Raw genomic sequence first — 72089 nt, 5'->3', positions numbered from 1 at the left:
GTAGGTAATTCGGCCCTTCGAGCCTGCACCGCCATTCAGTATGATCATGGCTGATCATCCAACTCAGTATCCTGTACCTGCCTTCTCTCCATACCTCCTGATCCCTTTATCCACAAGGGCCACATCTAACTCCCTCTTAAATATAGCCAATGAACTGGCCTCAACTACCTTCTGTGGCAGAGAGTTCCAGAGCTTCACCACTCTCTGTGTGAAAAAATGTTTTTCTCATCTTGGTCCTAAAGGATTTCCCCTTTACCCTTAAACTGTGACCCCTTGTCCAGGACTTCCCCAACATCGGGAACAATCTTCCTGCATCTAGCCTGTCCAACCCCTTAAGAATTTTGTAAGTTTCTATAAGATCCCCCCTCAATCTTCTAAATTCTAGCGAGTACAAGCCAAGTCTATCCAGTCTTTCTTCATATGAAAGTCCTGGCATCCCAGGAATCAGTCTGGTGAACCTTCTCTGTACTCCCTCTATGGCAAGAATGTCTTTCCTCAGATTTGGAGACCAAAACTATACACAATACTCCAGGTGTGGTCTCACCAAGACCCTGTACAACTGCAGTAGAACCTCTCTGCTCCTATACTCAAATCCTTTTGCTATGAATGCTAACATACCATTCGCTTTCTTCACTGCCTGCAGCACCTGCATGCCTACTTTCAATAACTGGTGTACCATGACACCCAGGTCTCGTTGCATCTCCCCTTTTCCTAATCGGAAACCATTTAGATAATAGTCTACTTTCCTGTTTTTGCCACCAAAAGGATAACCTCACATTTATCCACATTATACTGCATCTGCCATGCATTTGCCCACTCACCCAGCCTATCCAAGTCACCTTGCAACCTCCTAGCATCCTCCTCACAGCTAACACTGCCCCCCAGCTTCGTGTCATCTGCAAACTTGGAGATGTTGCATTCAATTCCCTCGTCCAAATCATTAATATATATTGTAAATAGCTGGGGTCCCAGCACTGAGCCTTGCGGTACCCCACTAGTCACTGCCTGCCATTCTGAAAAGGGCCCGTTTACTCCTACTCTTTGCTTCCTGTTTGCCAGCCAGTTCTCTATCCACATCAATACTGAACCCCCAATACCGTGTGCTTTAAGTTTGTATACTAATCTCTTATGTGGGACCTTGTCGAAAACCTTCTGAAAGTCCAGATATACCACATCCACTGGTTCTCCCTTATCCACTCTACTAGTTACATCCTCAAAAAAATTCTATAAGATTAGAATTTTTCGAGGATGTAACTAGCGTATTTTTCAAGGATGTAACTCGAAGTGCTGGACAAACTCCAGGGGTGGAGCAGCATCTGTGGAAAGATAATACATTTTAGTTTAGTTTAAAGATACACAGCGGAAACAGGCCTACCAAGTCCGCGCCAACTAACGATCACCCCATACACTAACACAACTCTGCACACTAGAGACAATTTGCAATGCTTACCAAAGCCACTGAGCCTACACAACTGCACATCCTTGGAGTGTGTGAGGAAACCTACGCACCACAAGTAAACCTATGCAGGTGACGGGGAGAACGTTTCATTTTCTGGTTCCTGTATTTGCTTTGTTTTCCTCTTTGAAATACTGCATGTGAATGTAAGGAGGGATGGAAGTTAATGGTGAAGGTGATAAAATGGATAAGTTTTGCAAAGCTCAGTCAGAGCCACCAATGCACATAGGGCGGAGTGGTAACGGAGTCAGTTAGGAACAAGGACTGTTCCACATCTATCTATCTATCTATCTATCTATCTATCTATCTATCTATCTATCTATCTATCTATCTATCTATCTATCTATCTATCTATCTATTTTTCATCTTCTATCTATATATCTATACTATCACTAAAACTCTCATCTTGATCACTTCCGGTCTATACCAAATTGTTTTTAAATTTGCGCAGAAATGGTACCGTTTATAGCTAGAATCCAAGCGCACCATGTTTTGTTACAATCAGTGGAATATTACAAAAGTTATGAAGGTTTAAAAAATCGTGAGATCAGCAGATTGGTCTTCTCACTTATCAGTTACCATAAAGGTAATGCCTCTTCCGGGGTGAGGAGAATAAAGCTTCAGAAGCCGGGCGTGTGTCAGTCAGCCGTGAGTGAGAGTTGAGTCCACAAGCCGTGAGTGACTGAACTGTGAGTCCACAAGCCGTGAGTGACTGAACTGTGAGTGAGTCCACAAGCCGTGAGTGACTGAACAAGCCGAGAGTGTGTACTGTGAGTCCACAAGCCTTGAGTGACTGAACTGTGAGTCCACTGTGAGTTAGTCCACAAGCCGTCGCTGAGTGAACTGTGAGTCCACAAGCCGTGAGTGACTGAACTGTGTGTCCACAAGCCTTGAGTGACTGAACTGTGAGTCCACAAGCCATGGCTGAGTGAACTGTTAGTCCACAAGCCGTGGCTGAGTGAACTGTGAGTCCACAAGCCGTGAGTGACTGAACTGTGTGTCCACAAGCCTTGAGTGACTGAACTGTGAGTCCACCCATGGCTGAGTGAACTGTTAGTCCACAAGCCGTGGCTGAGTGAACTGTGAGTCCACAAGCCGTGAGTGACTGAACTGTGTCCACTAGCCATGAATGAGTGAACTGTTTCCACCAGCCGTGGCTGAGTGAATTGTGAGTCCACCAGCCGTGAGTGAGTGAACTATGAGTCCACCAGCCGTGAGTGAGTGAACTGTGAGTCCACCAGCTGTGAGTGAGTGAACTGTGAGTCCACTATACTATATAGCCCCACCTGAAGGAGGCGGGAGCCACTGGTGATAACGGACATGAGGAGTGGGCTGGGAGGAGAGGGAGCGGGGTTTTGCCTCCAGCACCTTCGGAGTCGGCTGCAGGAGGGGCCCCCAAGACAACGAGGCGGTCGGGCGAGGAAAGGGACGTGGGGTCGCAGGCCTGTGGCTTACCTGGTCTCACCTGGATCGGGGGGTTCCAGCACTTCCAGCATGTGGACTATGGAACTTTGGAACTTGGGACTATTTATTTTTTCTCTATTTGTAAACAGGGCCAATAAATAACAACTGTGCATTTGTGGTGGTGCAAAAGAAGTTCACCGTGCTGCACATATGTGACGATAAAGAACCGTTAAACTAGATGAGAATATTGGAGACATAAGGAACTGCAAATGCTGGAACCCTGTCAAAACACAAAGTGCTGGAGGAGCTCAGCAGGTCAAGCAGCATCTGTGGACGGGGTGGACAGGTGACATTTCAGGTTGGGACTGTTTTATTGGAGCAGGGAAGCACTGATTGGATCTTTGTGACAGAAATAAATGTACAGCTTATAGATATTCCTGACCAGGGATAGATTTAGTTTATGTTTAGTTTAGTTCAGAGATACAACGCTGAAACAGGCCATTCGTGCCCCCAATTCCATGCCGATCCCTGCACACTAACACTATCCTGCACACACTGGGGACAATTTGCATTTACAACAAGCCAGTTAATCTAGAAACCTGCACGTCTTTTGGAGAGTGGGAGGAAACCAAACGTCTCGGGGAATACCCACGCAGTTCCTGGGGAGAACGTACAAACTCCATACAGACAGCACCCGTAGTCAGGATGGAACCCGGTTCTCTGGTGCTGTAATGCCTCTGTCCCACTTAGGAAACCTGAACGGAAACCTCTGGAGAATTTGCGCCCCACCCAAGGTTTCCGTGCAGTTCCTGGAGGTTCCCAGAGGTTTTTGTCAGTCTCCCTAATGGTCGAAAGTGGTTTCCACTTCTACTATGTTCCGCCGATTATTTCTGGAACTAACCTGAGGGCTCCAGTCGCGGAGCCTGCGGACCTGCCATCGCGGAGCTGGCCGTCTTCAGAACGGGAAGTGCTGTGATGGCGCGCGGCTGCGACCCGACTTCGGAGCTTCGGAGGCTCCAGCCGCAGGCCTGTGGACAGGAACATCGGGAGATCGCAGGTCCCTGGTGGGAGAGCGCTTTTTGGAGCTCCCGCAACAGCAACTTCTCCCGCCCGAATCGCAGGATATAAAGGACTGGTAGTGGGGTCTAACATCGCCCAGCGCAGCTGAAATGGCCATGGGACTTACCATCACCCACCAGGGGCTTTAACATCGTGAGTCCGAGTTCGCCTCGACGCTGCAGTTGGACTGCTGGACCACGGGAGAAGAACAAAGCGAAGAGATAAGACTTTTGCCTTCCATCACAGTGAGGAGATGTTGGAGATTAACTGTGATGGATGTTTGGGTAAACTGTGTTAAGTGTGTGTCTTGGGGTTTTTTATAATTTGTAAGACTGTAGAAAATGCAATTTTGTTCAAACCAAGCTGTTTGAATGACAATAAAAGGCATTCTATTCTATTCAACCATTCCGTAATGGAAACAGCTTATTTCCTGGAAAGTATCATTTCCCATAAGTTCTCTTGAAATCCCCTAATTATCAGCACTAAGTATTTCAACCAAACTATCTGCAACATTTCCTGGTGCATTTCAACCTTTCTTCAGATCTATCACGGATGGACTTTTATTTCACCATTTGCCCTACGTCTGGTGAATGAAAGAAAGTAAACAAATGGTCTTAATTATCATTCATTTATTATTGCTTATCCAATCCGTTTGTGCAAGTTCAGTAATAAAATATAAACACAAAAAGCTGGAGTAACTCAACGGGACAGGCATCATTTCTGGAGTGAAGGAATGGGTGACATTTCATGTTGAGACCCTTCTTCAGACCCGAAACATCACCCATTCCTTCTCTCCGGAGATTCTGCCTGTCCTGCTGAGACACTCCAGCATTCTATGTCCATCTTTGATTTAAACCAGCATCTGCAGTTGTTTCCTATACATAAAATGTACACACTCCAGATAAAATGGAAGGGTAAATAAGGAAGGTAGACAAAAATGCTGGAGAAACTCAGCGGGTGCAGCAGCATCTATGGAGCGAAGGAAATAGGCAACGTTTCAGGCCCGCTGAGTTTCTCCAGCATTTTTGTCTACCTTCGATTTTCCAGCATCTGCAGTTCCTTCTTAAACACGGGTAAATAAGGAAAGAGAGGACTTGAATAATAATGGATGTGAGGGATGAAGGTTAACAGTCAAAGAGCAGGGCCTGGCAAATTCCCAATCATTTCCATCAATGAATCCTCTTCAGCAGATAACGGACCTAACCTTGACTTCAGGAAGAATTAAATGTTCTGCATTGTGCAAAATAAAGATTTAAATTGGCTCCTCAGTTACTGTACTTGAAGGATCTTAAATTAACTGCAAAATAGGACAAAGTGCTGGAGTAACTCAGTGGGTCAGGCAGCATCTCTGGAGAACATGGATAGGTGACGTTTCGGGTTGAGACCCTTCTTCACACTCCTACTTCTGAAGAAAGGTCTTGTCCCAAACGTCACTTTTCCATGTTCTCCAGAGATGCTGCCTGACCCGCTGAGTTACTCCAGTCTTTTTTTGCGTAAACCAGCATCTGCAGTTTCTTATATCCCATAAATTAATTACAGATGGATTCAGCTCTGGTTTAGACTCTGGGCAATGAAGCAGGCCGTGAGACTGGCTAGACCACACAATCATCTGCACAGCATCTTCTGACATTTCCCGCATTTCCTCCCACATTGTTTCTGCTCCGGGGATAAATGGAAACATACTTGGATGACATGGGTCACTGAAATATTGCAACTGGAGCAAGCTTTTCAGTACATTGGCCCCCAAAAAAGGTGCTGGAAGAAATCAGTAGGTCGGGCAGCATAGGTTGAGGCAAGAGGATGGTGGGCATTTTGGATTGAGACCCTGCATTTAAACATTTATATCTTTAGATTGAATTTCATTGAAAGTAGGCATGCAGGTGCAGCAGGCAGTTAAGAAAGCGAATGGTATGTTAGCATTCATAGCAAAAGGATTTGAGTATAGGAGCAGGGAGGTTCTACTGCAGTTGTATAGGGTCTTGGTGAGACCACACCTGGAGTATTGCGTACAGTTTTGGTCTCTTAATCTGAGGAAAGACATTCTTGCCATAGAGGGAGTACAGAGAAGGTTCATCAGACTGATTGCTGGGATGGCAGGACTTTCATATGAAGAAAGACTAGATAGACTCGGCTTGTACTCACTAGAATTTAGAAGATTGAGGGGGGATCTTATAGAAACGTACTAAATTCTTAAGGGGTTCGACAGGCTAGATGCAGGAAGATTATTCCCGATGTTGGGGAAGTCCAGAACAAGGGGGCTCACAGTTTAAGGATAAGGGGGAAGTATTTTAGGACCGAGATGAGAAAATCATTTTATACACAGAGAGTGGTGAATATGTGGAATTCTCTGCCACAGATGGTAGTTGAGGCCAGTTCATTGGCTATATTTAAGAGGGAGTTAGATGTGGGCCTTGTGGCTAAAGGGATCAGGGGGTATGGAGAGAAGACAGGTACAGGATACTGAGTTGGATGATTAGCCATGATCATATTGAATGGCGGTGCAGGCTCGAAGGGCCGAATGGCCTACTCCTGCACCTATTTTCTATGTTTCTATGTTTCTGTGTTTCTAGAGTCATAGAGTGATACAGTGGAAATAGGCCCTTCGGCCCAACATGCATACACCGGCCAAAATGTCTCAGATACACTAGTCTCAACTGCCCCGTATTTGGCTCATATCCCTCCAAACCTGTCCTCTCCATGTACTTGTCTAACTGTTTCTCAAGCATTTGGATAGCCCCTGCTTCAACAAAACTATGGAATAGATAGGGTAAATACGCAGAGCATTTTACCCAGAGTGGAGGGGAATCGAGAACCAGAGGACAAAGGTATAAGGTGAGAGGGAAAAGCTTTAACAGTAACCTAAGGGGAACTAATTGGCAGCTTGTTCCATACACCCACCACCATTTTTATGAAAACATTACCCCTCAGATTCCTGTTAAACCCTTTTCCCTTCACTTTAAACCTAAGTCCTCTGGTCCTCGATTCTCCTACTCTGGGCAAGAGACTTCCCAATCTATTCCTCTCATGATTTTATACACCTCTGTAAGATCATCCCTCATCCTCCAGTGCTCAAGGAATAGAGTCCCAGCCTACTCAACCTCTCCCTATAGCTCGGACCCTCCAGTCCTTTACTGTGTGATTGTCTAATCAGTAAGCAACCTCCACTGTTTCTCCATGTCTCTGAATACACTGAGTTATCAAGCTGTTGTTAATCACAGATATAAATTATAAATTGTAAAAGAAAGATGCAAACTACGAAGAGCCTCTGCATCTTTGGCCGTTGTTTAGTCTACGTTCTGAAAGCTTGGCTCTGTCTCCACTGTCCTGGGCAGATACAGGAGAAGCCATCTCACTTTTCTAGCAACCGGTTGTTACTGGGGACAGTGGTGGCTTCCCAGGACATACATCGGCATTTGTGTAAGTTCTTTACCTCAAGCCAAACAGCAGGGCTTGGCTTCCAAATGCTGAACAATCTGTTCCACTGTGGTATTTTGCCTGAATCCTAAAATAGCTTCTGGAACTACCTTCTGTAACAAACAAGAATTACAGTAACAGGAACGTGACCTATATCCTGAGGATCTGGCTCTCTCTGTGTGTGCGAGCATTCCTGGTCGAGTCACGTACACTATTAACATCACGTTCCTCTAGCCCAGCATTACAGCAGCAAATTTGAACAAGGGCTGTACAATAATGGCACTGTCATGTTCCAGAGGCATTGACATGCATATTTGTCCGATAACATGAATATGTGCCACTCAGAGCCACATTACACATCACACACTGAGCTACAAAGTCCAGATTGTGTTAACATTGTTATTCCTCATTTCAATCACTGCCATAGACACGATGGGAACAATGGCCTCTGTCTATGTCATAAAAACATCTCTGTACCAGTTCATTTCAGAAATGCTTATTTTCCATACAGCCAATGGCTGAAATGGTGGGGCAACCTCAGAGCTTCCTAATGACAGTGCCATGGAAACTTGTACATCCAACATAAGGAGCAGATGAGTTGACACCTGGGCCTGAATCATGACCCAACAATTGTTTCCCCTTCATCAACCTTGTAAATGTTGTTGAAGCCTTCAATTTTATGCCGTAAGTGCTTAAACTATCTGATAATCAACTGATTGATCCTATTTAAACATGATCTTTTAGCCTGTCAAATCCCCGTTAAACCTTCTCTGTTCCAATGGAAGCAACATAATGTTCTCCACTTTGGACCATATATCACAGTAAATAGTTTGTACCCGACTCCATGATCACCGGTTTTTACAGTGAGTAGACCCCAGTGCTGAACACAACGCTCCAATCATAGTCTAACCATTCAGGTCTGAAGAAGGGTCTTGACCAGAAATGTCACCTATTCCTTTTCTCCAAGGATGCTGCCTGGGACCTGTTGAGTTACTCCAGCATTTTGTGTCTATTTCAGTATATGCAGTTCCTTCCTACACATAGTTTGTTGAATTGAGTGCAGCTCCCCTGCTTTTGTGCTATGTCTAGAGACTATGTTGCAAGGTTCTTCAAAGAATTCACCAGATATTTTGTTTTGTGGGGATATGGTAATGGAGTGGTTAAATAACCAGAATAGAATCCGCCTTTATGAATGATTGATGTGAAGGCACTAGTTCATTCCCCACTCCTGCAGCTGGGCGATTTAAACAAAAATACATCAGGAACAAAGACCATCATAGACCATATCCAGCTCACCACTGTGTCCCAAGCATAGTATATCCAAGGACATCCACAGTGCCTGTTTCATATCTGGAACATCTGGTGTAAGTAGTTGAGGCATCTTGGGGTGAACTGACAGATACAGAATGCCCAGTCCTGGGCAGATACAGAATCCATCTCACTTTTTCAGCAACAGGCTGTTTAGTTTAGTTTTAGTGCAGAGATACAACAGAGAAACAGACCCTTCAGCCCATCAGGTCCGTGCCCCACACTAACACTGCCCTACACACACCAGGGACAATTTTTACATTGACCAAGCCAATTTACCAGCAGTCCTGTACGTCTTTGGAGAGTGGGAGGAAACTGAAGATCTCAGAGAAAACCCACGTGGGAGAGGGTGTAAACTCTGTACAGATAGCACCCGTGGTCAGGATCGACCCGGGTCTCTGGCGCTGCAAGCGCTGTAAGGCTGCAACTCTACCGCTGTGCCACCGTGCCGCCCACGGTTGTTGGGGATAAAGATGACTGCCACGGACATAGATAGTAATGATTAGATTCTTCACTCCCACACAAACAGCAGGGCTTGGCTTCGAAGAGCTGAACACCCTGACCGATTGTGGTATTTTGCCCGAATCCATCACAAGCTTCTGTAACCAACAAGAAAGCAACAACACAAACAGGACTTGTATCCTGAGGATCTGGCTCTCGCTGTTTGAGCGGGCATTCCTGGTCTACTGACATGCTGTCATCTCATCATGCTTTTCTAGTCCAGTGTTACAGCAATAACTTTACTTTACTTTAGAGATACTTTAAAGATACAGCGTGGAAACAGGCCTTTCTGCCCATCGAGTCCACACCGAACAGTGATCCCCACGCACTAGCACTATTCTACATACAGTAGGTATGTTGCAAAACCTACCTTAAGCGTCGCTGCAGACCTGTCCCAGCCCGTATGTACGATTTTGGCACCGTTTAGGGGGGGGCTGGTTTAAAACGCGATTTTCCCTAGGCTGTCCTAATCGAGGTTGTTCAGCCTAGTTAGTTGGTGACGAAAAATCGCTGGGAGATTCTTTCGCTGGAGCTATTTTTACTTTTAACTGATTTATTTAATTATTATAGTAGTTTAAAAATTATCCTCTAAACCCGCGACCGCCGACAACGGGACGGATCACATACAGCGGACAACAGAAGGTAGGTTGTTTATTTTTACATTAAAAAAGGCTTCTTAAGATCCTTTTATACAAAGTTTATTGTTGCGAGTAGCTAATTCAGGGCCCATTAAATCCCGCAGTATTTTTCTGGGCATTTGGGGCACAAATCTACCGCAATGTGAATGTTCTAAACCACAGGATCCCACTCGAAAGCTGATTTAAATGGCCATTAATTTACAGCAATTGAACACTAAATTCCTTCCATTTGGCCTATAAATTAATGTCAATGAGATTTAAAAATCATGTTTTATTGTGAATTCTTTGTGAATGTTCTTTGGACACTTAGGCTATTTAAAAATGTTAATCTTTCCTTAAGAAATGGATAGATGTTTAGATCTAGTAATTGAATTTTGATGAAACATGATTTTCTTTTTGAGTATTTACTATTTGTTTTAGCGTTTAACTTTATCATTTCTACCTTTTTTTTCTAAAACTGCAAATAATAATTTGTTTCCGTTAATGCTGTTCAGTGTTTTTTTTATTTACATTGTAAACAGATGTCTCCAAAGAAGAAATGCAAAATTGTCAATCCAAAAGCCCAGCCAGGCATAACTAGAGTTCAACTTGAAGTGAATTTCTCTGTCATGCCCAAGTCTATGAGGGATCTTAAAAATGGACACATTTTTTGTATACCTCATTTGGAAAAAGTCTGCCTGAAACAGAAATCGCTGAGTTCACATTTCTCTTTGTCGGATGCAGAAGGCTATTCATGTGCTGCTGTTAAGTTCAGAGTGCAGGCTCTCATTAACCAGACTTAAGTTTAAAAAACTCACCAATCTCAAGGAATTTGGAGCATTTATGGAAATTTGTGATGAAACTTAACTTCAAGAAGGCAGTCAACACATTTCTTTAGATGACATTCCACCATCTGGTGCTCAAGATCCTGAATCCTTGACATATGCTGAAAGCCTAGTGCCCATATTTCAAGACACTGAGGACATGAGCGATGACAGTCACAGTCTGCATCCTCCACTGAATCTAGCAATGCCAACGACAGCTGCTGCCTCACCTGAACCAATGCCATCGACATCTGGTGTTTCAACAAGATGTAGCAGAGAATTTCTAAGTCTTTCACCAGGGAAACAGAAATTGAAGAAAAGACTAAAGTTTGTGTCCGAATCCAGGGCTGCTCTTTCAACAAAGTATCACACAAAGATCAGTGAATTTAGGGCACAGTTGAAAACTCCCAAACGTATAGTTAATCAAGCCTTAAAGAGAAAGCAAAAGCAAATAGATTTAAAGGACAGAAAGATTCAGGAACTCAAAACCAAATTACATGATAATACTTTGGCACGAGAGCTCTCTAACACCAAGGCAGAGATTGTGAAACTTAAAAAAGCACACAGACAAATGCTGATGTTTCGTGTCAGTACGAAAAAGAGGAAAATTCTTTCAATTCAACAGCTTAGAAAATGTCAAGAAAATTTAAAGGACAGGGAAGAGGATGTGAGACGCCTTGAATTTGACAATCTTGTCTTCAAAGAAACAATCAAAACACTGCAGGCTACCAGTATTGTCAAGGCAAAGGTGGGCCAGAAAACTTACTCCTCAACAATAAGGATGCATGTGTTTGATTGTATTGTAAACAAAACTCCCACAGCAAACATTCCAATCCTGATAAGCCAGTTCTACAAGCGGAGTGGACTTCATCTGGATTATGTTCCTCAACGCAGTCCAGTTGAAGTTATGGCCCGAGAATTGGGGGCTATTGCTGAGTTGCAAACAGCAGAGATGCTCCATGCAACAAAGGGTTGGACTGTGGGTTTTGACGCAAACGCCCGGGAAGAGATCCACATTAACAGCGTTCATTTCACCACCACAAACAAATGTCTCTCTGCAGCAGTCGAGGAATTGGCTGGTGGGACTGCTGAGGACTATGCACAACATATTTGTGAAACAATTGACAATTTGTGTAAAACCTACACATATTTCAATCAGCAAGCAAATTATCAAGAAACCAGACAAAATATAATCGCCAACATTTCAAACACAATGAGTGACCGGTGTGCAGCAAATCATGCTGCTATTAGAATTGTGAGTAGTGAGTGGGGTAAATATTTGAACGAGCTCTACTGCCATTTGCATCCTCTTGACTCCATTGCTACATTAGTTTGCACAGCCCTAAAAATGCAGAAACAATCTGGAGGACAATTCTTGTTTGGGAAAGACTTTCTAGCAGTAAATGCCATTCTACAGATGAGCAAACTTCGTTATAAAAACAGAAAAGGGGACCCAAAAGGATTTGTCACATTTTTAGATGACAGGAACATCCCCCGAGGTGTCCTCCCACAGTACCGTGGCAACAGATTGCACATACTGTTTCATATTAGTGGCAAGCTAATAGAACATTATGATGACTTTGTTGCACTGCTGAATAGCGGAATATCCTGTGGGGGGCTGAAAAGCACCATCCTCCATGACTTCACCCAGACTGAAGCAAAAGTAGAACTTCAGATATTGGGCTTCCTTGGCAAATATCTGACTGGGCCTTGGATGAAGCACTTCTACACTTCAAGCCAGAATCAGATCAACCATGTTGATGGCATCAAAGTGGTTAAAGGGGTGATTGCTGCTCTAAAGGAAGCCACAGAAAATCCAGAGAAATTGATATTGGCAAGGGAAGATTTCTTTGGTGAGGAGGTACATCTTGATGCCACATTGAAAACGTTTTGGGAGTTACCAGTACATCCACAGTTCAACTCAAAGATGAGGAGCTGTCTTCAAGCTGTCATCACTGTGTTGGAGAGGCAGTATAGTAAATACTTTGAACTTGATGTAACTGAGAAACTGAAGGAGGAGACTGCATCAGCAAGATCACACAACATTGATGCGGAGGAGATAATGGGGATGTTTAGTTCATCGAAACAGAAATCTCCCAATGCCACCATGTGTTATTTGTCATGTAGGATGCGGGCCTGCAAGAATAGAACAGTCAATTACCTTGATAATCTCGAGGATCATCATAGGGAGGAGGTGCTCTGTAAGGCAGTGACATGGGGGAGAGTGCAGAGGAACACACGGAAGAAAAAACAGAAGGAATTGAGAGCAGAAATCATCAAGCGACAGAAAGGCAAGGAGCATGCTCGGCTCGAGACGAAAGAGGGGAAAAAACTAGGAAAAAAATTGAAAGAGACTGATTTAAACAGCATTTGCAGAGATTATCCGAATTTGGACTACTCCAAATGTGATGATCTACAGGACATTCTTAATGGGAAAGTAGTGGGCAGAAAGGCATGTCATGCATGGTTTGAAGAGCAAAAACTTGTAGTTTACAATGCCAACATTGAAAAGTTGAGGAAAAACAACGTGTACAGAGTTGCTTATTGGTTGCAATCTGAGGAGTATGATGATGCTACTGATTATGATATGCCAATGTACCAGCCAGCAGCTGATCTTCTCCATAAAGTCTTGGTCTTTTCTTGAAATTGTAAATTATTTACCTATCCATAACAGCATATTATACAATAATATTAAAGTTCTGATCTTGAAAATATTACATTTTTGAATTTTCAATGCAGTCTGGTTGTTTATTACTATTTCCGTCACAATGGCCAATTTTGTAATTAGCTACAATTAGGTAACTAACTAATTATATGCTTTAATTTCAGGTCATCCAAGTAAAATTGTTTTATATTTGTTTCACAATGCTTCAATCTATGATAACTGAAAATTTCATTCAGTTCTCTTAATTTTTAAGAAAGTTATGGGCTATGGACATCCACGATCACAGCTTTTTTGTTATGTCCATAGAAAATCAATAGGGAACAGGATGCTAATTTCCGAGTATGAAAATGGCCATAACTTGTTTTAATACTTGAGATATGAAAGTGAATTAGGTGTCAAATTAAACTTATTGTTATGCTTTATCTGATGGGATAAATTGCAAACTTGATTTTTAAAATCTCAAAATTTTGTAACATTGCTACATACAGTTGGTACACGTGTGACGTGTGGTGATATGGGCGTGACGTGTGGTGATGCGGGCGTGACGTGTGGTGATATGGGCATGACACATGGTGATGTGGGCGTTATGCATGGTGAGGCGTGGTGATGCATGCAGGGACGCACTGAAATGTGCGGTGCTTCCCTGTTGCCCCAGGGTTTTGGGGCGACATTTGCGTGTCTCATCATGTGGTGCGCCCTGTCATACGCCTTGCCCTGCCCTGTCATGGACGTCTACAAGGCAGAGTCCTACCGACTGCGAAGGGCGGTGAAGGACGCAAAGAGAAGGTACAGAGACAAGATGGAGTTACAGATGGAGCAGCAGGACACCAGAAGCCTGTGGCAGGGGCTACGGATTGTAACCAACTACCAGAGCACCCCTCACTCATCCGCAAGTGCCGGCACCTCCCTAGCTGATGACCTGAACTCCTTTTACGCCCATTTTGAGAGGGGCAACACCACTCCAGGTCTGCCGACTATCGACCATACCGCCAGCGGGCTGGCTACCGAAGCTGAAGGGAGCAATGTGCACAAATTCTCGCTGTCCGAGCACGACGTGAGGAGGGCTATGACACGGGTGAACACGAGAAAAGCTGCAGGCCCCGATGGCATCTCGGGGCGAGTACTCAAGTCCTGTGCTATGCAGCTAGCTCCAGTGCTCACTACATTATTCAACCTCTCCCTGGACAAGTCCGTGGTCCCTGCCTGCTTTAAAAAATCCATCATTGTACCGGTACCAAAAAATGCCTCCCCAGCCTGTCTGAATGACTACCGTCCAGTGGCCCTTACCTCGGTAGTCATGAAATGCTTTGAGAGGCTGGTGAAGAATCACATCTGCGCCTTCCTCCCTCGGAACATGGACCCGTTGCAGTTTGCATACCGTCCGAACAGATCCACGGACGATGCGGTCTCCCAGGTCTTGCACACCGCTCTCTCCCATCTGGACAGCCAGAAGGGGGGCTACGTGAGGATGCTGTTCATAGACTACAGTTCAGCCTTCAACACGATAGTCCCCACCAGTCTGGCCGGGAAGCTAATGGAATTGGGGCTCAACACCTCCCTGTGTGCCTGGGTCCTGGACTTTCTCACCGCCAGGCCCCAGGTAGTCAAGATGGGAGGGGATACATCTAAGTCCCTCACCCTGAGCACAGGATCGCCCCAGGGTTGCGTCCTCAGCCCCCTATTGTACTCCCTGTACACACATGACTGTGTGGCTAGGTTCAGTTCCAACTCAATAATTAAGTTTGCTGATGACACTGTGGTGGTGGGCCTGATCTCAGACAACGATGAGAAGGCCTACCGGGAGGAGGTGGCTGGTCTAGCACTCTGGTGTCAGGATAACAGCCTCCTCTTGAACACCAAAAAAACGAAGGAGCTGATCATGGACTTTAGGAGGGCACATCATCCGAGGACGTACACTTCATTGAGGATAAATGGGGATCCTGTGGATAGGGTGAACTGTTTTAAATATCTGGGTGTCCACATCTCCGAGGATATGACATGGGCATCACACGCCTCAGTACTCGTGAGTAAGGCAAGTCAGCACCTTTACCACCTCAGGCAATTGAGGAAATTCAGAGTGTCTCCGAGGATCCTCCAGTGCTTCTACGCAGCGGCGGTGGAAAGCATCTTGTCCGGTAACATTACCATCTGGTTTGGCAATTGCTCTGCCAAGGACAAGAAGGCTCTGCAGAGAGTAGTGCGTTCGGCCGAACGCACTATGGGAACCTCACTTGCCCCCCTGCAGGAACTATACAACAGGAGGTGCAACTCCAGAGCAAATAAAATCATGGGAGACCCCTTCCACCCCTGCAATGGACTGTTCCAGCTGCTACGGTCAGGCAAACGCCTCCGTTGCCATGCGGTGAGAACGGAGAGGTTGAGAAGGAGTTTCTTCCCAGAGGCCATTCGGACTGTAAACGCCTATCTCACCAGGGACTAACTCTACAGAACGTTTTTCCTTCTATTATTTATTATGTAAAAGAATATGTGTGTTATGATTGTGTTTATAATTTGTTTGGTTGTTTTGTTGTTTGTCTTTTGCACAAAAGTCCGCGAGCATTGCCACTTTCATTTCACTGCACATCTCGTATGTGTATGTGACAAATAAACTTGACTTGACGTGTGACGCCCGGTTAGGGTTAGGGTTGGGGTTAGGGACAACAGATGGGGTGTAAAATATTCTTCCTTCAATGCATGGATTTTAAATATTAATATATTAAAATTAATACAGTAAAATCAATTGTGCAAGTGAAAAGATGTCTGAGTCATTCAGTTATATTTATAGATGTATTGGTCCGCTTCCAGATCCGATCACCGTCTCTTTTCACAGGGATGGATTCAGTGAATGTAGACTGAACTCCCCTCTCCACTTGTCCTCCCTCCCGCCCCCACTGCCCTCCTTTTCCACTCCCCTCTCTCCTTCTCCCATCCCCTCCCCCCCCTTCCCTTCTTCCTCCCTTCTCCACGCTCCACCTTCCTCCCCCTTATCCACTACCCACTCCCTTCACATCCCCTTCTCCCTCTCTCCCTCCCTTCCCCCATTCGCCCTTCTGAAGTCCATTTATGTAATGTTGATGGATGTTACCTTGTGCTGTATAGTTATCATCTTCAAACAAAGTTGAATCAGGTTCTTGAGGGAAGTCCTACTTTTTTATTCCTACTCATTCTTTCAACCGATAATTTTCAAATGTATATTCATTCTATTATTAATTAGAACATTAAAAAAAATACACAGCAATGCATGTGAGGGTAACTGTTCTGTAATTTCTTGTTTTCTCATTCCTAATGTTCTTAATCAAAGGAGCCATGAAATGAATATAATGAATCTTCTTGGTGCAGTTCATCTGACACTTTAACTCAGCTTCTATCTCCATAGATGCTGCCTGGATGCTGAGTATTTCTGCTAATCATCTGTTTGTACCTGAGACGTGGGCACGGTGGAGCAGCGGTAGAGTTCAAAGGTTCAAAGGTCAGTTTATTGTCGTGTCTACCAATTAAGGTACAGTGAAGCTCGAATTACCATACAGCCATATGTTCAAAGCATCAAGCCGAACAACTACCTAAAGGTTAACATAAACATCCACCACAGTGGATTCCCCACATTCTTCACTGTGATGGAAGGCAAAAAAGTCTAATCTTTTTCCTCCTTATTCTCCCACGGTTGGGGCTGTCGAACTATCCGCAGTCAGGGCGATCAAAGCTCTCACAGCAGGCAATCGAAGCTCCCGTGTCGGGGCGGTCGAAGCTCCTGCGGCTTGGAGCTCCCGAAGTCGGTCTCTAACCAGGGACCACGAGCGCCGCAATGTTAAAGTCCACAGGCTCCCCCGGCTGGAGCTCCAGGGCGATACCTTACTTAGGATCAGAATACCCCAGATAGACACCAAGTGCTGGAGTAACTCAGCGGGTCAGGCAGCATCTCTCAAGGAAAAGGATGGGTTGGGACCTTTCTTCAGACTGTTTGGATTGTACATAACCCTATGTCCATTAGCACCCACAGATGCATGTGACTTTGTTGCTGTGTGGAGTGGCATATTTCAAGTTGGTTGTGCTAACACTATTTAAAAGCATATGGCAGCACAAGTCCAGGTAGGAAAAGCGTCAAGTCAGAAGCCAAAGCCAGATCTAAATAAGGACAGGTGGGGAAGGGGAGGAAGGTCTTGGATCAGAGATGGGGTTGGAGTGGGAGTCAGTCACTGGGTGGAAGTTGGAGTGTACAACTGGTGAATAGGTGAGGGGACAATCACTGAGGGGGTGGGCGCCATTAACAGGTCACCAACTGGGAAGAGGGTTGGAGAGGGGAGTGGGGAATCACTGAGCCACTGGTGACGGGTGCAATGATTTGAAAGGTTCAATAGATCAGTTTTATCAGTGTGGTTTTTTTATCACACATTATGCACATATTACACATGCAGACAGCGACATGTTTTGGCGCCATTATTCAAAGTCCAAAGTCTGCTCTGCCCGCGCACTCTGTGTACTGGGGCAGTTCCCATGAACCGACGTCCCTCTCCTCTCCTCGGCCAGCCATCTTTGTGTCTCTGGGCACCTCCTGCAGCCGACCTTGCAGGCGGTGGAGGCATTACCGCGGTTCACTCTCCTACCGGCCCACTCCTAACGCCCAACGTCTCCAGCTCCCGCCCGATCCCATCTACCTCGAGCTGTCTAATTGTTTAATTCTGAGGCTATAACCTCTGATCCTAAGACTCTCCCACTAGTGGAAACATCCTCTCCACGTCCACTCTATCCAGACTTTTCACTATTCAGTATGTTTCACCAAACTCCAAATCTTGTCTGACCAGTGCCTTATAAAGCCTGGGAGAAAAAAAACAAATCATATCCACGTGATACTGAAATACCAAGTGTGATGTGATTGTAATTTCTGGCCACACGCTATCCTGCAGTCGTATCGTGGCTGTGGGGAATGACATCTTGACATTCAGCTCAAAATGGCAGCAGAGATAAGGTTGTGGGCTACTGTATGGGTAGTGAACGACCAGCATCGAGAATGCTCACACCTGCCTGCTCACACCTGCCTGCTCACACCTGCCTGCTCACACCTGCCTGCCCTTGGCCATGTCTTGGGTGCATCCACTAGCTGCTAATGAAGCTGCTCAATGCTTCCATGCTCAACATTTAATGCCCATCCTTTCCACAGAACTGGCAGATGGAATAAAGTGTAGCAAAGTGTGGTCATGCATTTTGGTAGTAGGTATAAAGGCCTAGACTATATTCTAAATGGGGAGAGAATCCAGAAATCAGAGGTGCAAAGGGATTTGGGAGCGCTGGTACAGGATTCCCAAAATGTTAATCTCCAAGTCGAATGGGTAGCAAAGAAAGCAAACTCAATGCTAGCATTTATTTCAAGAGGCCTTGTATACAAAAACAGGGATATAAGGTGCTGCTGGTAAGGCTGCATTTGTGAACAATTGTGGGTGCCATATCTGAGGCGGGATATGCTGGCTCTGGAGAGGATCCAGAAGAGGTTTACAAGAATGATCCCAGGAATGAGTAACCTATGATGTGCGTTTGCCAACACTGGGCCTGTACTCGCTGGAGTTTCGAAGAATGAGGGGGAACCTCATTGAAACTTGCAGAATAGTGAAAGGCTTGGATAGAGTAGATGTGGAGAGGATGTTTCCACTAATGGGAGAATCTAGGACTAGAGGTCATAGCCTCATAATTAAAGGACGTTCTTTTTGGAAGGAGATGAGGAGAAATGTATTTAGTCGGAGGCTGGAGAATCTGTGGAATGAGCTAATTCTATTCCTATCACTTATGACCTTACAACCTTATGGCCTTCCTCTGCTGGGTCCTTATCCAGTCCCTAGCTGCTATCCCTGTAAAGCCTGGCCTTTCCTGCACTATCCAGTTCCTGAGGGTGCAGGATTAACGGCTTTACTGGATTTGCATCACAGAAGGCCCACCATGCTATGTGACTAATTGCAGTGTGCCAGAACAACAGTAGGAAAATAAATATGTCATCTCTTCCATCTGCTTACTGATCACAAAGGCAGACACAAAATGGTGGATAAACAATTTTACCAAGCCAATTAGCCTACAAAGCTGTACGTCTTTGGAGTATGGGGGGAAACCGGAGATCCCAGAGAAAACCCACGCAAGTCGCGCGGGGGAGAATGTACAAAATCCATACCGACAGCACCCGTAGTCAGGATCAAATCCGGGTCTCTGGCGCTGCAAGGCAGCAACTCTGCCACTGCGCCACCATGCCACTCTCCAGCATTTTGTGTCTTTCTTGGATATAAACCAGCATCTGCAGTTGCTTCCCGCACATGCTCTCTGATCACAATGCATTGTCACCTTTGAAAAGGTTACCTAATTTATCTGACCCATTTCTGCACTCATTCTTGGCATATCAATGGAAGGCGACATTTGTGTCTCACTGACACACCCAGATCAACCACGCCCAACCCATGTGTCAGACACATATGTTTCACTCACGTTAGACAAGTGACAAAGGCATTCTTGGAACGGCTTTGGAATGCCGATACAACAGCCGTCAGAGCCTTACGTCAAATTGAAACTGAAGTTCTGCAGATGCTAAAAACCTGAACGCAAACAGCAAGTGCTAGAAGCACTCAGTTGGTCAGGCAGGTAGCCAATAACCAGGTAACCAGGTAAGCAATAACTAGCTCCCTGGTGTCTAGTTTGGGTGTTGCCAAGATAACTCACCTCCAGCCCACCGCACTGCCTTGAAGCAAAGAGCAACATTCAATGGTTCAATGGCCCTTTATTGTCCTCTGTACCGAGGTGCAGTGAAATTTGATTTACCATACAATCATACCAAAAATCATCATCATCGGCCGTCACTCGAAACGAGTATAACTGTCCTCTCCTCTCCATAGGGTCATCTACTTGTGGGTCTGCAGATGTCTGTCGAGGCTGATCCGCGATCCACTCACCTTGGTGCAACGTGGGCAGTGGAGACTGGTGGTGGTTGGTAGTCATCGAGCCCCCTTCTCTCTCTCTTTCCTCACGGTGCTGTTGCATTGTCTCTGCGACTCGGCGTAGCTCCATTTTGCGATGTGCAGCTCCTTCCTGCACGGATTTCCTCCAGGAGCGCCTGTCCAGTGCAATGTGCTCCCAGTGGCTCGATGTGATGTGGAATTTCTTCAGACTGTTCTTGATGTTGTCCTTTAAGCGTTTCTTTGGCCCGCTGGGGGCTCGCCGACCTTCCTTCAATTGAGAGTACAGGATTGTTTAGCGAGACGTGTGTTGGACATGTGGATGACATGGCCAGTCCATCGAAGTTGGTGCTGCATTATTGTGGTGGTGATGGTCATGTTGGCTTCCTCCAAAACGCTGATGTTGATGCATTTGTCCTCCCAGCTGATCCTCAGAATCTTTCGTAAGGATCTGTGATGGTATTGTTCCAGGGCTCTCAGGTGCCTGCTGTAGGTAGTCCATGACTCGGCTCCATACAACAGGGTGGGGAGGACAGCGGCTCTGAAAACCAGCAGTTTTGTTTGAGCCTTTAAGTTTCGGTCTGCAAAGACTCTTTTCCTGAGTCTGGCGTAGGCTCCGCTGGCACAACTCAGGCGATGGTTGACCTCAGAGTCGATGTCAGCTTTTGAGGAAAGAATGCTGCCAAAGTAGGGGAAGAGATCAAGATTTTCAAGAGGGGTGTCGTCCACTTTTATAGTGGGATGGGTAGATGGCTGGTTGGGAGGAGGTTGGAGGTTAGAGGTTTAAGGCTAGGCCCATGGCTCTGTATGTCATGGCAAAGGCATTCAGGATACCCTGGAGGTCTTGTGCAGAGTGCGCTGCAATGGCACAGTCATCCGCGTACTGAAGCTCCACGATGGCGGTGTTACTGACTTTGCTCTTGGCCTTCAACCTATTAAGGTTGAAGAGCCCACCATCAGTTCTGTAGAGGATTCTATGGCAGCTCTTCACCAATGAGGTGAAGTATGGCAGCAATGAAGATAATAAACAGGGTGGGTGCAATGATGCATCCCTGTTTGACCCCCGTTTCCACAGTGAAGGGCTCGGACTCAGAGCCGCTGTTGCTGAGCACTGTGACCAACATGACCATCATGTAGAAGCCTAAATATTCTGATGTATTTGTCGTGACAACCGTACCTTGATAGTATGCTCCAAGGAGCCTGGCGGTCTACTGAGTCAAAAGCCTTTGTCAGGTCTATCTAGGCCATGTTGGCGTGCTGTGAATATCATGTCTGTTGTACCTCTGGATGGGCGGATTCTGACTGGTTCAGTTGTTCTGTCACAGTCGAGGAATTCCTGGAAGTGCTTTTTCCATCAGGCGTTTACGGACTCACTGTCCTTCAGCAGTTCATGTCTGTCTTTTGAGTGCAGGGGGGTTAAGCCGTGGTAGCTTGGACCATAGATGGCCTTAGTAGCGCTGAAGAAGCCTCTGGTGTCACCCGAGTCTGCCAGTCTCTGGATTTCCAGAACCTTATCTGTCCACCAAGAGTTCTTAAGCTCCCTCACCCGGCTCTGGACGTCCGTGTTGGCTCTGGAGTGAGACGCTCTTTTGGCCTCCAGGTTACATCATTTTGCCAGGCACGAAAGGCTTTCATTTTCTTGGAGTTGAGCTGTTCTATTTCTGTGTCGTTCTCGTCAAACCAGTCCTGGTGTTTTCTGGACTTGCACCCAAGGATGTTTTTACAGATATCAAGGATGGTGGATTTGAGCCTCCAGTGGCTTACAATGTTCCTGTTAGAGGCTTTCCCCAAGAGAAGCCTGAAGTCGCTGCTGGGTGGCAGTCAAGGTTTTCAAGGTTCAGCCTTGGCCAGATCTGCTTCGTTTGAATCCTCCTGTTCCTCTTGAGTTTGATGGACATCATGGAGCGGATGAGGCGATGGTCTGCCCCAGCAGTCATCTGCATCGATCATGGCCCTTGTGATGTTCACGTCACTGTGGTCCCTGGCTCGTAAAATGACAGTCAATGAGCTGCCACTGTTTGGAGCGTGGGTGTCTCAAAGAGGTCTTAAGCTTGTTTTTCTGGCGAAAGAGGGTGTTACTGATGATGAGGTCATGCTGAGCACATTTGCTGAGAAGCAGAGCTCCATTGGTGTTCCCGATGCCTTCCTTTCCTATGGTACCCTTCCAGAGGTGTTGGTCCCAGCCGGCCCTGGTGTTGAAGTCTCCTAGGAGAATAATCTTATCCTCCCTGGGGATTTTAAACAGTGTCTCGGCCCCCAAGCAGGCGTAGAAGGTCTCTTTTACTTCCTCTTCAGAGTCTAAAGTAGGGGCATAGGCACTTATAGCTGTTGCCATCTGGTTGTTGGCAAGCACCAGAAGGATGGTCATGAGACGCTCACTGATTCCTACAGGAAGTTCAGAGAGGTGGCTGATGAGCTGGTTCCTGATGGCAAACCCAACACCATGGATCCTGGGCTCAACAGCAGCTTTTCTTTTCCAGAAGAAAGTGTAGCCACCTTATCTGGAGAAGTTGTAATGGGGGACAAGTAATTGGCAGGAATGTGGAAGGTACTATTTATACCTCCCTTGGCCTACACGGTGCCACGTTCCACAACCTGGGGCCTGCAGCCGTTCATGTCATTATTCTGCAGATTTCTATCCTCTCATTTCCTTCCTGACCCTTCTTTGGCTCAGCCCTGTGCTAGTCCTGGTGTAAGCTGATCACATGGCAGGCTACCTAATCCAGTGCTGAGAAACCAGTCTGCTGCAATGTGTCAATAGGTAGTTGTTGAGGAAGCAGGGGCTCTCTGCAGAAGGTCATAAGTGATAGGAGCAGAATGAGGACAATTGGCCCATCAAGTCAATCTGCCATTCAATCATGGCTGATCTATCTCTCCCTCCTAACCCCATTCTCCTGTTTTCTCCCCATAACCTCTGACACTTGTACTAATCAAGAATCTATCTATTTCTGCCTTAAAAATATCTACTGATGGCCTACACAGCCTTCTGTGGTAAAGAATTCCACAGATTCACCATCCTCTGACTAAAGAAATTTCTCCTTGTCTCCGTTCTAAAAGAACGCCCTTTAATTCTGAGGCTGTGGCCTCTAGTCCTAGACTCTCCCACTAGCGGAAACATCCTCTGCACATCCACTCTATCCAAGCTTTTCACTATTCTCTATGTTTCAACGTGGTCCCCCCTCATTCTTCTAAACTCCAGCGAGTACAGGCCCAGTGCCGACAAATACTCATCATAGGTTAACCTACTAATTCCTGGGATCATTCTTGTAAAGCTGCTATGAACCCACTCCAGAGCCAGCACATCCTTCCTCAGATATGGTGCCTAAAATTGCTCGCAATATTCCAAATGCGGCCTTACCAGCGCCTTATAGAGCCTCAGCATTACATCCCTGCTTTTGTATACAAGCCCTCCTGAAATAAATGCTAGCATTGAGTTAGCTTTCTTTACTACCGATTCAACTTGGAGATTAACGTTTTGGGAATCCTGCACTGGCACTCCCAAATCCCTTTGCACCTCCGATTTCTGGATTCTCTCCCCATTTAGAAAATAGTCTACGTCTTCATTCCCACTACCAAAATGCACACTTTGCGACACTATATTCCATCTGCCACTTCTCTGATCCCGACAGGTTGAGAAAGTGGACAAAGAAGTGATGAATAGAATACAGCGTAGCAAAGTGTATGGTCATGCACTTTGGTAGAAGGAATAAGAGCGTAGACAACTTTCGAAATGGGGAGAAGATACAAAAATCAAAGGTGCAAAGGGACTTAGTTGGTTCAGAATTCTCAAAAGGTTAGTTTGCAGGTTAAGATCAGCAAATTCAATGTTAGTATTCATTTCATGGAGATTAGAATATAAAAACAAGGATGTAATGCTGAGGGTTTTATTGGGAACTGGCAAGGCCATATTTGGAATATTGTGAACCGTTTTGGGCCCCTTATCTAAGGAAGGATAGACTGGATTTGGAGAGGGTCCAGAGGAGGTTTACAAGAATGGTCCTAGGGATGATAATTGCAACATATGAGGTGTTTGAAGGTTCTGGGCCTGTACTCACTGGAGTTCAGAAGGTTGAGGGTGGATCTTATTGAAACCTAATTGAAAAATGAAAGGCCTGGATAGTGGATGAGGAGAGGATGTTTCCACTAGTGGGAGAGTCTAGGACGAGAGTGCACAGCCTCAGAAATAAAAGGACGTACCTTCAAAACACAATACACAATATTGTAAATGGGAATATTTTTACTAATTTATGAAATATCACCATCACTGGCAATAATGTTGGCCATTCTTATTTGCACTTGAGATATGTTAGAGAACAGTCATTTTGAGCCTCTTCAGGCACTCTGGCTAGATTTTTGTGGTCAATTTTCAAGTGAACTCACAAACTTGAGATTCAGAGGTTATAGTTTGCCCACGAAGCACTGCTGACAGAAAAATATAGAGAAGTAGAAAATCTATATATTACTAAAACTCTCATCTTGTTTGTTTGTTTGTTTGTTTGTTTGTTTGTATGCATGCGTGCGTGTGCGTGAGTTCGAAAAACTCCGCCAAAACGGTACACGATAGCGCCACAATTGTTGGCCCACCTTACTAACCATTGTCCTGCGATGTAAATGAAACACGTTTCGTTCAGATTGATGGTATATTTTACAAGTTATTCAAATTTTAAACTTTACAAAAAAAAACTTTTCCACTTGCCCTGCATGTCAGCCGCATTGGACATCACAATGATGTCACAATGGGATACCATATTTCTTTTTTTTAAATCACCGTGTTTTTTTTCATGTGTACTTGCCTGCCCTCACAACAAGGATCCATAGGTAAGTTTCCTTCTACTTTACAAATCCCTCCATGGGTCCTCTATTCAGTTTATTAACTTTAACACAATTTCAGCCGTCAACGGCACAACTTTGAAGGCGGTAGCCACGCATGCGCAGTTTGGTGGAATATTGCGTTGGGGGAGCGGGCACAACGGGTCTGTACTTGGTCTAGTAGAAATTAAAAATCATTGTTTTATCCCAAACTTCCCTAATATTTAATGTAGGAAGTTCAGGTATGACCTCAATAATGCCATCAAGTAATGAAAAGAGACACCACTGCTTTAAACTGGCAGATGAGACAGACATTCAGCCGCTGTGGCAGTACTTGCACACCATCATTTTCTACAAGACGAAACCAAGGCAGCTCAAGCAACAGCGAGCTATCACTCCCAGATGAGCTCACTGGATTTGAAAGGAAGAACATCAATGTACCTTCTTGTTCCCCCAAATCCTCCATCGAAGGTGTAATCTCGATCATGGAGGCGCTTGTCAGGAGATCGTCCATGTGGGTGAACCCTTGGAAAACGCTTGATTGAAAGATACAGTACAGAAACAAGCCCTTCAGCCCACCGAGTCCACGCCATTGATCGCCCATTTACACTAGTTCTATGTTTTATTCTATTTTCTCATTGAGGGGCGTTTTACAGAAGGTCAATTAACCTAGATAATTAGAGATTAACAGAGAGGCATAAGTGGACATTGGACCACTGGAAATAAATCTGGAGAAGTTGTAATGGGGAACAAAGTAATGGCAGAGGAACTGAATAAGTTTTTTGTGTCAGTCTACACAGTGGAAGGCACCAGTAATTCAGGAGTCACGGGACAGAAGTGAGTGCAGGCACTATTACTGAGAAAAAGGTGCTTGAGAAGCGGAAAGGTCTGAAAGAGGTAGCTATAAAGATTGTGGAGGCATTAATAGTGAGCATTCACGTATCACCAGAATCAGGAATGTTCTCAAGAGTGCTGGAAATTAACAAATGTGACCCCAGCTTAAAAAGGGAGTGAGACAAAAGGAAAGAATACACCGGTTAGTCTGACTTCTGTGGTGGGTAAAATGTTGGAGTGCTTTATTCATGACGAGATTTGGGGGCAATTGGAAGCACATGTTAAAAGAGGCTGAAGTCAGCATGTTATGGAGAGATCTTGCCTGTCAAATTTGTTGGAGTTTTTAAGGAGGTAACAAGCAGGATAAACAAAGGAAAGTCGATTCAGAAGGCCTTTGATAAGGTTCCACAAGTGAGGCTGCTAAAAAAGACAGGAGCCCATGGTATTAGAGGTAGGATACTAGTATGACCGGTTAGTCTGACTTCTGTGGTGGGTAAAATGTTGGAGTGCTTTATTCATGACGAGATTTGGGGGCAATTGGAAGCACATGTTAAAAGAGGCTGAAGTCAGCATGTTATGGAGAGATCTTGCCTGTCAAATTTGTTGGAGTTTTTAAGGAGGTAACAAGCAGGATAAACAAAGGAAAGTCGATTCAGAAGGCCTTTGATAAGGTTCCACAAGTGAGGCTGCTAAAAAAGACAGGAGCCCATGGTATTAGAGGTAGGATACTAGTATGGATAGAAAATTGGCTGGCTGGCTGACAGAAGGCAAAGAGTCAACATGTCAACATGCGATCTCACTGGCTCTCCAATCTGCACTGGACCACTTGGACAATAAAAACACACCCATCAGCTGTTGTTTATAGACTACAGCTCGGCATTCAATGCCATCATCCCCACAAAGCTGGTTGCCATTGATAAGGGCCGAAGATGCCCTGGTTGGGTTGCCAAGCTGACCATCCGCGAGTCACAGCACCAGGCGGAAGAGGGCTCTGCCCGAGCCAACTGCCTGCCCCGTTTCCGGGGTTACGTCCGTGCCCAGGTGGTGTTAGAGAGGGACTACGCGCTGTCCACAGGCACTCTGGGGGATTTGTGGGACTGCTGGGCACCACGAGGGGTTGAATGCATCCTTGACAAGGAGTGCAAGATAGTTGTATAGTAGTTTATTTGTATATTTGTTTGCCTTGTATTATGGTGGTGGGTTCTGTTTTATTTTATTGTATTGTAAATATTATTTTTAATCATTGAATACATTTTTTGATTTTTTTTAAATGCCGTTACCAAGCTCACGGAACTTGATGTCAGTGCATCTCCCTGCAACTGGATTCTCAACTTCCTCATCAACAGACCATTATCGCTATGAATTAGCAGCAACACTTCCTCCTCGGTAACAATCAGTACGGGAGCACCTCAAGGCTGCGTGCTCAGCTCCCTGCTCTATACTCGCCACTGTGTAGGTGGGCACAGTGCAAACTCCATCTTCAAGTTTCCCAATGACACCACCGACTGACGAAATGATGCCAGCACAGCTACCTGGCTCTCAATGTCAGTAAGATCAAGGAACTAATTGTGTTCCTTGGAAGAGGAAGGACTATAAACTTGCATCAAGTTTATAGTCCTTCCTCTTCCAAGGAACACAATTTGCTATATTTAAGAGGGAGTTAGATGTGGCCCTTGTGGCTAAGGGGATCAGGGGGTATGGAGAGAAGGCAGGTACGGGATACGGAGTTGGATGATCAGCCATGATCATATTGAATGGCGGTGCAGGCTCGAAGGGCCGAATGGCCCACTCCTGCACCTAATTTCTATGTTTCTATGTTTCTATCAACAGTACGGTGGTGGAGTCAAAAACTTCACATTCCTGGGCGTGAACATTTCGGACGATCTGTCCTGTACCCAGTTAATTTATGCAATTGTAAATAAAGCCTCCACTTCCTGAGAAGATTGCAGAGTTTCGGTATGTCAGGGAGGATTCTCTTGAACTTCTACAGGTGTACAGTAGAGAGCATATTGACTGCTTGCATCATGGCCTGATTCTGCAACGAATGGTCAAGAATGAAGAATATTGCAAAAAGTGGTGACCATTGCCTGATCATGAGTGATCACTGGTGATCACGAGTAACGTGACCATGACCTCCCCCCCCCCATCAAAGAGATCTACTGGAGTTATTATGCCTCATAAAAGACAGCAGCAGAGACCCGCACTCCCCCCCCCCCCCCCCCCCCCCCCCCCCCCCCCTATGCTCTCGTTTTATCCCTCCATCGGGAAAAAGGTGCAGGAACCTGAAAATTGTAATGACCAGGTTCAGGAACAGCTTCTTCCCTACAGCCATGAAGCTATTAAACACTACAAGGGCGGCACGGTGGCACAGCTGTACTGCTGCTGCCTTACAGCACCACAGACTTGGGTTCAATCCTGACTATCGGTGCTGTCTGTATGGAGTTTGTACGTTCTCCCCGTGACCAGCGTAGGTTTTCTCCGAGATCTTTGGTTTCCTCCCACACTCCAAAGACGTTTCGGTTAATTGGCTTGGTAAAATTGTAAATTGTCCCCAGTGTGTGTAGGATAGTGTTTGTGTGCGGGAATCGCTGGTCGGTGCGGACTCAATGGGCCAAAAGGCTTGTTTACGTGCTGTATCTCTAAACTAAACTAAACCTCCAAATAACTTCAGAACTTCATAGACGGGGTCATTATTTTTGTCCTTGCACTATTATTGTTTGTTTGTTTTTTTATATATACTGAATGTTTTGTTATTTATTATGGTATTTACAGCGTACTATATTTATTGAAGTCTGAAGAGGGGTCTCCACTCAAAACGTCACCCAGTCTTTTTCTCCAGAGATCCTGACTGATCCTTCATAGTTGCTGCAGCACTTTGTGTCTGTCTACGATGTTTACATATCTGCTGTGCTGCTGCAAGTAAGAATTTCACTGTTCTGTTTTGGAACCTATGACAATAAAACTCTCTCGCCTCTTGGATATGCAGGGAGTGGAGGGATATGGATCACCTGCAGGTAGAGGGGATCAGTTTAACTTGGCAGCAAGTTTCGCACTGACACCTGTAGGAGCTGCAGATGCTGGTTTAAACCAAAGAAAGACACAAAATGCTGGAGTAACTCAGCGGGACAGGCAGCATAGCCCAGCAGCCCATTCCTTCTCTCCAGAGATGCTGACTGTCCCGCTGAGTTACTCCAGCATTTTGTGTCTACCTTTGGCACTGACATTGTGGGCCGATCCTGTGCTGTACTGTTCTATGAAGGACTTTACACATCTTGTTACTGAAGCAATGCAGGAAATGCAGCAGGGTAATCGAGAGCAGCAAAGGGAAATGCAGTTTAAATGTTGGACAGAGCAGCGAAAATAATCATCTGGCCCTACCTTGGAATGGTGTGGTGGAATATATCAGAGGAGATGGCAGGCACTGCAACTACACTGGAACCACAACAGGGGATGGATATTTATGGGCATATTCTCCAGTGATTTCACAAATTTGAGATTTAAATGTATGAGTTTTGCCAATTGTGAGGCACAGCCGAGGCAAAACGAAAGAGAAAATAAAAATGATTATTTTTACACTGCGCCCATTCCAGTTGATTGAAGGAATTCTGGATTTCCAGGACTTTAGCAGAACAGAGGGGGGGGGGAGAAGCTTCAGGGCATCAAGATAATCAGGGAAGTCTAATGCACAGAACTGGGCATCAAAGCAGAAGGAATGACGGATTTCCGTGTATCTTACAGCTCCAGGCTGAGAAGGAGGAAGTTAATCACAAAAAAAGGTGGAGCAACTCAGCGGGTCAGGCACATCAAAGCCGACGATGATCAAGGAAATAAAAAATGGTTCATTGTTTAAGAAGGAAGTGCAGATGCTGGAAAATTGAAGGTAGACAAAAGTGATGGAGAAACTCAGCGGGTGCAGCAACATCTATGGAGCGAAGGAAATAGGCAACGTTGCCTATTTCCTTCGCTCCATAGATGATAATAATTATAATAATAATAATAATAATAATAATAATAAACTTTATTTCAGACTCAAGGTCCAGACAAGGGGCAACATTACATAAAAATGCATTGCATATTAAAAACAATATCATAAAGTATATAAAAAATCTTAGTATATCACTTATAAAAGCATGATAAATAATGTATTTTAAAAAACACACAATACATGAATTAAAATCCAGAATAAAAGAATGATCAATGTACTACAATGAGACAATGATGCCAGTGTTTCCACAACTGGGATTCGTAGCATGTAGTGATGCTGCTGCACCCGCTGAGTTTCTCCAGTACTTTTGACTACCTTAGCCCTGGCCACAAACTCTTTGAATCACTGCCCTCTGGAAGGCGACTCCGGACTGTCAAAGCTGCCACAGCCAGACATAAAAACAGTTTTTATCCATGAGTAGTTGCTCTACACAACAGCCAAAAATCTGTAGTCTCCCTTTGATCTGGTATTTTGTTGGTTCACATGCTTAATCAATTGTGTTTTATCATTAATGTTTTATTATTATTAATGTTTAGTGTTTTCTGAGTCATTCGTAACTGTCACTGTATGTCATGTTGTTACTTGTGGGCGGAGCACCAAGCCAAATTCCTTGTATGTGAATACTTGGTAAATAAACGTACTTACTTACTTAAGGGCCTGTCCCATGAGCATGCGCCTCCATGCGGCAAGCGTGACCTAACGTGGTCGCTTGAGCCATACGGCCTCACGGGGCTGGTCCCACTTCGATCACCGGAGCCGTATGGAGTTGTGCGGAGCTGGTCCAGACAACGTGCAGGGCTCAGAAAAACTGACTGTGTGCGGGCCGGCAGGCAACGGCCTGCCAGCCTGCAACCACCTCGACGCCGTACGCACCGCCTCGACGGGCATGCACTGCGTCTTGACGGCGTACACACGTCTTGACTCCGTACGTCATGCGCGAACTTCCCACAGACTTCGCTAGCACTTTACGTCACTCGCTCGACCTCCGCGCGGCCCCCGCTTCCGGTTTGGTCGCGCTCGCCGCATGCTGGTGGGACTGGCCCTGTACGGGGACCACTCGACCTCCGCGCGGCCCCCGCTTCCGGTTTGGTCGCGCTCGCCGCATGCTGGTGGGACTGGCCCTGTACGGGGATCACTCGACCTCCGCGCGGCCCCCGCTTCCGGTTTGGTCGCGCTCGCCGCATGCTGGTGGGACTGGCCCTTTACTTATTCCCCTGTTCCACTTAGGAAACCTGAACGGAAACCTCTGGAGCCTTTGCGCCCCACCCAAGTTTTCCGTGTGGTTCCTGGAGGTTTTTGTCAATCTCCCTACCTGCACCCTCCGGCAACCGCCTGCAACCTCCAGGAACCACACGGAAACCTTGGGTGAGGCGCAAAGTCTCCAAAGGTTTCCGTTCAGGTTTCCTAAGTGAGACAGGGGCATTACTTACTTACTTAGAATGGTTCATTGTTGGCTGAGGGGAAGGTTGACATGGAGGCATACAAACAGTAACATGAATCAGGAAGGCAGTAAAACTAGTCTGCACAAGGAGGAAGTGAAGTTGGGGGCGGTGCTGGTTCCTCTTGTGCTCCAGGCAACATGAGAGAGCAATGACCTCACTCAGCGGTGGGAGGGAGGGTTGGCTCAGACATATATATATAGCCTGGGCTGCCGGCGCAGCGCTCATCACACAGGCTTGGGTGAAGTTGGCATGCGTGTTCCAGGACGGGTCGATGGAGAACACAGCAAGCGGACCACAGTGAGTGTGGCGTGGACTAAGTTCCACGCATGGATATAACGTGAAACTCACCGGGCGCGGTCATTTCACCCACTTACTGCCTCCTTTAAGGGACCGTGTGTAGGAAGCAACTGCAAATGCTGCTTTAACACAGACAGCTGGAGTAACTCAGCGGGTCAGTCTGACGGCATCTCTGGAGAGAAGTTTCGGGGGGAAGATGTTTCGGGTCGAGACCCGTCTTCAGACTGAGAGTCAGGGGAGAGGGAGGTACATAGAGATGAGGAAGGGTAAGGTATGACGTTGGCCAAGGAAATGTCGAATGGGTTCATGGTTAGCTGAGAGGAAGGTGACAGCGAGACATACAATTAGTAAAATGAATCAGGAGAAACTAGACGGAGAACCAGGGTGTGGGAGGGACGGAGAGAGATGCAAGCAAGTTGTAGTTAGAGAAACCGTGTAACCGTGTGAGTTAGTGTAGGAAGGAACTGCAGATGCTGGTTTACATCGAAGAAAGATACAAAGTGCTAGAGTAACTCAGCGGGACAGGCAGCATCTCTGGAGAGAAGGAATAGGTGACGTTTCGGGCCGAAACCTTTCCTCGTCTGAAGAAGGGTTCCGATCTAAAACGTAGAAACATAGAAAATAGGTGCAGGAGTAGGCCATTCGGCCCTTCGAGCCTGCACCGCGATTCAATATGATCATGGCTGATTATCCAACTCAGTATCCTGTACCTGCCTTCTCTCCATACCCCCTGATCCCTTTAGCCACAAGGGCCACATCTAACTCCCTCTTAAATATAGCCAATGACCTGGCCTCAACTACCTTCTGTGGCAGAGAATTCCAGAGATTCACCACTCTCTGTGTGAAAAATGTTTTCCTCATCTCGGTCCTAAAATATTTCTCCCTTATCCTTAAACTGTGACCCCTTGTTCTGGACTTCCCCAACATCGGGAACAATCTTCCTGCATCTAGCCTGTCCAACCCCTTAAGAATTTTGTAAGTTTCTATCACCTATTACCTCTCTCCAGAGGTGCTGCCTGACCCACTGAGTTACTCTAGCACTTTTTATTTTACTAAAGGAAAGAACATTTGTGGCTTTGATATTTTTTTCTTTGGATGTGACCTAGGTTACATACTGATCTTTTGGCGAATGGCTGGGTTATTTTGAAATGAATGTTGTGTCTGGTACTTACAGTGGTGTTTTCTTTGCTAAAAATAGAGGGGCTTCATATTTGAGGTATTGGGCTTGTTCTTGTAACCTATAAGAATGAAACAGAAATGCGGTATCGGAATATATTGATCATGAAAGTGTATATTGAGCGTTCAAATGAGAGAAGCAAGGAAATTGCCCGCCCACCCTCACCATAAGCTTGAGAACTGACGGTGCATGGTTGAGTTTAAATGTTATTTTTACCCACTACTCGAGTCCCAGCAGGGCCAGGAGTTGTCTGCATAGTTTCCGCTGTTAGCTATTTTAACCTGGCTGAACTTTACCCAGCGTGGGGAATGTGGGACTCTGGGTCACAAGGTACGGTGGTGGTGATTAACAAATGAGGTAACTAGTGTGTGAGGCTGGAGTGAGGTGAAGCAAGCTGAGAAGAGGCATGTGTGGCTCCAGCTATGCAGCCCACCTTGTACATGCAGAGCGAGCTCATAAGATCTAGGAACAGAATTAGGCCATTCGGCTCATCAAGTCTACTCTGCCATTCAATCATGGCTGATCTATCTTTCCCTCTCAACCCCATTCTCCTGCCTTCTCCCCATAATCCCAGACACTCTTGACCTACTGGGTTAGTCCTACTTGCCTGCATTTGGCCCTTTGCCCTCTAAAACCTCCGGTCTTATGTGGATCATGAACACCTCAGTCAGGTTGGATAATGTCTGATTACAGAACAGTCTTCAAGTGATTCTTTACAAAGTTTCCTTCATTGGCCATCATTTGAAAGATGTACTTAGTGTAGTACAAGTACATATACAAGTTCCAATCTTTGTTATGTGCAGGAAGGAACTGCAGATGCTGGTTGCCACCAAAGATAAACACGTCAGCGGGTCAGACTGCTGTGATGAACAGTCTCGATACAAAACATTACCTATTCCTTTTCCCCAGGGATGCTCCCTGGACCCGCTGAGTTACACCACCATTTTATGTTTATCTACAATCCTTCTTATCCAGACTTGCAAATAAAAATCCCACTGCCCTTTTCTTTGTCACATTCCTCGGATTGAAAATAGGAATTAATTGAGGGAGTAATTTAGAAAATTTGAACCAACCATCTCCCCCACACCACCCTCATCATCCCCAACCGTTCTCCCTTTGACCCGCAGACCAAACCATCAGGATTCTTCGGCAGTTGTATAGGGCTCTGGTGAGACCACATCTGGAGTATTGTGTACAGTATTGGTCTCCTAATTTGAGGAAGGGCATCCTTGTGATTGAGGCAGTGCAGCGTAGGTTTACGAGATAAATCCCTGGGATGGCGGGACTGTCAAATGAGGAAAGATTGAAAAGACTAGGCTTGTATTCACTGGAGTTTAGAAGGATGAGGGGGCATCTTATAGAAACATATAAAATTATAAAAGGACTGGACAAGCTTGATGCAGGAAAATTGTTCCAAATTTTGGGCGAGTCCAGAACCAGGGGCCACAGTCTTAAAATAAAGGGGAGGCCATTTAAGACTGAGGTGCGAAAAAACCTTTTCACCCAGAGAGTTGTGAATTTGTGGAATTCCCTGCCACAGAGGGCAGTGGAGGCCAAATCACTGGATGGATTTAAGAGAGAGTTAGATAGAGCTCTAGGGGCTAGTGGAATAAAGGGATATGGGGAGAAGGCAGGCACGGGTTATTGATTGGGGACGATCAGCCATGATCACAATGAATGGCAGTGCTGGCTCGAAGGGCCGAATGGCCTCCTCCTGCACCTATTTTCTATGTTTCATTTGGGAGCTTAATAGTATCCTGCAGTCAGACTTCTGTTGGGATGAATGTGTGGAGAAATAGGCAGTGGGTGAATAAGGTGGACTCAAGGATTCTCTAGTACTCTAGATGTTTAGTTTAGAAGTACAGCACGTAAACAGGCCCTTCGGCCCACTGAGTCCCGCTGACCAGTGAATCCCACACACTAACGCTATCCGACGTAAACGAGGGATTTTTATTGGGATATTTTACATTTATGCCAAGTCAATTAACAGGCAAGCTTGTACATCTTTGGAGTGTGGGAGGAAACTGGAGATCCAGGGGAAAACTCATGCAGTCACAGGGAGAACATACAAACTCCGTACAGACAGCACCCGTAGTCAGGATTGAACCAGGGTCTCTGATGCTGTACTCTACCTCTGCGCCACCATCCCATCTATGAGTGTGGAAGAGACGGAGTCATCTCCAGCACCTCCCTCCCAAGTTGGAGGAAGGGAAAGATATCAGGAAATTTGGAGCAAGTGTGGATGGGAAGGAGATTAAAAACTGGGAGATACACAAGGGTGATTGCAAGGGGAAATCCCAAGGGATTTAATTCAAATATGGAGGCATGCCCACAGGTAGGGAGATATTGTGGAGTAGTTCTAAGGGGAAGCTAGGATTTGGGTGAGTATTAACTTGGCTGCATCTCCGTCTGGTGGCGTGCATCCAAGAGTACTTTGTCCCAGGAATTGCCCCGGCCGAGCACTCTCAGGACCACGTGATCCAGACCACGTGCCGAGACAGAGCGTGGCACGGGGTATGATGTCATCCCGTGTAGCTGGGGCACGGATATTGTCAGGATGACAAATGCCCCATAACTGCTCATTACCCGGTTTAATTTCAGAAAGGATCAACTGGACAAAATTACATAACTCTGCAAAAAGAATTGTCAAATACTGGAATTTCTTGCATGGCAGCAACCTGCATAAACAATGTTCTGCCACCCTGATGATGCTTATAACATGCAAAGTCATCTCTTTGTCCATTGCTCATCAATTTATTTCGTCATAATTTTTTCTTTGTTTCATTGTCTTTGTTTTTTGTCTTAGAAGCATTTACGCACCATTTTTAGTTAATGGTGCATTTTTTTGTTCTGTGTTTCTATTTCAGCTTGTTCTTTCATGCCAGTACCCCCTCCCTGGTTTGTTTTCTACTCATCGTCCATTGTTTTTGAAGCAGCTGAGAGATAACTAGAATATAGTCACAAAGTGCTGGAGTAACTCAGCGAGTCAGGTAGCATCTCTGGAGAAAAGGAATAGGTGATGTTTCGGGTGGAGGCCCTTCTTCAGACTGAGAGTCAGGGGAGAGGGAAATTTGAAGAATTAGACGGCACATAGAATAAATAAATGAAAGTCATGCAAAAAACAAAGAGAATCAAGGGAAGATAGAGCCCACAATGGTCCATTGTTGGCTGTAGGGTAGGTGACAATGAGTTATGCAGACAGTGATCGCAACAGGATGACAGTGAAACTAGTATGATGATTAGCGCGGGGGAGGGACGGAGAGAGAGAGAGAGAGAGAGAGAGAGGGGACGCAAGGTTTACTTGAAGCTAGAGAAATCAATATTCATACCGCTGGGTTGTAAGCTGTCAAAGCAAAATATGAGGTGCAGTTCATCCAATGTGTGTTTGGCCTCACTATCTCCCACGAGATAACTACCATTGGGAGCACTGTTACAACAAACAGTTAAGATTGGTGTAGGTATACAGAGGATTGCTGGGGGAAGGCCATGCAGGAGAGGTGACCTGTAAGCTCTATACTATTCACCAAAACAGAGATGTGTGTTTTACATCTAAGAGAACTTACATGCCCAACACAAGCAATATTTAAACTACGCTGATTGCATTTATTCCTTCACTTGAATTCCTTCCTGTCCTTTCTGCGGCTTTAAATATTTGGATCTCATAACCCTACCTTCAGCTATTTTGCTCCAAAATAGATGATGAGGTTTCATGAGTAAACGGTTGACCCTCGCATTGTAAATGATTTATGAAATATAATCAATCTCATTTCTGAAATAATAACGCTTTTGAAATATGTGAAGCAAGTAAAGTCTGAAGAAGGGCCCCAACCTAAAGTTTCACCAATCCATGTTCTCGAGTGATGCTCAGCATCGGTAGATCAGAAACCAATGAGGATTATCCATTATCCCAGTTTTTTTTTTTAATCTTCAACCAGGGGGAAACCTTGTGGGTAAAATAAAAATAAAACAGCCGACTTTCCTGCTAGGTTACATCACCCTCTTCACAAGATTGTAAATGTTCAACTCCTGGGCAATCTGCCAACTGAGGTTTTGTTATTTGATGAAGAATTTGAGGCCCTCTGAATGTTTTTCAGTATGTTTTTTGTTCCCATTTCTTGAAATACACCAAATTTTCAGTCTTCACATCATGCTCGGGGAATGAAACTTTTTTATTGGGACACACGATGTTGACATTACTTGCAGGACCAACACTTATTTCCTGTTCCTTACCTCCCCAATGTAAAATTGAAGCATTGGCAAGTCCACACATCCGCTTATTTTAGTTTAGTTTAGTTTATTGTCACGTGTACCAAGGTGCAGTGAAAAGCTTTTGTTGCGTGCTAACCAGTCAGCGGAAAGACAATACGTGATTACAATCGACCCATTTACAGTGTATAGATACACGATAAGGGAATAACGTTTAGTGCAAGGTAAAGGCAGCAAAGTCTGATCAAAGATAATCTACGGGTCACCAATGAGGTAGATAGTAGTTCAGCACTGCTCTCTGGTTGTGATAGAATCCAAAAGGTCTTTACAAATGTGCTGGGTCACGGTTCTGTATGGGTTTTTTTTTCAAAATGGGGGCATCACTGCAAGACCAACAATTATTGCCTATCCCTAATTACTGTGATGATAAAGTACGAAGCACTTTCTTGAGTCACTGCAGCCCTTCTGGTTAAGGCACTCACTCCCAAAGTGCTGCTGGGTTGGGAGTTCCAGCCACACTGCAGGAAGTTTTTAGAAATTTATTGTGCGAGAAATCAGGAAACGGATTTGACAAAAACAGAAACCGGAGAGTTTATTGTAAATAATGCTTTTTGTTTGTCGTATATTTGTCAGGCAAGAAGGTCACAGGTTTCTGAAATATAATAAAGGTCCAATCTCCCGTGTAAATGGGGATTTAACGAGGATTAATAAAGGTGAAGTCGTTTGTCTTCAGATGTGCTATTAAATTATTTGGATGAGAAACAAATCAAGGAGCTTTTTCACTGCCTGAACCCATTTTATTTTAGTTGATATGTCAACATCAGGGGGATTACTATGTGTCCATTGCTCAGTTGTTGGAGTAGGTTATGTTGTTTGTTTGCACGTTACTCACTGCACTGAAAAAATTTAATATCTTGCAGTACAGGTGGTACCTTGAGACGTTTGAACATGGTATAATGGTATTTGTTATCAGTAGTGATAGCATTAGCAGTAGTGGGTGAAGACTGTTTTAGTAAACATGTTTTGTGACTTGGAGAAATGGGCAAGATCATCACACAGACCAAAACAGAACAGTTGCTCAAAGAAATGGGCATCACGGCAGCTCAGCAGCAGAGTGTCTGCCTTACAGCACCAGAGACCCGAGTTAGATCCTGACTGTGGGTGCTGTCTGTAGGGAGCTTGTACGTTCTCCCTGTGACCTGCGTAGGTTTTCTCCGGGTTCTCCAGTTTCCTCCCACACTCCAAAGATGTTTAGGTTTGGAGGCTAATTGGCTTGGTATAATTGTAAATTGTCCCTAGTATGTAGAATAGTGTTAATATGCAGGGATCGCTGATTGGCGCGGTCTCGATGGGCCGAAGGGCCTGTTTCCGTGCGGTATCATGCTTTATCTCTAAATTAAAATGCAAGGATCCGTTTGCTCAAAGGGGATATCTTTAACCAGTTGCTGTTGAAAATGTAAAGAAAGATTCACAGATCCACTCAAACCAGTGTAAAATCAGGCCCCGTGCATTCTATTATAGTAGACTATGATTTGAGATGAATAGGTTGAGAGAAACAATGATTTAATAAAAGGTTAGGCTAGCAAACTGATCTGGCCAATATGAAAGTTGATTGGGCTAATTACCAGACTTTGGAACAAAGTGTGTTATGATTAATATATTGTATTATATAAACATATATTACGGTGTAATGGGTGTTGAGCTATTCATTATTCTGTATTTCCTTGTGCCTTGCAATTAAACCTTTTTTGGAAATATCCGTGTGATAAGTACATCAACTTGGCAACAGTCCTAAACAGTCATGACCCATTCCTTGTTTCCAGAGATGCTGCCTGTCCTGCTGAGTTACTCCAGCATTTTGTGTCCACCTTTGATTTAGAAACTTAGAAACATAGAAAATAGGTACAGGAGTAGGCCATTCGGCCCTTCGAGCCAGCACCGCCATTCATTGTGATCATGGCTGATCGTCCCCAATCAATAACCCGTGCCTGCCTTCTCCCCATATCCCCTGATTCCACTAGCCCCTAGAGCTCTATCTAACTCCCTCTTAAATCCATCCAATGATTTGGCCTCCATTGCCCTCTGTGGTAGGGAAATCCACAAATTCACAACTGGATGAAAAGGTTTTTTCTCACCTCAGTCTTAAATGGCCTCCCCTTTATCCTAAGACTGTGGCCCCTGGTTCTGGACTTGCCCAACATTGGGAACATTTTTCCTGCATCTAGCTTGTCCAGTCCTTTTAAAATGTTATATGTTTCTATAATAAACCCTCTCATCCTTCTAAACTCCACTTAAACTAGCATCTGCAGTTCTTTCCTACACATTACACTGTTCGAGGTATTGGGTGACATGCTTCAGATGTACATCTGATTGCTTTTGATCTCCATGTGGCCAAACATTTTTATTTCCCTTCCCATTCCCTTACTGACCTTTCTGTCCTGAGCCTCCTCCATTGTCAGAGTGAGGCCACACACAAATTGGAGGAACAGCACCTCATATTTCACTTGGGCAGCTTACACCCCAGCGGTATGACTCTTGATTTCTCTCATTTCATGTTACCCTTCAATTCCCCTTCTCTCTGTCCCTCCCCCACCCTAGTTGTCCTGCTAGTTTCATTGTTCGTATCCCCATTATCACCTCCTCCACAGCCAACAATGGACCATTGTGGGCTCTTTGCTGATCAGTGCTGGCTCTGAAGCCTTCTAGTTTTCCTCTCCCCTGATTCTTAGTCCAAAGAAGGGTCTCGGCCGAAAACATCACCTATCCATGGTCTCCAGAAATGCTGCCTGACCTGTTGAGTTACTCCAGCATTTTCTGTCTTATTTTAGGTATGTGGATTTGATTTGCTAGGTGTGATAACGATAAGCTAGCACTTGTACAAAACCTTACTTAGCCACAGGACATTCCAAAGCACTTTCCAACCAATGTAATACTTATTCTATGTCGTGACTGTGGTATCGGAGGAAATGTGGCATTCACTTTGTACAAGTTGAGGTCCCAGAGGCAGCATGACAGCTTGCAACCAAGATCTAGGCAATGAGATAACTTTGATGTTATCTGCAATATTTAGAATCGAGTGCAACATCGGCAGTAGGTATGATGTGCGTCACCAAAATTGTTCCTTTATCTGCTGGAGTCCACAGGGCTGCATTGAGAGGCTCAGATCATCTGGTCTACTGGCATGGACCAACATTAACCAATATGCACCTTTGTTCCATGTTGGGACACCTCCCCAGGGTTGAAGGAAAGTTTGGCAAATAATGTATATATGATCTGGTTGCCGTGAAAACCACCATGTAATGTTAACAGATTTGTTGCCTAGCCAAGGGTGGTGGACTTATTGAATAATGCATTAAAACCTATTTGGGATCATCACATGAACTTCAAATTAGTAAAATGGACTTCATAAGTTGGAGGAGCAGAATTAGGCCATTCGGCCCATCAAATCTACTCCATTCAATCATGGCAGATTTATCTTTCCCTCTCAACCCCATACTCCTGCTTTCTCCCTGTATTCCTTGACATCCTTGCTTATCAAATGTGTTAGTTTAACCTTTACCTACGTGTGTGTGTGTGGGTTACCCAGGGGCTAATATTTCTGGTTGCCAGTAACATTTTGCAAGCAGTCTGGGCACAGAATGAGTCAATGGTGGGATCACCTCATATAAATTATTTTTTCTCCTCTGCCTGTGGTTATTTTATTTGTTGAGCTGAACCTCGGTTTCAGATTAACAGGTCAGGTAAAAATTTAACTTTATTTGATAAGAAATTGCAGCAATTTTGAGTCATTTCCCACAGCAAGTTTTTTATTTGTTTAACTGACCCTGTTCAGCACAGATTAATAACTTGAACTCAGTGGCCCTCTTTCTGTCCACCGTTGAGTTCGTGTAAGCTTGGTATTTTGGTCAGGATGGCCTGTAACCCTGACAATGTCAGCCTTGTGCACTAAACAATACAAATGTACGTTTCTGCTTTTCTTTCCAGGATGTTGCTTTAAAGGAACGTGGACTATACCAGCAGGAGAAAATGAGTTTGGCAGAACCTGCCCAGTACAGCCATCACTCCCCCCTTAGACCTACCTTCATGCAGCAAAGGCATCCTAACTGATTCCTCTCACAGCACTAGGACTTGCCCTGCCAAGCGAACATTGACTTCCAATGAAGTCTATTCGGCCAATGTTTGGAAAAGCAGCAATTCAAAGGAACTCAAGAAGGCCGTTGACTTGGAGGGGAAGGATGGCGCCGGTAACGAGAGTGAGAATTCCGCCCAGACCATGAACGATTCTTCCGAGATGCAAATGAAAATGGATTTCTTCCGTAAGTTGGGTTACACTTTGGAGCAGATCCACTTGGTGTTTCAGAAGGTGGACAGCAGCGCAGATACCAACACCATCCTAGGGGAGCTGGTGAAGACAGAAGGTCCAGTAGAGAAGGACGTGGGGGCAGAGGAGATCCCTGTGCCTGCCCTGGTATCTCGAGGTGGTTCCTCACTCAAAACTCCAAGCAATGGGCCCACGAGGGAAGAGGCACGAGAGCAGGAAGCCAACTTGCGGACGATTGTCATCGATGGCAGCAATGTTGCTATGAGGTAGGTTGCTGTGTTATTCGTTTACAAACCTGTGCTCCAAACATGCATGAACATGGTGCAAAGAATCCCCACCCTGTTACCAGTTGTCTTGCCGCAGAATGTTTCTCTGATGTGTAACAAGTCTCAATTTCAATTACTTGAAATGTGACAGAACAGACGTTTATTTTGAAGTTTGGAATTTGTTGGATCTTGCGATCCATAGTTTTAACCCATTCGTCTGCATCAATGCATTAAGATGTTGAGGGACCACGTTGAAATGTAATTCTTGCTGCTCTGCCCTGCAGTGTTGCTCATCCAAGGTAAGTAAGAGGGGCATTGTACTGGACTCTCCACGGAGGTGTGAGGTCTCCCCTTGCCCCTCTCACACTCCATAGACCACAACCTCACAGCCAATGGGCCAACACATTGATCAGAGTGGACACCATGTAGTTGGGAGTGAGGCAGATGCCCCAGGACCACAGCCATAACCGTGCTATTTCTCAGTCAACAAGTTGAACGTCAGTTGGGTTGGAGGGGGTGAGGGGCAAGAGGTGTAGCGATGGGAGCTAGGAGAAAAATTGCACACAATACACATGGGAGAAGGGAAAGAGAAATGTCCAGATGCCCAGTAGCTAAATGGGGAGTCATAAGCACTGGAGTAGCTAATCGGGAAGTGATATGTAGGAAGAAACTGCAGATGCTGGTTTATACCGTAAATGCTCGAGTAACTCAGCAGGTCAGACATCACCTCTGGAGAAAATGAATAGATGACATTTCAGGTCAAGACCCTTCTTCAGATGGAGAGTCATGGGAGAGGGAAACTAGAAGAACAATCAGACGAAATCAGAGCCGGCACCGATGGTCAAGGAGCCCACAATGGTCCATTGTTGGCTATGGAGGTGATAACAAAGCGATACGAACAGTGAAACTGGCAGGATGACAAGGGTGGAGGGGAGGCATGGGGGGAGAGGGAATGCAAAGGTTATAGGTACTGCCAGCTACCCAAGGTAGCAGTCTGTCTTTCCTTCTGCACAAGTCATTGGAGCTGGCTTCAGGCCTGCAAGCTTTGCTGCACTTTGAACAGTCATTGTTGACTGTGTCAAGAGTATTATAGGTTAAAATACGATGAGCTCTAACTCATGTGTACAGAGCAACATAATAACTAAATTCCTGGATCCGATTAAGATTACGGGAAGCTATTTCTTCCTATTTCCTGTACCTTTGCCCCCCCCCTCCCCCCCCCCTCCCTTTACTGTTGACTCACTGGTAACATGCACCTTTATCCATTAATCTTGAATGAATCGTATGCAAATACATCTGTACTTCCTCCTGAGGGGGAATTTTCTGCTCTGGTGCCGACTGCCAAGCAGAAGGTTCCGCCTTTGTCACGAAGTACAGATGAAGATAATCTACCACAGGAGAAGCTCCAGAAGAGTGACTGATGATTCACTGGGACCTTATTTCAGAGTCACAGTCTGGGGCTGGAGGTGGAATGGTTGACTGGAAGGTGTGTGCAATTCAAGGGCAAGGATGTTTATTTGCCAACTGTATCATCCGTATATACTCATCAGAGTGGCACGGTGGCGCAGAGGTAGAGTTGCTGCCTTACAGTGCTTTCAGCGCCAGAGACCCGGGTTCAATACCGATACGGGTGCTGTCTGTACGGAGTTTGTACTTTCTCCCCGTGACCAAGATCTTCGGTTTCCTCCCACACACAAAGACATACATGTTTGTATGATAATTGGTTTCATATCAATATAAATTGTCCCTCGTGTGTGTGGGATGGTGTTGATGTGCGGGCATCGCTGGTCTCTGTTGACTCAGTGGGCCGAAGGGCCTGGTTCCGCGCTGTATCTCTAAACTAAACTGTTATAGGAGCAGAATTAGGCCATTCGGCACATCATATCTACTCCGCCACTCAAACATGGTTGATATATCTCTCCCTCCAAACTCCATTCTCCTATTACCTCATTGGAGACCTTTGAACTATCTTTAATCAGACTTTACTGGACTTTATCTTATGCTAAACGTTATACCCTTTATCCTTTATCTGCATACTGTGAACTGTTTCATTGTAATCATTTATAGTCTTACCTTACCGCTGACTGGATAGCATGCAACAAAAAAGATTTTCACTGTGCACATGATAATAATAAATTAAAAAAGATGGTGGACTGCAGGAGTGGGGCGCCATTGTGTATGGCTGCTCTGCCTGCAGTCCATCCTTTCACCCTTTTTTATTTTTAGTCCTGTTAAAAACAAAATGTTAGTTGGAGGTCTTCTTTTATGTGGTGGGTGGGGAGAGGGGAAGGGGGAAACTTTATTTCCTAGTCCCTACCTGGTCAGAGAGGCGGCTTCCCTCCGAGCTGCTTCTTCGCCCCTTTCTCGCGGCCTACCATTGGACTGGAGCGGCGTTTCCTGTCGGAACTGGCCGGGACAACAGCTTCGGCGGCGGTGCAGCGCTGGGACACCAACATGCAGCGGGCGATGCCTTTCTCGGGTCGCCATGCGGTAAGCTCCGCAGTGCTGTGACCGCCGACTCCAACATCCGAGGAGCTGCGGTCTGTGGAGCGTCCAGCTGCAGGCGGCGCTGGATTTAAACACCGCGGAGCCTGGGATCCGAGATCGCCAGAGTCGGAGCTCCAACCAGCGCTGCCTGTGGACTTCGGGTGCCGCGGTCTCCGGGGAGGAAGTGGCCGCTCCAGACATTCCAAGCTGAGGAGTGTTCACCCGACGCCGGAATTCCATCTTCCCAGCAAGAGGGCCTATAACATCGGACTGGCTGCGGAGGCCACAAATAGGCCCCGATCTCGGGTGATCACAGGGGAAGAGGACTGAACTTTCTGGTGCCTTTCCCCCCAGTGGAACATTTTGATTCTGTTGTGGGGGGACGTTCATGTTGAATTCTATAATGTCTTGTGTCATTTTGCTTTTTTTTCTTCTTTTTTCTATCGATGTACGGAAACTTAATTATTTCTTCTACGTAAAGCACTTTGGTTTCAACGCGAGTTGATTTAAACGTGCTATATAAATAAAATGTACTTACTTACTTAAACGTCAAACTAAATATTTAAATCAAAGCCAAATGCCCCATTCTCGTTTTTTAGCTTGCGTTTAACAAATTAAGTTTTCCAGGGATGCTCCCGGCCATGCGTTACTCCAGCACTCTGTGTCCTTCTCCGGATTGTTAGTCCAGGTGTCTGGATTACTATGTGTGCAGGAAGGAACTGCAAATGCTGGATTACACCGAGCAGGAATGGGTGACGTTTTGGGTTGAGACCCTTCTTCAGTGTGAAGAAAGGTCTCGACCCGAGATGCTGCTTGTCCCGCTGAGTTACTCCTTCATTTTGTGTCTATGTTATGTTTGGATTGCTAATCCAGTAATGACTGTCTCAGCCAAGGCCACCACTGTAAGTGTCGCTGGCCAACACTGCTGTGGGTCACTTCACAAGCTAATGTGATCTTGTCGTCACTTGATAAGAATTGGCAGTGGAAACAAACACTCTGTTTTCCTGTTTCTGGCGTAAATTCCCTGAGGCCGAACAAAAGTATCTCACTGCCACTTGTCTTGTATCAAACCTTTGTTCAACCTTGGTCTTTCGTCATCAGTGCGCAGTGGGTGGTGTTGTTAGCTGTTAGATCAGGTCAATAGTGATGAGCCTAGCAGATGAGCCTAGTGACTGGCCAGCGCAGATGTAAAGCAATATCGGACCCCCAGCCACATGAAGCCGCAGTAGAGTGGGTGACCAAAAGATTCAAGGACATCATACAAAAGATGGTGGGTGCATGGAACAAGTTGCTGGAATATCATTGAGGCAGATACTATTGCATTGTTTAAGAAACATTTAGACAGGTATGTGGATAGGTTAGGTTTAGAGGGAAATGGGCCAAAAGCAGGCAGGTGGGACCACTGCAGATGGGACATAGAAAATACATGCAGGAGGAGGCCATTCGGCCCTTCGAGCCAGCATGTTGGTTGGTGTGGACAAGTGGAGCCGAAGTATGACTCTATGACTATCCACGATATGTTAACGATGGTGTTTAAGATACTTTAAGATAGGCATGTATAGAATGGAGGGTTATGGATTGGGCAGGTGTGATTAGTTTAGCTTGGCATTGTGTTTGGCTGAAGGGTCTGATCCCATGCTGTACTTTTCCATTTTCTAAGGTATGACGGCTTTGACCTGTTATCAGAGTGGGGTTTGCATTGAATAAGCTGTTCAAAAGGAGCAGTGATGACTGCTTACTTTACATTAGCCCAAGGCATGTCTCGATGTCAGTGAACCAAGACAAATGCTTAATTTAATCCATGTCTCTGTGGGTTAGAATGAGCTGAACAGAGTACTCTCCCAGATGGAAATATATGGTTCATGATGAGTGTGTATTTCCTTCAATAAGAAAACCTTTGTTCTTATCTGTCGTTGATTTGGAAAGTAATTTAATCCTAACTGTTTCCTTATTACTGATTTGTCAATGTATATGGTAGACAAATGTAAAAAGGATCATTGCTTTTATTTTGTTCTGAAAGGCAAACAAAATAAAATAGTTAATTAATTTTATTTCTATTGAGTGCAGTGTTCTCGTTGTAGAATCACACAGCATAAAACCAGGCCGTACAGTGGATGTGGAGAGGATGATTCCACTCGTGGGAGAGTCCAGGACCAGAGGCCATAGCCTCAGAATAAAAGGACATTCCTTTAGAATGGAGATGGGGTGGAATTTCTTTAGTCACAGAACGGTGAATCTGTGGAATTCATTGCCACAGACGGCTGTAGAGGGCAAATCAATGGATATTTTTAAAACTGAGATTGACAGATTCTTGATGAGTACGGGTGTTGAGAGGGAAAGATAGCTCAGCCATGATTGAATGGCGGAGTGGACCTGATGGGCTGAATGGCTTAATTTTATTGCAAGGACTGATTAATTTATGAACGTATAGAGTCCACACCAAGAGGTCAGGCACCCACTTACAATAATGCCACACTCAGCAGATTTCTGTTCTCTCCTCATTCCCTTCAGCTACCCCCTCCCCCAACTCTACCACTCACCTACATACTCTGAGTAATGCACGGAGGCCAACTAACCTGCCAACCCACACATCTTTGGGGTGTGGAAGCCCACATCATCACAGGGGCTTGGACAGGGAGACGGTAGATAAATCCCAGCATTGGTGCCGGCTGCGAGCACCGCACCATGAAGTAAGTGTCTTGCACTAAGCAACACCAGGATCGGCATGGTACTTGGAGATTCGGCAATGGTTAAACTCGATGAACTAGTGTCAGTCAGCGATGGGGTTTAGTTCAACGTCCTGTCGTGACTGTTTAGATGCGTGACCGAAACCTGAAGGGAAGTAGCTGTGTGGTGTGACTGTCACGTTGTTTCCAGCTGGGACTGTTGATAACGCTCTTATCTGTGTGTCAGAAAGATGTGGGTTCAAGTCCCACTCCAGGGATTTGGGTATAACTTTTGGGATAGGCAGCATCTTTCTCTCAAGAGAAGGAATGTGTGATGTTTCAGTCTGAAGATGGGTCTCGACCCAAAACATCACCTATTCCCATTCTCCAGCGATGCTGCCTGATTAGTATGGGTGTCGGGGGCTAGGGGGAGTTAGCTGGTCATCATTCCAATTTGTGGAACCTTATTATTGAAAGTTTACCGCCCGATGATCCACTTTAAAACACCAATGACATTTCATTACCAAGGGCTGAAGGCATGTTCTGCGGTCATGAAGTCTTACCTGTGGTCATTATGTGATCATGGACTAGAGGGCATTGCTTTAAGGTGAGAGAGGGTAAGTTTAAAGGAGATGTACGGGGCAGGTTTTTTACACATGCCTGGAACACACTGTCAGGGGTAGTGGTGAAGGTTAGTGGCGTTTAAGAGGCTTTTGGATAGACACATGGACATCGCAACATTCTAGAGCTCAATGCTCTTAAGACGGTGGAATAGATTGTAGACTTTAGGAGAGCTCCCCCTACCCTCACCCCACTCACCATCAACAACACCACAGTCACATCTGTGGAGCGTTTAAGTTCCTGGGAACCATCATCTCCAGGGACCTTAAATGGGAGTCCACCATCAACTCCACAGTCAAAAAGGCCCAGCTGAGGATGTACTTCCTGCGGCAGCTGAGGAAGCACAATCTGCCACAGGCAATGATGGTCCAATTCTACACGGCCATCATAGTGTCTGTCCTCACCTTCTCCATCATGGTCTGGTTTGGCTCAACCGCCAAGTACGACATCCGGAGGCTTCAGTGCATCGTTCGATCAGCTGAGAAGGTTATTGGCTGCAACCTTCCCCCCATCGACGAACTGTACACTGCAAGGGCCAGGAAGCGAGCCGGTAATATCACCTCTGACCCCTCTCACCCTGGCCACAAACTCTTTGAAGCACTTCCCTCTGGAAGGCGACTAAGGACTGTCAAAGCTGCCACAGCCAGACATAAAAACAGCTTTTTTCCACGAGTAGTACCTCTACTCAATAACCAAAAGTCTGTAGCCTCCTTGTGCTCTGGTCTTTTATTTCATTCTTCACATGTCTAAATTATAACGTTTTAATTTTAATTAATTTATAAAATATCGTGTTGTTACTTGCGAGCAAAGCACCAAGACAAATAAATTTCTTGTATGTATACATACTTGGCTAACAAAATGTATTCAATTCAATATGTGGTGTTCAGAATTATATGGTTCATGTGCAGGCAGATAAGAGCTGGTCTTGACATCATGTTGGGCACAGACATTGTGTGCCGAAGGGCCTGTTCCTGTGCTGTACTATAGACCTTGAATGTTATAGGAGCTCATGTTTTTGGGATATTCTACTCATTTGATGGTTCCTTCTTTTCCTCTTTCAAAAGATAGATCATGGCGATCATTTCAAAGAGGTTAGATTGTTCTCTCCCCCACCAGGAGAAAAAATGATGGGTAAAATTTAAATACATTTTGCTTATTAAATAGAAAATGCTGGAAAGATTTGGATAGCACCACAGCCTCACCGCATCAGAGGCAGGTTTGATTCCGACCTCTGGCACTGTCTGTGTGGAGTTTGCATGTACTCCTTGTAACTACACGGGTTTCTCCCAGGTGCTCTGGTTTCCTTCCACGTCCCAAAGACGGGTCTAGTAGTCACTGTAAATTGCCCTTTTTTTCTGGGTGTGAGGTTGATTCAGGGGGGAGTCGATGGGAGTGTGGCGAGAATGAAATGGGATCAGTGTAATCCAGTCGATGTTGGTCTGCATGGATTTGGTGGGCCGAAGGGACTCCTTATATGCTGTGTGATGTCTAACTATTCTGACTATAAGATTGAGCAGGTCGGGCAGAAGCTGTAATGAGAGAAACAGAATTAACATTAGAGGTTGAAGGCCGCCATCAGATACTGCCAAAGTAATTCCTCTGTGCCACTCATGCTCAAATTTATCAAAAATCACTGCAAATCCACTGTAATCTATGTCTGCAAACACACATATTCACAGTTACATACCTGTATGAACTCACACAATGGAATCCGTGTCCATGGGATTTTACATTTTGTCACATGAATAAAGCTTTCTTTCACGTGAGCAGGGGATCACCTTTGGTGAATGTCTTTGGTAATCAAAGAAAGCTTATGCCTAGCTGCTAAATTAAAATAATTGACCAGAAAACCAACTGTAAATAACTCAGAATTTTCATTAAAACCTATATCGTCACAAATTGTCGTGAAAAAAAATTTGAATATCATGCACAAGGATTCTTATCTTAATAGCAGCTGAACACAATAAAGCCATTAGTTCCCAGTGAGCTCTGACAGAACACTTTGCACTATTTTAATGTTAAGCTAATCCCATAATGTCCGAGCTTGTACTTTTTAACCATATAACCATATAACAATTACAGCACGGAAACAGGCCATCTCGGCCCTACATGTCCGTGCCGAACGAATGTTTTTTCCCCTTAGTCCCACCTGCCTGTACTCATACCATAACCCTCCATTCCCTTCTCATCCATATGCCTATCCAATTTATTTTTAAATGATACCAATGAATATTTTTAATATCAGATAAATGTCAAATTAATTGTGGAATTGTAGAAATGTCCACGGTGACTGTAAACACTGTGAGATCTTAACTAAGTGCAAACTCAGTCTTATTCTTGGTGAATCTGCTTTTGTGTTGCAGCCATGGGAATAAAGAAGTCTTTTCTTGCCTTGGAATTCAACTGGCGGTGAATTGGTTCCTTGAGAGAGGTCACACAGACATCACGGTCTTTGTCCCATCTTGGAGGAAGGAGCAATCGAGGGCTGACGTGCCAATCACAGGTATGCAGCATTCTAGTTCCTCGTTCTGTTGTGGTTACCGGTTTAGTGGTCGTGTGTTTATTCCCGACGAGAATCTCCAAAGGATGGATTGCTAGCTTTGTTTGGCACCTTGCAACCACATCAAAAATATAGGACATAATATACCAGCTAACTCTCAGCGTTCCCAGTTGTCATGCTGGTTTACATGAAGATAGACACAAAATGCTGGGGCAACTCAGCGGGTCAGGCAGCATCTCTGGAAAAACTAATAGGTGAAGTTTTGGGTCGAGGCCCTTCTTCAGACTGAGAGTCAGCAGAGAGGGAAACTAAAGGTATGAAAAGGTACAGAACAAATCTGAGCTGGCACCGATGACTCAGGAAAGGTGAAGCCCACAATGGTTCATTGTTGGCGGTAGAAGTGGTACTAAAGAAGGGAGACAAACAGTGAAACAACCAAGGTGGCTAGGGTAGGGTAGGCATAGAGAGCGAGGGATTGCAAAGTTTACTTGAAATTAGAGAAATTAATATTTAGGTTGTAAGACGGTCTTACTGTCTCCGACTACATTCTTTCTTTGTCCTGCCCCCTCCCCTGACATCAGTCCGAAGAAGGGTCTCAACCCGAAACGTCACCTGTTCCTTCTCTCCTGAGATGCTGCCTGTCCCGCGAAGTTACTCCAGCATTTTGTGATCTCCCAGTTATCATGAGCCTGGAGTCAGATTCATCCAATAGCTTCACTAACGGGGGATAAAATCAGGAACGTTTCTGCCCTCTGACACTGAGTACATGATCACGTGTATAAAATGGACAGTTTGTTTCTGTGTTAAATGAACTTGACACTAATCACACCACAGGGCTACACTTTACAACGTTTTGGTGAATTAGCTGAGCCTAATTATTTCACAATGTTGAGTTTTACACTGCTGGTGATTGTTAATACTGTGCCCACTGGTGTTCCAGCCATTTACCTCCTTGTTCCTTGTGGCAGCTTGCCATGTGGATATTGGTTACACATTTCCTGCATTAGCGTGGCGGCGACTACATTTCAAATGCATTGGTTTGAGGTGAGAGGTGAGAGGTTTGGGTAGGCATAATCCACACTGATGTGCATAATCAGGAAAGGATTCTCCATAGATTTCCAGCGTCCACCTCTTTGTACAAATGCATCTTTAAGATCCGTTTCTCAAAATGTGTGAGCGGATGTACGCAATCCTTTCTGTGCATGTTGCAGTCAGCATCCTCTGGTGCTTGGCAGACAAGCCAGAATTCTTTGCATAGAAAATGCAATCTTATGGTTTTATTTGCTTTTGCCAGTGTCTGACAAAGTGTCTTGCCCATCCTGCCTTTCTCCCATCCCCCCCACCCACCAAAGACTCTGCTCAGCATCTCACTAAGTGTTCAATTCAAACGGCTCGCGACCAGAGACATCACCCATCCTTCTTCTCCAGGGCTGCTGCCTGACACGCTGAGTTACTCCAGCCCTTTGTGCCTAGCCAATTCAACCCGGCTGCGTTTTCCCCGAAGATAGACACAAAATGCTGGAGCAACTCAGCCGGTCAGGCAGCATCTCTGGAGCAAAGGAATAGGTGACGTTTTGGGTTGAGACCCTTCTTCAGGCTGAGAGTTTGCCGCAATTTTTATTTACTTTCTCGTTTCTGAGAAAGGGGAAAGGGGAAAGGGAAAGAAGAGATATTGGACAAATGTTTGAAAGATATGGAAATAAAGTAACGATGATCAAGGAAAAGGGGAGCCCACAATGGTCCATTGTTTTCTCCAAGGTGGATTTAGTTTACATTGCTGGGCTACAGTCCCGTCAGCTAATTACAGCCCCCAGTCCTGGGCTTGAGTGAGATCAGCATCGCACTTCATTGGTGTGCTGGTGTTTACTTGGCCAACGTCTTTGACCTAGTTCTGGAATAAATTTATAATAAAGTTAAAACGGCTTTCAAAGTCTAGCCATGACATTTCTTGGTAAGTTACTGCTATCCTTCATTGCTGACTGAAAATGTAATCTGCACCTGGAGAATGAATGAAATCCAAATAAATGATTACAGTAGTGTCACTATAATGTTTGTAGCATTAGCTTAGCATGCAACATTCATAACATCAAATGGTGTTCATATCAGTCCCTCACACATTAGTTCTGCTTATATGACAGACAGACAGACAGACATATCTGGACCATAAATATATCATTTTTTTCCCCTCATGATAAATATAGAGATAATAAAATTCCGCACTTATCTCTCAGCTGCATTCATGATATGCAATACCAAATAGAATTTGGAAAGAGCTGCATTCTAGAAAATCGTCATAGTTTGCTGAAATACTCCTTTGTAAGTTATGCTGCTGTTGTTTGGAGTATCATAACTTTGATTGATTGAAAGATGCAGCATGGAAACAGGCCTGTCAGCCCTGTCACCGAGTCCACGCCAACCATCTATCACGCATTCACATTAGTTCTATTTTATCTCCCATCCACCCGCTACACACTTGTGGTCATTTACAAAAATCATCAACATCCCTTTACACTCATTTCCATCTCCCCACACTCCCATCCACTACCCCCAGATTCTACCCCTCACCCACGAACTAGGGACAGTTTGCAGAGGCCAATTAACCCACCATTCCGCACGTCTTTGGGATGTGGGAGGGAACTGGACCACATGAAGGAAACGTGCAAACTCCACACAGGCAGCACCCAAGGTCAGGATTGAATTGGGGTCTGTAGTGTTGTGTTACTGCAACTGTTAGGCCACTGTGCTGCCCATTGTCACATTACTTCACTCAGCCATCGATATAATTGCTCGTTTCTCTGCTTCTCCTTCAGATCAGCATTACCTTCGAGAGCTCGAGAAGAAAAAAATCCTGGTGTTCACCCCGTCGCGGCGGGTTGGTGGGAAGAGGATTGTCTGTTACGATGACCGCTTCATTGTCAAACTGTCGTACGAAGCGGACGGCATCATCGTCTCCAACGACACTTACCGGGACCTGCAGACCGAAAATCCCGAATGGAAGAAGTTCATCGAAGAGCGTTTGCTGATGTACTCATTTGTGAATGACAAGTAAGTGGAACTTGAACAGAAACCACCAAGCTCAACATTTTAGACACAAAGAACTGCAGATGTGGGTTTGCAAAAAGTAAAAACCACAAAGTCCTGGAGTAACTCAGCAGGTCAGGCAGCACCTCTGGAGAACATGGATAGCAGGTCTACAGAAGGGTCCCAACCCAAAGCATTCATCTATCCATCCATGTCCTCCAGATGTGCTCACTGCCCCACTGAGTTACTCCAGCACTTTGTGTCTTTTTAACCAAAACAATGTGATTGGGTGGGCGTGTGGAGGAAGGAACTGCGGATGCTGGTGTATTAACAATGGCATGAAACTTGTAATTTCCTTTGACATAGGAAGGGGCCATTCAAGTGCGTGTAGCCTTCCAGATCAATGCCCATTTTATCTCCCTGCAACCTATAGACCAAAAAAATCTGGGATTGACACAAAATGCTGCAGTAACTCAGCGAGTCAGGCAGCATCTCTGGAGAAAAGGAATAGATGATGTTCTGGATTAAGGCCCTTTTTCAGACTCCAGCCTGAACCATCACCTATTCCTTCTCTCCAGAGATGCTGCCTGACCCGTTGAGTTACTCTAGCATTTAGTGGCTAATTTGATTGGTAATTAGATTGTGAATGTTTCTCCCCTGTAAGGAATTTTCCCCATGCATGTCACTGGAGAACACTAGTTTTGATGAGCATAAATATCAGACAGAAGGGAACATAAGGTTACTAGAAAGTAAATTCAATATGTGCCAAACATTTGCTAATCGGCAGCATGTTGTAATAGGCAAGGGTGGGCCTTGTTATGTTCCCAGTGGTGTCAAGTTTCAAGATGAGAACTCATTTAGCATAAACCACATTTTGAAACCAAATTGGCTGAAACTCACTTCCAATAACTGAACACTGTAGCCAGCAAGTCAAAGCATAAATCGTAGGTGGGAATTAAATGTATTTGAAGACACCAATAGATGTTTGCTTCCCTCAATATCCAAATTTTCTTCCCTCAATATACAAATTCCATTTGCATAAGGCTTAAAGCAAAGAAAAGTTTGCATGAAACAATTGATCTAATTGTTTCCTTAAGCAAGTTGATTGACCATTGAAATGAAAATTGAGTGCAGGCCTACAGAGGCAATGGACATGCAATCTATTGATATGGGGCACTTGTCTGACATTGTAATGAAGTTAACTAGATAACTTGACCTACAGCCATGCCTGTGAATTTGATTCCTTATCTGCCCTGTGCCTGTTCATGAGTTATGTACTGGCTTTAATTACTGCAGCAAACTAAACTGAAGGAACACAGGAAGTTTAATGAACCAAAATAGCCGGGAGGCATGATTGGCTTGTCAAATCAATCATTTCTTTCATTGATCAAAAGTTAATGATTAATAAACACTCGTCAATTGCACCCAATTCAGAGACAACTGAATAAAGATGAAGTATGTATCCATCTTATAAAAATTGCAGGGTAAAATATGTGGGTGGTTAATCAACCAACTGTGTGGAGAACATCCAGTGTGTGAATACCATCCTACAGGTGGTAACATTTTACAGGTCACTCATGAAAAGTGAACAGGAGAATCATTAAAAATAGTGTGTCTGAAGAAGGGTCTCGACCCCAAACGTCACCCATTCCTTCTGTCCAGAGATGCTGCCTGTCCCGCTGAGTTACTCCAGCATTTTGTGTCTATTTTTGGCTTGAACCAGCATCTGCAGTTCTTTCCCAAAAAAAACATAGTGTACTTGTTCTCTCTCTGACCAGCATGAAACAAATCCTAGTGCTTTTTACTTTGTGGTTGTTTCATTTTTTTAAATCAAAATGAACTTTCTTCAAAAAATATATACAAAACAAGAGCTGTGCAAAATTCCTCTGCCATTCATTTGCTTTGTGATTGGCAAAAACTATCATGTGACTCAGTACCCCTGCCACTCATGTGGCCCCCTGGGGTGATATCGCTACCCTTGTTTGAGGGGGTGTCTCCACCGCACCCTGCCCCCTGAATGTCCAGCAGCGGAAGGGTCCGAGGCAGTGGTCCTCCCCCCACAGAGCCCTGGTGTTGGCTGCACCGAGCTTCAGTGCATTGGTGGTTTCAATTAATCGCAGTGAGATGTCACCACTGAAGAGCAGAAAGTATTTTAGCTGCCGCAACCCTCGATGAGATTAAGTGCTCTCAGTTCAGGGTGACTTCTACATAATATCAATTATCTGCTTTACCCAAAAGGACATGCATTTGTTAAGATATTTTGGTATCTCATGAGAACACCTCTGTAACTTTCATGAGTGGGATTTTCAATCTGCGGCAATTGTGAGCTGCTATATTCAAAGGACTCATTTGAGAACTGGATGCAAGCTGTCCATTTGATTTAATTCAGGATCCTTAAAATGAGCAGAGAGAGACTTTTTCTTTTACCAGTCGGCGCTGAACAAAGGAACAAATGCTAGACACTTGGAAAAGAATTTGGAAAGGAAATGTGCAAAGTGAAGGCCACTGTGGTTTCCTTTGACTGGGCAATACCACCAACTGGAGAAGATGTGGTCTTTTCTTTGTGTGGATAGCACGCGAACGAAAGCCTTTCACTGTACCCTGCTTTTAACATGTGACAATAATCTTAAACTAAGATGATGTTGCATAAAAAAGCAGCACTCTCCCTGTCCTGTACTTTTGTCTGTTGATCTCAACATGGTTTTACATGAGATGAACAAGCAAAGCACCGGACAGGACGATGCAGCTTTTTTTTTGCCAGCACCGTTTTAGTTTAGTTCAGCTTAATGTCACGTGTACCAAGGCACAGTGAAAAGCTTTTCTTTGCATGCTATCCACTCAAATAAAAGAGCCTGTATTTTCTTTCTCAACAGGTAAATTCACCAAATCATTGTTAACCTCTTGCCTGTGCTTGATCATTTCTGACGACGGGTTTGTTGTGTTGCGCAGGTTTATGCCTCCGGATGATCCCCTTGGACGGCATGGACCCAGTCTCGATAACTTTCTCCGAATAAAACCTGTCATCCCAGAGCATAAACGTCAACATTGTCCCTATGGTGAGTACTCTTGTGGCATCTTCTGAACATCTCCTGAAGCGAGACACAAAAAGCTGGAGTAACTCAGCAGGACAGACAGCATCTCTGGAGGGAAGGAATGGGTGATGTTTCGGGTCGAGACCCTTCTTCAGATACCCATTTCCTGAAGAGATTTAGTTCCAGGTTCCCTTTCCAGAGGGAGGGCAAGGATTTCTTTCTGATTGAGATTACACCAAGATAATACCATGGATTTAAGGTCTAAATCAACCCTCAGTAGACTGTAGCTGTTGATAAATTCATAGTTCTCCGAGGTGAATTAGGCCAGTCGGCCCACAATGTCAAGATGGGACACTTGCACCGAATGTCAAGTGTTCAGTGAAATGGGCACTGCCTTCACAAGGTGGTTGCTTGAAACCTTGGAAAAACTGGGATCTATTTGGGATTTAGATTGTATCAAGATAATGCCATGGGCAAGGTCTAAATCAACACAGGGAACAACTTGAAGGGCCAGAGCAGCAACCATCTTTCACAAAACAATTCCCTATTCAATAACATTTATTACAGTTTGGCTTTCTTCCCAACCAATTGTTCAAGCGCTTTTGATTGCAACATGCGCCTTAATTTAGTTCAACAAAGAAACTGACAAGCTACTAAAGAACCTTTATTGAATAACAAGCCTTTCCATTTATTGATTATTATCGATTGGAAATGCAATTCATAAAGGATGGATGGGTCACATTATGAGTTGGGACCCTTCTTTAGACACGTCCAAAACTGAACCATCACCCGTCCTTTTTACTCCAGAGATGCTGCCTGACCCACCGAGTTACTCCAGCACTTTGTGCCCATCTTTTGGTCGAGAGATAGATGTGTCTATGGAAGGAGGTCCAAAGTTTAAGTCTTGAGCTGTAGATGAATCTTCCCTTCTTTTGTTACAGGTAAAAAATGCACTTATGGAATCAAGTGTAAGTTTTACCACCCGGAGCGGGTGAACCAGCCGCAGCGTTCGGTGGCAGACGAGCTCCGAGCTACTGCCAGGGCCTCTCCAACCAAAAACATCAACGCTGGGAGCAGGGAGGATAAAAAGGCCAATGTGCAAAAGAGGTTGCCCTATTCTGACAGTGGAGCATTTAACCAGAGGGAGATTGGCTCATCACAGAAACATAGTTCGGACTGGCAATACCCAAAGCAGAATGATGTCGCTGGAGACCCCAGTGGGCCGTTGAAAGGAACTGCGCTAACCAAGGATGCACCCATCAACATGAGCTCAGAGTGGTTTCAGCGCATGGCGTTTGACCACAGCATCAATAGCTCAACCTGCTCCAGCTTACATAAAAGTTACGATGAAGGCTTTGCCTCTTTTGAGAAAGAATTCCCTGAAATGTGGCCTTCTAGACCCCATAGTCACAATGAACCATATCCCATCAGCAATGAACAATATTATTTACCCAGAAACAGTTTAGACCATCATCAGTATAGCTACCATTCTCATGAGTCAATGCCTTCGTTGGGCCACTATAGTTACCCTACACAAAACTCTACCACTGTCTCTGGGCGCAATATGCCTCGGGGCAGAATAGCAGTCCAGCCTCACTTCAGTCTGTCTAACGAGTACAATTCACTGGCTTCCACACAATCTCATGGTTGCTGGCCTGACTCACACCTCCCCTCAACCAACGGCAGGTCACAGAGCCTCCCTGACCCTTGGTCCGGGAACAGAGGGGACCGACAAGCTGCCGAGCCGTACTGGCCAAGCGGCCAGTGGGCTGCTCGCGACCAATGCGAGGAGGAGCGGGAGAGTGTGCGCATGAAGTTGTGTGCCATCTTCCAACCCCACCTGGTAGATACTGTCATGAAGCAACACCCACAGCTTCTCGATCCCCAGGAGCTGGCTGCTAGCATTCTGATGTATAAAAACCGAAGACCCTAGTGCTTCATGTGAAATATGTAGCAAAATGTTTCAGTGTCAGTTCAGTTTATTGTCACGTATACCGAAGTACAGTGAAAAGCTTTTGTTGCGTGCTAAGCAGTCAGTAGAAAGACAATACATGATTACGAAACGTATGAACCAACCCAAGTTGTGATTAATGCAACTAGTAATGCAAGTCCAATAGATTCACTGCTTGTGTTCACATGTTTATGATTGTATAAGTTCCTGAAATGGAGTAATTTTAAAAACTGGTTTTATTAGTTTCGTTTGGTTTAGCGAAATAGGCCCTTCGGCCCAAGGAGTCCGCGCCAAGCAGCGATCAACCCGTTCACTAGCACGATCCTACACACACTAGGGACAATTCACAATCTTTACCGAATCCAATTAACCTCCAAACCTGTACGTCTTTGGAATGTGGGAGGAAACCGGAGATCCCGGGGAAAACCCACGCAGGTCACAGGGAGAACGTACAAACTGCATACTGACAGCACCCGTAGTCGGGATCAAACCCGGGTCTCTGGCGCTGTGAGGCAGCAACTCTACCTCCGCACCACCAGATTTCACCATAGAATTCCCTGGGGAGGAGTTCATTCAAAATACTTTCTACCGGCATTTTGCCCATATCATGTTTCAAACTCTGCAATACAACTTTATTTTGATACATAAGACATGGTAAAAGTTACATTATTTCCAAAACGTCCATGAGTTTTATAATTTGTTATTTAGAATCATTTAGAAATACAGAGGATTTAAAAGGATTTTGTCGATTTAAGCCCGGTGACGTATGTCGTGATTTATATACTGTAACATAATTGTTATGCATTTTAAATTGGTATTGCACATGGTTTAATACATACACTGTGCAGTAATCGGCACCTGTACATATTGTTATCTGTATATAGCATGTACTTAAAAAGTACATAAATGTATTGTGTGGTTGGTAGATACTGTGGTGAAAATTACAATGTGCTTAAGTTGTGTGTTCAAACTGGTGAACACTGTATTGTGTATATACTGTGCATACTGTAATCCATACATTTCAGGTCAGCGTTGCTAACTCCTGTATTAAGTAACTCAGGACAGTTTCAGACTTTCAGGTCTTTTCGTATGTTGTGTACCTCTGGAAACCGAAACATGTTTCTGATTCCATTTGAGAATGTGCAGAATTTGTAAAATGTTTCTACACAAAATGTGAATTGTGTGTAGAAACGGGTTTATAACCTACGTTTGAAAAAAAAATTGACTTGTGGGTCTTAGCGTAAAATTGTGTAAACTTGCACTTTAAGTTGCCAATGTGAAACTATTTCCCCATGAGCTGGATATGTTAGTACATATTGTACCTTTACTGATTCCTAATTCACCATCTCCAATGAGTTAATAGTTGGTTTTGAAGCCTCTTCTGCAATCGTGGCTGAAAGGCAAATCAAAGTTGGCTACATTGGCACCATGTGCCAGTCTGAAAGTTGTACGAGTTATTGACTTGGCTGAGGTGGCATTTGAACAATTCAGATATACAAAATCATATGTAATGGTTTTGTTCTAGTTAAGCAAACTGCTTACATTAAAGAAGTTATAACATGGGAAGACTTTGTATGCTTTTTTTATATGCATGTTTAAAAATAGGCCTTTCGATGCACCAAGTCCGCGGGGACCAGCGATCCCCGCACTCTAACAGAGATCTCCGCACACTAACACATCCCAAACTCACTTGGGACAATTTACACATACACCAATTAATCTACAAACCTGTACGTCTTTGGAGTGTGGGAGGAGACCGAATATCTCAGAGAAAATCTCTGAGAAAATCTTAATTACTGGGAGATCACAAAACGCTGGAGTAACTCAATGGGACAGGCAGCATCTCTGGAGAGAAGGAATGGGTGACATTTCTGGTCGGGATCCTTCTTCAGCATATATTGCATGAAGATGTTATGCCAAAATTGGTCAGTCGTGAAAAGGAGCAAAACTACCTGGTCGGTGAATGACGTTGCAAGTTTATGAGTCATAGAGTGATACAATGTGGAACCAGGCCTTTAGGCCCAACTTGCCCAACATTCCCAGCTACACTAGTCCCACCTGCCCGCGTTTGGTCCATATCCCTCCAAACCTGTCCTATCCATGTACATGTCTAACTGTTTCTTAAATGTTGGGATAGTCCCTGCCTCAACTACCTCCTCTGGCAGCTTGATTCATACACCCACCACCCTTTCTATGAAAAAGCTACCCCTCCGATACCTATTAAGTTGTTTCCCCTTCACCTTAAATCTATGACCTCTGGTCCTGGATTCACCTACACTGGCAAGAGACTCTGTGCATCTACCCAATCTATTCCTCTCAAGATTTTATACACCTCAATAAGTTCACCCCTCATCCTCCTGCGCAGTTGCCGGCCTTAAGCCAATTGGTCCCAATTGGGCCCAGCACCTAAGGGGGCCCCGTGTTCCCCAGGTGGAGGGGGGAGAGAAGAGTAGACGGGGAGGGGGGTGTGAGGGGTGAATGGAGAAGGGGGAGATGGAGAGGGGAAGGAGGGTCATTCCCTCATGGTCCCGGGGCAGTGCTCCCGCCCCTCCAGTCACCGTGCTTCACGCACACAGCCCCGGCTCCACCCCTCTCTCCCCGGGAAGACGCGGTGAACAATACAGGGAAGGCCGGGCTGGGGGTTGGAGCAACGTTTACAAACCTCAGCCTCAGCTCACACCCGTCTATCCAGATCCCGGCATCCGCTCCCGCCGCCGGCCCTCTCCTTCCCTTCCCTCCCTTTCCTTCTTCCCACCCTCCCTTCTTTCCTCACCTACCTCCTTCCTCTCTCTCTTTTCCCCAGACGGACGGATGGACGGCAGGCGGCAGGCGGCAGCCACAGACGTTTATATAGTAATAGATGTAGCTTAGATTGTTTGGTCCACTAACTCGCAGGCACTTTTTAAGTGCAAGTTTTGATTACTTTCCATTCTACCATAGAGATATATAGTCTATAATAGACTTTATTTATATTTCTATTATTCTATAGACCTTGGCTGGCAACCTCGGGCTCACCAAAATTGTTCCCAATTGGGCCCCGCACCTCCTAAGGCCGGCCCTGCTCCTGCGCTCAAAGGGATAGAGACCCAGCTTACTCAACCACTCCCTATAGCTCAGACCCTCTAGTCCTGGCAACATCCTTGTAAATCCTCTTTGTACCCTTTCCAGCTTGACCACATCTTTCCCATAACATGGTGCCCAGAACTGAACACAACACTCTAAATGCATCCTCACCAATGTCTTATACAACTGCAACATGACCTCCCAACTTCTATACGCATTCTCCCTCTTTCTCCCTCCCCTCCCCTCTCTTGGTTCCCAGGGTTTATCAGGAGTGGGGTGGCTGGGGACAGCAGAGTTGATCCAGTCCCAGCTTATTGGGACCCAGCTGTTTCTCCTCTGCCTGTGGCCTGGGCTCAGCCCGGAGTGCTACTCCCTGGCGTCTCCTGGCCTGCCCGCTGGTGATGGGGATCGGAGCAGCCCTGAGGCAGGATGTGTGATCATAGTGCAATGGGTGGCTCGGTGGCGCAGCGGTAGAGTTGCTGCCTTGCAAAGCACATTTGAAGAACAGAGCCCAAATATTTCATTTGGGCAGCTTACAACCCAGTGGTATGAATATTGATCTCCCTAACTTCAAATAACGCTTGCTTTCCCCCTCTCTCCATCCCTACCCAATCCTAGATCTCTGGCCAGTCTGACTGTCCTTCTGATTATATTTTACATTGCATGCCTCGTCGTCACCTTCCCCTGGCTATCAATGATCTAGTCTACATTTTCCTTGAGCTTCGTCCATTTTGACCTCTAGTTTTCACACCTTACTCTTCTGTGATGGTCTGGGAAGGGTCTGCGTCCACAATTCTTTGCAAGATTTTTCTTGCGGTATCTATCTTCAACGGATGGCGTGATGGTCTGTTCCACAATTCTTTGCAATTTCTTGCGGTCTTGGATGGAGCTGTTCCAAAACCGTGTTGTGAAACATCGCAATAAAATGCTTTCCACAACGCATCCGTAATTTACAGATTCCAATTAACCTACAAACCCGTGCATCTTTGGAATGTGGGAGGAAACCAGAGCACCCGGAGAAAACACACGTGGTCACAGGATGAATGTACAAACTCCATATAGAGGCATATGTTTTGGCTCATATAGAAGAATGAGGGGGGACCTAATTGAAACATACAGAATAGTGAAAGGCTTGAATAGAGTGGATGTGGAGAGAATGTTATCACTAGTAGGAGAGTCTAGGACTAGAGGTCGTTCTTTAGGAAATGTTGTGGAGGCCAAGTCAGTGGATATTTTTGAGGCAGAAATAAATAGATTATTGATTAGTACAGGTGTCAGAGGTTATGGGGAGATGGAGAATGGGGTTGGGAGAGATAGATCAGCCATGATTGAATGGCGGAATAGACTTGATGGACCAAATGGCCTAATTCTGCCCCTATTAAATATGACCTTATGTTACCTGTACATGGAGCATGAGGTCAGTTTTTGTTTGATCGTGCCGTGGTGAAGTAATAAGTAATGTGCTGTTAAATAGAAGAATTTACTGTTAACAGTATCAATTGTAAATGAGCTATGGCGAAGTGTAGCTAAGGAATGATTTAAAACAATTTATACTTTATGTCTTTAAAGCTAGGAAACTATTTTGTACAAGGACATTGCTCTGTTATTACAGTTTTAGAGTTATACAGCATGGAAACAGACCCGAAATAGTAACTTTCAGTTTCCTGGCCACACTTCGCACACCCTTCGACTCTTTAGTAACTTTCAGTTTCCAGACCCTCATTTCCTCATCTTTACTATAGACATTCAGTCATCAGCAACTCTATCCCCCACCAGAAAGGCCTGAAGGCCCTTCCGTTTCTATCATGACCGCAGAACCAGCCAATATTCCTCCACCAACAATCTCCTCCTCACCATTAACAACTCCTTCGACTCCTCCCATTTCCTCCAGGCTAAAGGCGTAGCTGTGGGCCCCAGCTGTGCCTGCCTCTTTGTAGGGTATGTCGAACAATCCCTGTTCCAGATGTACACTGGCCCTATCCCTGAACTCCATCCCTGTTACATTGACGACTGCATAGGTGCCACCACCTGCACCCATGCAGAACTCATGGACAGTATTAACTTCACCACCATCTTCTAGCCATCTTCCCAATTCATCTGGACCATCTCAGATGCCTCCCTCCCTTTTCGTCATCTCACCGTCTCCATCGCAGGATGTAGACTATCAACTGATGTTTATTACAAACCCACTGACTCCCACAACTATCTCAACTACACTTACATAGAAAATAGGTACAGGAGGAGGCCATTCGGCCCTTTGAGCCAGCACCACCACTTCTTCCCACCCTGCTTCCTGCAAAGATGTTATCCCCTACTCCCAATTCCTCTGTCTACGCCGCATCTGCGCCCAAGATGAGGTGTTCCAAACCTGGACATCCGACATGTCCTCATTCTTTAGAGAATGTGGGTTATAGATGAGGCCCTCACTCATGTCTCCTCGGTACCCCGCAGCTCTGCCCTTACTCCCCCTCCCCATAGTCGCTACAGAGACAGAGTCCCCCTAGTCCTTACCTTCCACCCCATCAGCTGTCACAAACAACACATCATTCTCCAACATTTTCGCCACCTTCAACGGGATCCCACCACTAGCCACATTTTCCCATCTCCACCCCTTTCCGATTTTCGCAGAGACCGTTCCCTCTGCAACTCTCTGGTCAACTCGTCCCTTCCCATCCAAACCACCCCCACCCCAGGTACTTTCCCCTGCAACCGCATGTTATGCAACTGTCCCTATACCTCCCCCCTCAACTCAATCCAACGACCCCGACAGTCTTTTCAGGTGATGCAGAGGTTCACTTGCACCTCTGCCAACCTCATTTACTGTGTCTGCTGTTCAAGGTGTGGACATCTATATATCGGCGAGACCATGCGCATGCTCAGCGATCCTTTCGCCGAATACTTACGCTCAGTCTACCTTGGCCAACGCGATATCCCGGTTGCCAAACGTTTAAACTCCCCCTCCCATTCCCACACAGGCTTTTCTGTCCTCGGTCTCCTGCATTGTCAGAGTGAGGCCAAGCGCAAATTGGAGGAACAGCACCTCATATTTTGCTGGACAGCGTACAGCCCAGTGGTATGAATGTTGACTTCATTCATTGCAAAGAACTCCTGCATTCCCTCCACACCACATTGTGGAATTCTCTGCTTCAGAGGGCGATGGTGGCCGGTTCTCTGGATGCTTTCAAGAGAGAGTTAGATAGAGCACTTAAAGATAGCAGAGGCAAAGGATATGGGGAAAAAGCAGGAACGGGGGGGGAGGGGGCGCTGATTGTGGATGATCACATTGAATGGCGGTGCTGGCTCGAAGGGCCAAATGGCCTACTCCTGCACCTATTGTCTATTGTCTATTGACCCACTGAGTTACTCCAGCGTTTTGTTTCTACCTATGGAATATCTTTGGTCTAACTTGCCTATGCAAACCAAGATGCCCCATCAACATTAGCCCAACCTGCATGTGTTTGGCCCATAATCATAATTACCCAATGGTATGAACATTGAATTCTCCAATGTTAAATAAGCCCTCACTACCCCCCCCCCCCCCCCCCCCCCCCCCCCCCCCCCCCAACTCCCCACAACCCCCCACCCTCACGTTTCCCTATGTCCTTCCCTCCCCTGGGCCTCACTTGGACTCTATTGTGGACCCTATTTCTCCCCTCCGCTCACCCCCTCACATCTTCCTATCTTATCTCTGGCCTTTGCTTCAACCACCTATTATCTGCCATGTTCTGTCCAACTCCACAATAATGAGTCTGAAGAAAGGTCCCGACCCAAAACATCGCCTATCCATATTCTCCAGAGATACTGCCTGAGGTGCTGAGTTACTCCAGCACCTTGTGTCCTCTTGTGTATTAACCAGCATCTGTAGTTCCTTGTTTCTCCATTCAGACCTGTTCTAAACCAATCCTGGCATATTTCTTCAACTCTTTCTCCTCTACACCGATGACTGCAACAGTCACTGCGTTCCCAGTTCCGATGCACAATGTGGAACGAAATGTGGACCGTCCCCATTGCTCAACCTGCTGAGCTTAATGTTTGCTTCAGTAGGGTTCTCAACTAGTAGCTGCTTCTCTGTCCAAATACCAGACAGATGCCATTCATGTAGTGGCAGTGACCATAAAGAACACTAGACTCCTATTGTAAGGTACTGGAATAACACTGTAGACACATGGAACTGCAGATGCTTGAGAAAACACTAAAGTGCTGGAGTTAACTTAGCGGGTCAGGCAGGATCTGTGGAGGGAATATATAGGGTTTTCCAGCTTTCTCCCCCTCCTATATCAGGATCCCGACCTGAAACATCATCTCTCTATTCTCTCCACTCACGTGGCCTGACCTGCTGAGTTACTCCAGCAGTTTGTGTCTAACTCCTACGATACAATACGATATGATACGATACGACCCGATATAAATGTATTCATTCCAGGAGGGAAATTGATCTGCCATAAAAAACACAAAAACATAAAATACATGAAACATGAAATTAAAGAGACGAGTGGAAAGGATTGGGACTGTGCAAAGATTGAGAGGGGGGAGCCACAGGGAAGAAGGATCTCCTGTGGCATTCTGTCCTGCATCTTAGTGGAACCAGCCTGTTGCTGAAGGTGCTCCTCAGGTTGACCAGTGTGGCATGTTTTCAAAGTTAAGTTGATCCATCCAATTTTATTTCCATTGAATTAATTGAAACTGCAGCATTGCATCCTTTCTGGCTGATTGTGCTTTATTTATTGCATCTCGTCATAGAGTCAGAGTCATATGGCACAGAAGCAGGCCCTTCATACCAAGTTGCCCCATTTAAGTCAGTTCCACTGACCCAGGTTTGGCCCATGTCCCTCCAGACCTATCCTACCCATCCACCTCATGAAACTGAAAGTGCCTACTGTAAAGGTAAAGCTGTATTTGAAGTAGCCTGTCTGTTAAGTTGGCCAGAGCCAAAACCTTTATCTGCCTGTCCAGAAACATTCTCCACATATGGATGACCTTTGACGGCTAATTGCTTCTTTTCAGTTTAGTTCAGCCCACCGAGTCATAAGGTCATAAGTAAAATTAGACCATTCGGACCATCAATTCTACTCCACCATTCAATCATGGCTGATTTATCTCTCCCTCCTAACCCCATTCTCCTGCCTTCGCCCCATAACATCTGACACCTGTACTAATCAAGAATCTATCTTTCTCTGCATTAAAAATATCCACTGACTTGGCCTCCACAGCCTTCCACAGATTCACCACCCTCCACTCCACCAGTGATCCATGCACACTAGGGAAAAAATTACATTTATACCAAGCCAATTAACCTACAAATCTGTACATCTTTTTAGTAGTTTGTAATAACTCTTTGTTGACTTCCCATGGAGATCTTGGTAAAAGCCCACTTGTCACAGGGAGAACATACCAACTCCGTACAGACAGCACCCGTAGTCGAGATCGTACCCGGATCTCTGGCGTTGTAAGGCAGCAACACTACTGCTGCGCCACCATGCCACCTTGGTTAATAACATTTCTATTTTAGTGCATGAAATTAATTATCTCTTTGCTTTTATCTCTGGGGTTACAAAGAGTCAAAAGAAAGCTGCAGGAAACATCTGGTTTCTTTTCCTTTTATTTTTCATTATTTTTAGCATTCCTTTCGTGTAAATTAATATGAAAACTGAACAAGAAACCTGCAGTTTCCAATAATCTGAAACAAAAAATGAAAATACTGAGAAGTCTCAGCAGGTCGGGCAGCGTCTATGGGAGGGGAAATAATGAATGTTTCGGGTCTGTGACCTGAAGTAAACACACCAGGTCCTTTTGAACTGTTCCCCACCATCTCCCATCCATTCCCCTCTCTCCCCAATAACATATTACTAGCTATAGAATCAAGGAATTGCAGATGCTGGTTTAGACCAAAGAGAGACACAAGGTGTTGGGAGTAACTCAGTGGATCAGGCAGCATCTCTGGAGAAAAAGATAGGTGACGTTTTGGATTGGGACCCGACCCGAAATGTCACCCATCCATTTTCTCCAAAGATTACTAGCTGTTGAATTCACCAAGTCACTGGTGGCCCGGTGACACAGCGGTAAATTTACTGCCTCACAGGACCAGAGGCCCGGGTTCAATCCTGACCACGGGTGCTATCCTCCCCGTGACCTGCGTGGGTTTTCTCTGAGATCTTCGGTTTCTTCCCACATTGCAAGGACGAACAGGTTTGTAGGTTAATTGGCTTGGTGTAAAATGTAAAATTGTCCCTCGTGTGTGTGCGGGCATCGCTGGTCGTCGCAGACTCAGTGGGCCGAAGGGCCTGTTTCCGTGCTGTATCTCTAAACTAAACTAAAAAAACAAAGGAAATCCAACAGCTGGGTAAGTCTGTAGTGGAAAAGTTTGCATAAGTAATGGACAGTTGGCAACTTATGATGACTAAAAGATGCAAATTTCCTGTAAATTCTGCTGCAACGTGAATAATGGAAGGAGAAAAAACATCACCTGTCAAAGAAAAATACCTTTACAGAATGCAAAACAACAAGCAGTGGAACCCATCCACCCTTCACACGCCCAGACTTGCAATGTGTCTTCGGGACTTTATTACTACTTTCATAAACAAATCAAGATCGCCATATCTTGTTCCAATCTGCCGTGTTCTATTTTGGTTAAGACTGGAGATAAGGTCATAAGTCACAAGAGAAAATGATGCTTAGCAGAAAGAAGAAAAGCTTGTTTTTCAACGCCTCCGGCCATCCTAATGCACTCTACAAAGAATTGGGATTAAGTGCTTTGTTTTTGAACTGTGGTGGTTTAAAGGGTAACTTGCTGGCACTACCATGACAATTTGCTTGCCTACAATTACTGGAGGTAGTGAGACTGATTCTATGCAAACCTGCTCCCTGGAAGCAGAGCTGCAGCTTTGCTTAGAGCCAGCCCCAAACGCTGGGGAAATTCCCTCGGTTGTCCCTGGCTAGATACTCAACAGGAAGTAAAATAACATTGTAATGCAGAGAGCTGAAGGAGACGAGAACATGAAGCAGCGGAAATAAGGGCAAAGCGGAATTCTTCACTACTTGCATGTTGGCCCAAAGATCTCCTCACGTGGTGAGCAGTTGGTCACAGGGATAAGAAGCATAATGTTTTTTGGGCGGCACAGTGGCGTAGTGCTAGAGCTGTTGCCTTACAGCGCCAGACACTCGGGTTTGATCCTGACTATGGGTGCTATCTGTACGCAGTTTGTACGATCTCCCCGTGACCTGCGTGGGTTTTCTCCGGGTGCTCCATTTCTCCCCACTTTCCAAAAGACTAGCAAATGTGTAGGTTAAATGTGTAGGAACTGCAAATGCTGGTTTACACCGAAGATTGACACAAAAAATCTGGCTGCACCTGTGGAGGAAAGGAGTGGGTGACGACTTGGGTTGAAACCCATTTTATGTTAATTGTCCCGAGTGTGCAGGATAGAACACTGCCGCTGCTGTGATGCTTGAGTTATGCAATGTTTCTGTAAGAGGAAGTATGCTATTGAGCATGTTGCCTAGCCAACATATCAATCAAATATCTGGAGTGGATATACTGTAAAACCATCGGGACTTCTCTTCCTTCAATCCGGACATTGCGAGCAAACATAGCTTGTCCAAGGCCAACAGCATTATAAAAGACCCCGCACACATCTCCATCATGCTTCACTCTGCTGCCCTCGGGCAAAAGGTATCACAGTATAACATAGAAACATAGAAACATCGAAAATATGTGCAGGAGGAGGCCATCCAGCCCTTCGAGACAGCATTGTGATCATGGCTGATCGCCCCCCATCAATAGCCCGTGCCTGCCTTCTCCCCATATCCCTTGACTCCACTACCCCCAGAGCTCTATCTAACTCTCTCTTAAATCCATCCAGTGACTTGGCCTCCACTGCCCTCTGTGGCAGGGAATTCCATAAATTCACAACTCTCCGGGTGAAAAAGTTTTTTTGCACCTCAGTCTTAAATGACCTCCCCTTTATTCTAAGACTGTGGCCCCTGGTTCTGGACACGCCCAACATTGGGAACATTTTTCCTGCATCTAGCTTGCCCAGTCCTTTTATAATTTTATATGTTTCTACAAGATCCCCCCTTATCCTTCTAAACTCTGGTGAATACAAGCCTAGTCTTTTCAATCTTTCCTCATATGACAGTCCCGCCATCCCAGGGATCAATCTCATGAACCTACGCTGCACTGCCTCAATCACAAGGATGTCCTTCCTCAAATTAGGAGACCAAAACTGTACACAATACTCCAGATGTGGTCTCACCAGAGCCCTATACAACTGCAGAAGAACCTCTTTACTCCTGTACTGAAATCCTCTTGTTATGAAGGCCAGCATTGCATTAGCTTTCTTCATAAGGAGCAGAATGGCCATGTTTTGCAACAGCTTCTTCCCCCGAGCCATCACTCTTGAATTCCATGTAATGTGCCACCACTATTATCTATTTATCTATTTAATCTTTTTATCTATTTTATCTTTATATCCATTTTATCCTTTAGTTGTTTTATGTTGCACGGTGAGCCAGATGCAACAGAATTTTGTTCATACTTGCATTTGTTGGTGTATTTTTGAATGACAATAAAGTCTTTGATTGATAGTAATCTGTGAAATGTGGCCTGCGTGTTGTAGTCATGGTAAATATATTAGGGTGTGGTGATGCATAGGAAAGTTTGCTAGAACTCATGATAAGTAGTGATTATCGGCAAAGTTAAACTTAGGTGCATAGACAATAGACAATAGACAATAGGTGCAGGAGTAGGTCATTCGCCCTTCGAGCCAGCACCGTCATTCAATGTGATCATGGCTGATCATCCCCAATCAGTACCCCGTTCCTGCCTTCTCCCCATATCCCCTAACTCCACTATTTTTAAGAGCCCTATCTAGCTCTCTCTTCAAAGTATCCAGGGAACCGGCCTCCACAACCCTCTGAGGCAGAGAATTCCACAGACTCACCACTCTCTGTGAGAAAAAGTGTTTCCTCGTCTCCGGTCTAAATGGCGCACCCCTTATTCTTAAACTGTGGCCCCTGGTTTTGGACTCCCTCAACATCAGGAACATGTTTCCTCCTTCTAGCATGTCCAAACCCTTAACAATCTTATATGTTTCAATAAGATCACCTCTCATCCTTCTAAACTCCAGAGTGTACAAGCCCAGCTGCTCCATTCTCTCAGCATATGACAGTCTTGCCATCCCGGGAATTAACCTTGTAAACCTATGCTGCACTCCCTCAATAGCAAGAATGTCCTTCCTCAAATTAGGGGACCAAAACTGCACACAATACTCCTGGTGCGGTCTCACTAGGGCCCTGTACAACTGCTGAAGGATCTCTTTGCTCCTATATTCGACTCCTCTTGTTAAAAAGGCCAACATGCCATTCACTTTCTTCACTGCCTACTGTACCTGCTTGCTTATTTTCATAGACTGATGACAAGGACCCCCAGATCCCGTTGTACTTCCCCTTTTCCCAACTTGATGCCATTTGGATAGTAATCTGCCTTCCTGTTTTTGCTACCAAAGTGGATAACCTCACATTTATCCACATTAAACTTCATTTGCCATGCATCCACCCACTCCCCCAACCTGTCCAAGTCACCCTGCATGCCTGGAGAAATATGGAAGGGTAGTGATTGAGAAGCTGGAAGATGACTTTGAACATAGGTATGATGTTTGTACTTTGACGTAGGTTAATTGGCTTGGTGTAAATGCCACGAGTTGAGAGAGTCAAGTCAGCAGTGTTTTATTGTCATATGTCCCAGAAAGAACATTGACATTCGTACTTGCAGCAGCACAACAGAATATGTACACATAGTACACAGTAAACAGTATAATAAATGAGAGAAACGGTTCAGTGTGTGAACACACACACACACACACACACACACACACACACACACACACACACACACACACACACACACACACACACACACACACACACACACACACACACACACACACACACACACAAAAAAAAACACACACACACACACACACACACACACACACACACACAAACACACACACACACACACAACACACACACACACACACACACACACACACACACACACACACACACACACACACACACACACACACACACACACACACACACACACACACACACACAAACACACACACACACACACACACACACACACACACACACACACACACACACACACACACACACACACACACACAGCAGTATTTTACTTTGGAGTCACGTGAGTGACTACGTGAAGAAGCCCGTTAGGACGCATGCGTGTCATTGCGCTACACGCATTTGCAAACGTCAGACGCGGTGGAAGGACGTTCCCCCGCGGCGGCAATTTAAAAGCCGCTATCGCAGGTAAGATTTTACTCTGCAAACTCTACAGAGAATGGAGAAAGGGAAGAAATCAAAGAGGGCTGCAGCGAAGCTGGCCGGGGAGGACCGCGGAGCAGCGGACAGCCAGCCAAAGCAGCCGTCGGCTCTAAGATTAGGTATGTTACAAAACGTACCTGAATCGTGGCTGAGCATCTGCCCCACCCCTTGTGTGTGATTTTGGCGCTTAGAGGGGGCGGGTTTAAAACGCAATTTTTACTAGGCTGTTCCAATCGAAAATGTTCAGCCTAGTAAATCATTAACGGAAAATCGCTGAAAGACCCTGTCGCAAAAGGTATTATTAGTTTTTATGGCCTTGTATAATATTTATAGTAGTTTAAAAATCACTCTCTCACTCCGCAACCTCTCGCAGCCCCAGGGTTTTATAAAGCAAACAATTAAAGGTATGTACCTTATTTTTACATTAAATGGGGCTTGTATACAACCCTGTATATAACGTTTTCTATAGCGTGTAGTTCATTTTGGGCTCTTTATATCCCGCAGTATTTTTCTGGGCACTTGAGGGCACAAATCCAGCGCAATGTGAACGTTCTAAACCAGCGCGTTCACAGGAACCCACTAGAAAGCCGATTTAAATTGACTTTAATTTACAGCAAATGAACACTAAATTCCTTCCATTTGGCCTATAAATTGATGTAAATGAGATTTAAAAATCATGTTTTATTGTGAATTATTTGTGAATATTATTTGGACACTTAGGCTATTTAAAAATGTTAATCATTTATTAAGAAGTGGATAGATGTTTAGACTAGTAATTGAAGTTTGAAATTAGCTACAATTGGGTAACTAACTAATTATATGCTTTAATTTCAGGTCATCCAAGTAAGATTATTTTATATTTGTTTCAGAATGCTTCAATCTATGAT

General features: G+C 45.1%; 1 protein-coding gene across 1 annotated transcript; it reads left to right on the top strand.

Annotated features, from left to right (window-relative positions):
• Positions 1-31470: 31470 nt before the first annotated feature.
• On the top strand, positions 31471-59401 carry LOC129709601 (ribonuclease ZC3H12A). Its single transcript, XM_055656053.1, is given in 7 exon segments — positions 31471-31538; positions 40906-40986; positions 40988-41508; positions 49646-49785; positions 52593-52827; positions 55753-55859; positions 56777-59401. Coding segments are annotated over 7 exon segments (2124 nt in total). The 5' UTR covers positions 31471-31490; the 3' UTR covers positions 57769-59401.
• Positions 59402-72089: the final 12688 nt, after the last annotated feature.

Source organism: Leucoraja erinacea, chromosome 26 (genome assembly GCF_028641065.1).
Source record: "Leucoraja erinacea ecotype New England chromosome 26, Leri_hhj_1, whole genome shotgun sequence".
NCBI classification, from domain to species: domain Eukaryota; kingdom Metazoa; phylum Chordata; class Chondrichthyes; order Rajiformes; family Rajidae; genus Leucoraja; species Leucoraja erinaceus.
This window is presented reverse-complemented; position numbering and strand designations above follow the sequence as displayed.